The 60,948-nt window shown below is 31.6% G+C and overlaps 1 protein-coding gene across 1 annotated transcript; it reads right to left on the reverse strand.

Annotated features, from left to right (window-relative positions):
• Positions 1–40,003: 40,003 nt before the first annotated feature.
• Positions 40,004–59,974, reverse strand: LOC134696639 (uncharacterized). The gene is made up of 8 exons (XM_063558553.1): positions 59,376–59,974; positions 47,666–47,798; positions 46,971–47,109; positions 46,208–46,300; positions 44,169–44,293; positions 42,787–42,833; positions 41,464–41,581; positions 40,004–40,186 (listed from the first exon to the last, which is right to left on the reverse strand). The coding sequence occupies exons 1-8, from the start codon at positions 59,864–59,866 to the stop codon at positions 40,073–40,075; spliced, it is 1,260 nt and encodes a 419-aa protein (XP_063414623.1). The 5' UTR covers positions 59,867–59,974; the 3' UTR covers positions 40,004–40,072.
• Between the last annotated feature and the right edge of the window lie 974 nt (positions 59,975–60,948).

The raw sequence follows: 60,948 nt of genomic DNA on the forward strand, positions 1-60,948 counted from the left end.
ATATTTGTGGGCAACACTGACTAGGGAATGTTCGATCGCCATGTCTCACTTTTGCGACAAAAATCACAGGCTTGACAAAAATGGAATTTGAGACGGGAGTTTTCAATAAATTTCAAAAACATTGCGTTGAAATTGTTTTTGCTTTGATTTTTGTAAGATTCAATAGATGTTTTAAAAGATGTAGATCTATATTTTTTTGTCTTTTCTACTATCTTTCTTGAACAGATGTACATATGTACAAAAGTACCGGTATTTTATTGGTAAAAATAAGGATTGCCATTCTAAACAATTATTTGATGTGCTATTAACCACCACAAGGGTTATGGGTTTTATAGTTTAGGTTGTTACACAATGTTGACTGTTGTTCCCATATTCATCTCGTTGACGGAGTGAACAAGCGGAACATAGGTATGCTGTTTCCGGCATCGGCGTCAACCATGTCTTAGTTTGTGATTAGGTTTAGTTTTTGGTTAACCACTAGTTGTATTTTGGTATGCAGTTGTGTAATAGTATAAGCACATCTCATTACCATGGAGATTATTTGGCCCAACTCCCGCATATATGGTCTATTGACTGAAACTTTTGCTTAGTTTTCATGTATGAGTTGGTGATAAGTTCAGTTCATGGGTAACCATTAGTGGCAAGTTTATGGAAATTGGTATGCAGTTGTATAACCATTGACATATCTCTTTTCCATGGAAATTATTTGGCCCAGGACACTTTTAGTCTTATATAAGTCCAACAGAATTACAATTAAAATACTATTAAGTAAGATATGAACTGACAGTATGTATTGACATCTTATGTGTACGTAGCAAATGTCTTTATTGATATAAAAACAGGAATTTGTCCTTTCCTTTTTAATGTACTAAAAAGTAAAACTCCTAGGAAAATTCACTTTTTGGTTGCTAAATGTTAAGTCATTTTGTGTCATGAATGAGGCGAATCTGTGATGTTTAAAATTGGCCTGAAAAAAGGACAAAACAAATGTACTAAAAACTTCTATGAGCGGCTATCAAAAGATATATCAGTACCTTCTCATCCCCCGTATAGTCTGTTAGTGGAGTTGATTTAAGATAAATTGTGTTATCTGACATACTTGAACTATCATGTAATACATCTGCTTCAAGATAACAACATTAAAAAAAATATAATTATATTTTCCTTCTCACTTAAGTTTAAGCAACCGAACAATTAAACACAAAAAAGAAGTTGAGTTTACGTGAATGAAACATGGGCCTAACAAGTTTATCGTCATTGTCACCACCCTGTCAACACTGATGTTGTGATGTCGAAAGACGCTCCTGTAAATATACCTTCGAATCCGATTTTTAGCTCACCTGGCCCAAAGGGCCAAGTGAGCTTTTCTCATCACTTGGCGTCCGGCGACCGGCGTCGTCGTCGTCCGTCGTCGTAAACTTTTAGAAAAATCTTCTCCTCTGAAACTACTGGGCCAAATGAAACCAAACTTAGCCACAATCATCATTTGGGTATCTAGTTTAAAAAATGTGTGGCGTGACCCGCAAAACCAAACAAGATGGCCGCCATGGCTAAAAATAGAACATAGGGGTAAAATGCAGTTTTCGGCTTATAACTCAAAAACCAAAGCATTTAGAGCAAATCTGACATGGGGTAAAACTGTCTATCAGGTCAAGATCTATCTGCTCTAAAATTTTCAGATGAATCAGACAACCTGTTGTTGGGTTTCTGTCCCTGAATTGGTAATTTTAGGGAAATTTTGCTGTTTTTGGTTATTATCTTGAATATTATTATAGATAGAGATAAACTGTAAACAGCAATAATGTTCAGCAAAGTAAGATTTACAAATAAGTCAACATGACCAAAATGGTCAGTTGACCCCTTTAGAAGTTATTGCCCTTTAAAGTCAATTTTTAACCATTTTTCGTAAATTGTATATATCTTTTACAAAAATCTTCTCCTCTGAAACTGCTGGGTCAAATTAATCCAAACTTGGCCACAATCATCTTTGGGGTATCTAGTTTAATAAATGTGTGGCGTGACCCGCAAAACCAACCAAGATGGCCGCCATGGTTTAAAATAGAACATAGGGGTAAAACACAGTTTTTGTCTTATAACTCAAAAACCAAAGCATTTATAGCAAATCTGACAGGGGTTAAATTGTTCATCAGGTCAAGTTCTATCTGACCTGAAATTTTCAGATGAATCAGAGAACCTATTGTTGGGTTGCTGTCCCTGAATTGGTAATTTTAAGAAAATTTTGCTGTTTTTGGTTATTATCTTGAATATTATTATAGATATAGTTAAACTGTAAACAGCAAAAATGTTCAGCAAAGTAAGATTTACAAATAAGTCAACATGACCAAAATGGTCAACTGATCCCCTAAGGAGTTGTTGTCCTTTAATATAGTCAATTTTTAACAATTTTCATAAAATTTGTAAACTTTTACTCCCGGTTAATTTTCCACAGAAACTACTGGGCCAAGTTCATTATATATAGTGATAATTGTAAGCAGCAAGAATGTATAGTAAAGTAAGATGTACAAACACATCACCACCACCAAAACACAATGTTGTCATGAATCCATCTGTGTTCTTTGTTTAATATTCACATAGACCAAGGTGAGCGACACAGGCTCTTTAGAGCCTCTAGTTATTGATTGCTGCCGACGATCGGTGGTTTCTTTCTGTTTTGTCAATTATGTTTTCCTATTCATTTATATCGTAGTCCTGTAATGATGTGTTGTCATTTTAATGTTATTTTTCACATGGCCATAAAAGAGGGAGGTTTGGCATGCCACAAAACCAGGTTCAACTAGTCAGGAATACGACCTTAGTTATATTATAATAGTTCGTTTCTGTGTGTGTTATGTTTTAACGATGTGTCGGTTTTTTTCTCTTATTTTTTAGTGTAAATTCACATTACTATAAGACGTGCCACAGTACTTATCTATCCCAAATTCATATATTTGGGTTTGATGTTATGTTTGTTGTTCTCGTGGGATTTTGTCTGGTGCTTGGTCCGTTTCTGTGTGTGTTGCATTTTGATGTTGTGTCGTTGTTCTCCTTTTATATTTAATGCGTTTCCCTTAGTTTTAGTTTGTTACCCCGATTTTTTTTGTCCATGGATTTATGAGTTTTGAACAGCGGTATACTACTGTTGCCTTTATTTGTTAAACCTTCTGATGAAGATAGAAATGAATAGGACGATATACATAAAGTACAGTTGAGAAAACTCGCGGGTATAAAATTTTCAGAAAAAATGAAACATTTATTTTTCATTACAAATTTTATTATTACCTTAAGTAGTTGTGACCCTATCATATGGTACAAAAATCTTTCTAAAAATCAACTCGGGTTGGCCCAAGGTGACTTTTAAAACGTAGATATCATTAAAAAGGTCCAAATTATCTCCATTTGGTGCAAAAATGGAATGTTTTGGCATTAAAATTGAAACATCTTTTCTAACTCAACGGTGACCTATATTTTTTTATTGTTGTTTTCGAATAAGCTGTACATAAACTAAATAATTGTAAAATGTAAGCGATTTCTGTAAATTAGTTCTTTTTTCATTTCGATATTAACTCAATTTCTCCTATTAGTTCAACAGAAAAAAGGGACATTAACAAAAATGTATGCTTCTTTCGATGACAGATTGTGAGCGTAAATGAACGGTGACCCCATTGTTTTATTTCATTTTTCTATTAAGTATAACATTCATTTATAGAAAAATATAGCGAAATCCTATACATGCTATATTAAATAATTAAAAAAAAATGATTTAGACCCGCAAGCCCCCTTAAGTTGCACATGTCATAATAATTAATGATGCACTGGAAAATAACATCTGTCAGTTCATCTCTATGTCTTCTGGTCTTTTATCCTATGCGTCCCGACAGCATTTCAGTTTTCTAGCAAAACATGTGCGTAGTTTTTCACTCATGAGTATATATATTATAAAATTTGACCAACAACCAATAATCATGAAGAACTTTAAAATCTCCATAAATATTTTCAAATGTTCCAAACTAATGTCCAAATGTCCCCAGATAATGTTTAGAGTATAGTTCAATGGTTCAGTAAATGGCGTAGATGCAAGCACATTTAGAACAATGTTTGAGTTATGAAGGTCAAATAAAAATACAGAACTACAATCAGCAATTAACAGATGGAGGTTTAAAGCATCAATGCTTTCACCACTACAATACACATTCTTGGCAACCTGTATCAAAGATTGAAGTAACATGTCATAGCTGGAAAATTCAAAAAGATCTATAGTTGAATGATATTTGTTTTTTAAAGCATTCTGAAATATGTCACTATCGAAGTCTAGCTTATCAGTAATATAATTTTCAACTTCTGTTACCCAGGTCGGTGGTAGATCATTGACGATACAGGAATTTGTTACGTTAAATTGTGCTCCCTCTGTATTATCTCTGTCGTAGGAGCACTCTATTTCCTCTTTTGTGTCAATTGCAGTCCTCGTTTTATCATAAGCAATGTTGTCGTTCCTTTCCAGGTCAGTGCGATAAGTAAAAAATATGGTTGAATTAATGTACAATCTTGGTATTTCCGAGAGTAAAAATACAACCATCACACTTAAAACTAGCATGCACGATTTCTTTTCAGAGCTTGACGCAGATGCATGACCTCTTACATGTTTTCTGTGACACAGGATGAAAACGATATAACATGTAGATGCGAACATAGCAACTACTGCAGTGGCGAGGACAACGGTTAAAATAATAGGATAAAACACCAACACATATTTCTGGATGCTTACGTTCGGTTCTGACACCAAACAGAGTTCTCCTTTCCAATGAATAAAACTTACAATAAACAATCTGGGGATACTGATGGCCGATGAAAATAAAAAACAGATAGCACAAACTACACCTGTTTTTCTTTCGGTAATTTTGGTTTTAGTCCATATTGGGCAAAGTACAGCCAGAACTTTCTGTAATCCAAGAGATGTTGTTAATAATACAGACGCGAGGTGAAAGGTATCTGACAGATTGGTTAATAAAAAGTGAAGCCAACAGAGTGGATACTGAAGACTGACAGTCTCTAATAAGTCTCCTAAACTGTGCGCCATATAATTCGATTTTCCAATCCTGTCATAAAAAGCCACAAATAACGGCTCAAATCCATAGGTACATAATGCTGTTAAGCTATCCGCCAGTGCTAGCCCCTGCATCAAAACAGTTGAAGGTGTTCTAATCTTCCGGTCAAATAAAGCCACAAAGATCACAATGTTCATCGCTATTGAGATGTACGAAACAGTTGGTCCAACTACGATATTTAGCCAAAATGGAATTCGAGCGTAAAGTAAAAACAACATTTTAAAAGGCCGTACGTTTCTTTATTAGTAATAAACGAGATTGATGATCATTTATATATGTAGAGTTTTGGTGTCAAAATATGTTAATATTTGAAAAACATGAATTTAAATTGATTTTACATTAAGATACATTTCTGTCATATTCGCCATGGGATCGAGCAACGTTCAATTTCATAGACTGATAGATTAAATCCGTTATAAATAATTTAAAAAAAATACATTATAAAAATCAATTATTTGAAAATAGTGAAGTTTAATTCAGCAATCTTTTCCTTTTAGGAAGCAAAATACAAAATGTACAATTGATCATGACTTTGAATTAAAAATAAATTTTTATAGACCATAACAGGAGGATGTTAAGATCAAAACAAAAGATAGCGGTTTATATTGTATAGAAAAGCAAAGATAAGATATCAATTTTATGACAGAAAAATAGACACAATTCAGATTTTATTCCAAAACCGTAATACATCTTCTGAAAGTATTACTACAATTGCAACTGTAAGTTATGAAACATAACCTGTTTTATCAAAACTAATTTCCACTTTATAACTTTAGAAAAGATAAAAAATATATTTATCACTTCAATGTAATTCGGGTCTCCTCTGCATTTAAGTTTGCTTGCTAAACTTCTGCATAGTTTCCTACTCATGAATATGCATATGAGTAATGTTGACGAACAGCGCCAACCATTCAATGCACGGGCGAACCCGTGCAGTTAATTTTACTTAATAATTAGAATTCAGATCTGATGACGTAATCTTTATTAATCTGATTACAATGTGATGTAAAGAAGTTGATTTTACGTGAAAGAAACATGGGTCTCGAAGGCCGAGTATTTTAACAAGTTTCTCGTCATTGGCACTTTCGGTTAACACTGATGTTGAGTGGCCTGAAAAAAAACCGCACACTTCAAAGGTGCTGGTTATGAACACTCAATTAAGCTGAAATAAAATTAAAAACAAATCAGAAATGTACTACTTTTCATTAAGCAATATTTATGCAAAATTTCACAATATCTAATTTACAAGTCTTCATCAACTCTGTATTTCAGTTTTACTGTGTAGTTTGGAAGAAGCCTATACTGCTGATGGCATGAAGTATTACCCAAAGTAATTACATTTCAGAAAACTAAGTAATTTTGGTGACCTCCCTTTTACCGTTCTAGAGTTATCCCCCTTAAAAATGGAAAAATTGCTATATATATTTTTTCAATTCATAATTTCACCCTGACCAATGTTATGAAACTTATTCACAATGCTTATGACTACAAACACATTTCAAGTATGGATTTTGGTAGAGTCACCTTTACTGTTCAAGATTCATGCCCATTTATAAATCGAAAATTTGCTGGATTTGCTATTACTGTTTTTTTTAATTTTAGTTTGCCTCAAATAATTTTTTTAACACTTACATACACTACTTATTACCACAAAATTCAGATCAAATACAAATTTGGGTAGCGTCAGTCTTACAGTTCCTGAGTTGTATTCCATTATAACTTTATATGCGAGCATTGGACATCATCTGTGTCCCGTCGAGACATTCATCATTTCTTATTTTTTTATTACCCCCATATCTTTATATTCAGTTGTTATCAATTTTTTTTAAAGACATATTTATTTTAATAAACCAATTAAAATCTGAGTACCTGATTGCTTGGTTCACTGAACATTAGAATATTTAAAAAATATGGTATTCCCTGGTTAAGGTTTTGGTGTTGCTATAATTTATGGTCACATGAAAATTAAAAAACTCAGTTCAACTGTCATTGTGAAGTTATTTTTTATGGTTTCAAATTATGCACAGAATTATAATTTTGGCCATGATTTCATGGCTTATTGAACATCAGCATAGTCTGAGCAGGATATATGGACAGATGATCTTGATAATTTTTTGTTATGATACTTTGCCTTGACCAATGCTTTTATTTTTTGTATTTTTTATATAACCACTCTGCATCATTTATGTTGTTATTTAAAAATTAATTTCAAACAGAACACAGATTACGACCTAGTCTCATCCTAGATCTGGCCTCACGGTTTTAAAACTTTCGAGCATGATTTAGGTACTCCGACTCGAAAATCAAACAATCAAATTGCAGGATTTCATGTTTCGAGCATGATTTTTGTGCTCATAGCACTGAGCAAAGTTTTAAGCCTTCAAAGCCAGGTTTACAGCAATTTGCCTACCATACAGGAACGTAAAAACACAAAAAAGAACGAACAGATCTCAAGCATTTAGCATCATGATACTAGTTAAGACATGAATTGTATGCTAGCGTTTGTGATCATCGATGCAATTTTGTTGCTACATGTAGTATTTTGTTTTTAATTCCAAATATTGTGATTTTTTTTTAGATATTTGGAGGGATACATTACAACCTTCTAGATAATATATTTTGGCACGTAAGGGAGCTTAAGGATTTCAATAATTAATGTGGAACATAAATAGATCTTTGAATAAGAATTGGGGTTTTTTAAAATCTATTTTGATATTATTTATACTAAAATAATTGGTTCCCTTCTAAAAATGAATGTTTGCTTCTGTTTATTTAAGAAAAACTGAAAATGCATATCATTGTGTACAACTTTCTGGCATTTGAAGTGATTTTATCTGCTTTTGATGTCTAATTAATTGATAATATTCTATCAATATAAAAAGATATCGCACTGAATGTTTTGGAATAGTGTCAAATTTAAAATAAAAATATAGAGAAATTTTAAATCAAAATAAGAATTTACTTAAAAGCAAATAAGTATGTAAGATGTCAAACTTTATTTTTTTAACTTCTTTTTAACTAATTTGTTTGCTACTAATTGTCTTGATTTTACATAAAATATTGATTTTGCGGTGGTTAATTTTCCATGGCTAATGGCTACAATACCAGTTTAAGAATGAGACGTTTTGTATTTGTAGATTTTAAGATTTTAATAAATAATATCTGCTCATAATAGAAATAACGTTTAACTCTAATGTCCACTTATACAGTATCGTCATCATACAGGGTCAAATCTATTGATTAGAACGATATTGGATTCTTCTAACAATGTTTATAAAAATTTAAAGACATGTTTTAAAACTTGTAAGACTTATTTAAAATTCTAAATCCTAAGTCCTCAGATGATAAGAAAAAAAATTATATATTTTCTAAAATAGATTAAAAAAAATCATTTATCATTACTGAGTTTTAAAACATATTGGTTCTGAATGTGCCGATCATTTTTATTTCCCAAAAGAATTGGTTACACAAATGTTGTTCCTTTTTAAAATGTTCATGGTCCTAAATGGTTTAAGGGCTTTTCCAGAATTAAATTCATGGAAGGCACCTTGGGAAAACCCTGACTTTGTACTCATAATGCTTACAGAGTTCTTAGAAAACTTCAACAACCATCATTTAACAAATTTGAGTGTCTCCCATCTACCACTCAATACATTTTGGAACAATGTATAATTAAAAAAAGGGCAAAATGAATTTGATATAAGATTTTATTTGTGTCAATTATACATAAAAGTAAAATTTCATTGAATATTGATAGAAATATCAATTGATATAATTATACAAGAAAGTGATTTTCTTTCTATTGATATGATTTAAAATTTAAAATGATACCATTTCCTTGGGCATTTTTTATTTTACATTATCATTCATGGTTTGACAATTACATTTATCTGTTCCCGGAAGTACATGGATATCAAAGATACCATGAAAGCTTTCTTGCAATTTTTTTTAGTTCAAATTGTTAGTTTAAACATATTTTATTGTCCAAAAACACTGACAATAGTTCAAATAGCATTCCAAAAAGACTTTATCATACGTAAAATCAATGTTACCATTTTCAAAATATTTTATCAACCATCTAGCATGCTTTTTAATTATTTATACATAAATTTGTGTCATCAGAGCTGTTGTGTATTTATCAACCAATAAAAACTAGGAGATGAAATCAGCTCCTTAGTATTGATTTTAATTCCTGTTTGAAGGACACACAAACATCACAAAGTTTAAAATGTAACATTTACAATAAATGGTTTCTGCTTCATCTGATGAAACAAATGTGTGTAAAATGTCACTTAAATGACAAGTATGGCATTTATACAATGACATATCTGAATGTTTAGGAAATTTGGATTGAATTTATTTCTATTTTTTGTATTAGGGAAAACTGAAGTCAGTAATTATCTTGCCAATGAGTTTTGTTTTTGTTCTGCTAGGAAGATAGACCATTGTTAGCTTTAATTCTGATGAAAAAAAAATCTTTGTTCTATGAAAATGTAAAATCTGATAAAAAAAAATACTCCAAAAATCTTGTCTATTGTTGTATTTAATTATGACAAAGAGGTTATTATTTCTGAAATGCATGGAGAACATTAATTGATATTACTTATGTTGATTAAACAATTCCATATTCTATGAATATTTAAACCTGATAAAAAACCCAACTTAAATAGTTATTTTATGTAACTCATAATTGCGCCCTTTAATGATTTTTATAAAACGTCAAGTCTGCAGCTGTCAGTACTTTATTGTTCTAGAAATACCAAATCATGTATTTTGGATGGATGGTTTCTGAGTCTGATTTCGATAGTCTTACTCAAAAGTTTTGTAACTTGAGAAACTGAATTATTAAGCAAAATCAAATATGTTTTAATTTGTTGTGAGTCTTTACGAACCATGGTATATCTTCTTCAATCTTGTTACAATGATGATAGCAGCTATACGCAATATTGAAGTCTTCCACATTTTATGTATTTTCAAACTAAGTTTTAAAGCTTTGATATAATTTTTAAACCTTGATTCAGCATGTTAATTTTTATACTGCTTTTAATCAATGTATTATTTCTGTCATTTGTTGTTCGGTTAACATTCTTGCAGACATAATATAATTTATGAAAATGTCTTTTAGGTCTAAAGAAATCAAGTAGTCATACATGATATATAAATAGCTATATAGGGATGAATTGATCCTGAACCATACTAGAAAATATGAAGGGGAGATGATTTGAGATTGAAGAACATGTTTCAATCACTTAGATAGAATAATGTTTTTAACCAAATAATTTGTTTTCAAGATATGCATTCAATTCTTGTAGCTGGTAGTAATTTGTAGATTCTAACAGCAATGAGCATATTTTGCATAAATGAGCCAAATGTAGCTTAGAATAACCATAGCAACCTTGCATGTTTTTAAAAAAAAAATTGACAAGTGTTTGTTTATATTTTCTGTCATGAGTACATACACCATTTTTCCTCTTTTCAATTTATTTGATGGAAGTAAAAAAAAGACTGATTGATCCAAAATAAGATAGATCTTGTTTGAAATCAGTGCTCTAATTACATGTATCTCTCGGATTTTTTTTAAATATAAAAACATATATAAACTGAATCTTTGCATATGTTATACATGTGTATTTAAAATTACTAACTAAAGCATATAATGTTAACATACAATTTATACCTTAGTAAAGTTGTAGATTAGTCAAAATTGATATCTAGTTGCAAGCTCAGTATTAAGAATATTGCTTGGCGATATTATTTTGGTGAATGGAAGCATCGCTGTTTCCCCCTTTGTAGAGCTTGTAGCAATAAATTATTTGTTTTCCTACACAATCATCAAACTAGAGCCTTAATATTTAAGGCATTTTTTTCTTTGATATTATAACATTATTGTCTTTTTAGTTACCCTATTCTCAAAATTTGTACACCAAAAGGCTGAACTGTATATTTTCTTGAAATAATTTGTGTACTTTTACTCTTATCATTCAGATCTGTTTCTAAGTACATGTATATTAAAAGATCTGTAATTGAATATCAATTATCTGTCGATTGTCTGTCTCTGAAAGTGTCCGTCCTCATTCAGTGTTTCTAACAAATCAATAAAATGTATCATTATTTGTTGTGTTATTTTCAAAGCAGTTGTATACTTTCAAAGATATTAAGTGGAAGAAAATATAGATTGAGAGCAATGTTAACCTTGCATGTACAAATCCTGTTTGCCAGCTCGTATCCAGAAATATAATGCCCTAGACCATGACTTAAACAACCATTACATCTTCCTCTTCACCTTAAGACAATCTTACCATTTGCGGTCAGGGATCTGAAGAAAAAACAGCCTAATCTTAATTAAAATAACAAAAAAACTGAACTCCAAGGAAAATACTGAAATGATGAAAAATCAAATGATGGTAAAAATTCAGGATGGTTTATGAATCTAATAAATGTTTAAAAAACAAACTGCAAACTAGGTAATATTAACTGGAAGAAAAACTAAGTCCATCTAGAAGTAAAATATGGATAAACAGGATTTTTTTTACTTCTGAATACTCTCTTATGATCATAAACCAGCTTTTGTCCATGTTTGGTACAAATCCAAGATATTTCAAGAAAGTAATTTGTATTTTAAAAACTTTAACCACAGAGTGAATGTAATGGCCACTGCCAGAAAAATAGGCCAATTATAAGTAAAACTCTGATAAACCGGATTTTGTTTTTACAAATTTACTTCTGGATACTATTTTATGATCATACACAAGCTTTTGTCCGAGTTTGGTAGAAACCCAGGAAAGGTTAAGAAAGTTATTATAATTTCAAAAACTTTAACCACAGAATGAATATTTGTGGGCAACACTGACTACGGAATGTATGATCGCCATGTCTCACTTTTGCGACAAAAATCAAAGGCTTGACAAAAATGGAATTTGAGACGGGAGATTTCAATAAATTTCAAAAACATTGTGTTGAAATTGTTTTTGTTTTGATTTTTGTAAGATTCAATAGATGTTTAAAAAGATGTAGATCTATATTTTTTTGTCTTTTCTACTATCTTTCTTGAACAGATGTACATATGTACAAAAGTACCGGTATTTTATGGGTAAAAATAAGGATTGCCATTCTAAACAATTATTTGATGTGCTATTAACCACCACAAGGGTTATGGGGTTTTATAGTTTAGATTGTTACACAATGTTGACTGTTGTTCCCATATTCATCTCGCTTGACGGAGTGAACAAGCGGAACATATGTATGCTGTTTCCGGCATCGGCGTCAACCATGTCTTAGTTTGTGATTAGGTTTAGTTTTTGGTTAACCACTAGTGGTATTTTGGTATGCAGTTGTGTAATAGTATAAGCACATCTCATTACCATGGAGATTATTTGGCCCTTCTCCCGCAGATATGGTCTATTGACTGAAACTTTTGCTTAGTTTTCATGTATGAGTTGGTGATGAGTTCAGTTCATGGGTAACCATTAGTGGCAAGTTGATGGAAATTGGTATTCAGTTGTATAAGCATTGACATATCTCTTTTCCATGGAAATTATTTGGCCCAGGACACTTTTAGTCTTATATAAGTCCAACAGAATTACAATTAAAATACTATCAAGTAAGATATGAACTGACAGTATGTATTGACATCTTATGTGTACGTAGCAAATGTCTTTATCAATATAAAAACAGGAATTTGTTCTTCCTTTTTAATGTACTAAAAAGTAAAACTCCTAGGAAAATTCACTTTTTGGTTGGTAAATGTTAAGTCATTTTGTGTCATGAATGAGGCGAATCTGTGATGTTTAAAATTGGCCTGAAAAAAGGACAAAACAAATGTACTAAAAACTTCTATGAGCGGCTGTCAAAAGATATATCAGTACCTTCTCATCCCCCGTATAGTCTGTTAGTGGAGTTGATTTAAGATAAATTGTTATCTGACATACTTGAACTATCATGTAATACATCTGCTTCAAGATGACAACATTAAAAAAAATATATTTATATTTTCCTTCTTACTTAAGTTTAAAAAACCGAACAACTAAACACAAAAAAGAAGTTGAGTTTACTTGAATGAAACATGGGTCTAACAAGTTTCTCGTCATTGTCACCACCCTGTCAACACTGATGTTGTGAGTTCGGAAGACGTTCCTGTAAAGATACCTTCGAATCCGATTTTTATTGATCGCTGCCGACGATCGGTGGTTTCTTTCTGTTTTGTCAATTATGTTTTCCTATTTATTTACATTGTAGTCCTGTAATGATGTGTTGTCATTTTAATGTTATATTTCACATGGCCATAAAAGAGGGAGGTTTGGCATGTCACAAAACCAGGTTCAACCCACCACTTTTTCCTTTAAAAATGTCCTGTACCAAGTCAGGAATATGGCCTTTGTTATAGTATAGTTCGTTTCTGTGTGTCGTTTGTTTTCTGTTATTTTTTAGTGTAAATTCACATTACTATAAGACATGCCACAGTACTTATCTATCCCAAATTCATGTATTTGGGTTTGATGTTATGTTTGTTGTTCTCGTGGGATTTTGTCTGGTGCTTGGTCCGTTTCTGTGTGTGTTGCATTTTGATGTTGTGTCGTTGTTCTCCTCTTATATTTAATGCGTTTCCCTCAGTTTTAGTTTGTTACCCCAATGTTGTTTTTTGTCCATGGATTTATGAGTTTTGAACAGCGGTATACTACTGTTGCCTTTATTTGTTAAACTTTCTGATGAAGATAGAAATGAATAGAACGATATACATAAAGTACAATTAAGGAAACTCGCGGGTATACAATTTTCAGAAAAATGACACATTTATTTTTCATTACAAATTTTATTTATTACCTTTAGTAGTTGTTATCCTATCATATGGTACAAAAATCTTTCAAAAAATCAACTCGTGTTGGCCCAAGGTCGATTTTAAAACGTAGATATCATTAAAAAGGTCCAAATTATCTCCATTTGGTGCAAAAATGGAATTTTTGGGCATTAAAATTGAAACATCTTTTTTAACTCAACGGTGACCTATTTTTTTTTATTGTTGTTTTCGAATAAGCTGTACATAAACTAAATCATTGTAAAATTTAAGCGATTTCTGTAAGTTAGTTCTTTTTTCATTTCGATATTACCTCAATTTCTCCTATTAGTTCAACAGAAAAAAAAGGACATTAACAAAAATGTATGCTTCTTTCGATGGCAGATTGTGAGCGTAAATGAACGGTGACCCCATTGTTTTATTTCATTTTTCAATTAAGTATAAGATTCATTTATAGAAAAATATAGCGGAATCCTATACATTCTATTTTAAACAAAAAATTTGATTTAGACCCGCAAGCCCCCCTAAGTTGCACATGTCATAATAATTAACGATGCACTGGAATATAACATCTGTCAGTTCATCTCTATGTCTTCTGGTCTTTTATCCTATGCGTCCCGACAGCATTTCAGTTTTCTAGCAAAACATGTGCGTAGTTTTTCACTCATGAGTATATATATTATAAAATTTGACCAACAACCAATAATCATGAAGAACTTTAAAATCTCCATAAATATTTTCAAATGTTCCAAACTAATGTCCAAATGTCCCCAGATAATGTTTAGAGTATAGTTCAATGGTTCAGTAAATGGCGTAGATGCAAGCACATTTAGAATAATGTTTGAGTTATGAAGGTCCAATAAAAATACAGAACTACAATCAGCAATTAACAGATGGAGGTTTAAAGCATCAATGCTTTCACCACCACAATACACATTCTTGGCAACCTGTATCAAAGATTGATGTAACATGTCATAGCTGGAAAATTCAAAAAGATCTATAGTTGAATGATATTTGTTTTTTAAAGCATTCTGAAATATGTCGCTATCGAAGTCTAGCTTATCAATACTGTGGATTCATTATTTTTCGTGGGATACCAATTTTCGTGGCTTTCGTGGGTACTGGCGAACCACGAAATTAAATGTTTAACGAATAACAAATTTTATATAGGCTTGAGTGTAAACATCGGCAAAACCACGAAATTAATATAAATATCCACGAACTTGCAAGTTGTCCATAATCCACGAAAATTAGTACCCACGAAAATAAATAAATCCACAGTAATATAATTTTCAACTTCTGTTACCCAGGTCGGTGGTAGATCATTGACGATACATGAATTAGTAACGTTCAATTGTGCTCCCTCGGTATTATCGCTGTCGTAGGAGCACTCCATTTCCTCTTTTGTGTCAATTGCAGTCCTCTTTTTATCATAAGCAATGTTGTCGTTCCTTTCCAGGTCAGTGCGATAGGTAAAAAATATGGTTGAATTAATGTACAATCTTGGTACTTCCGAGAGTAAAAATACAACCATCACACATAGAACTAGCACGCACGATTTCTTTTCAGAGCTTGACGCAGATGCATGACCTCTTACATGTTTTCTGTGACACAGGATAAAAACGATAGAGCATGTAGATACGAACATAGCAACTACTGCAGGACAACGGTTAAAATAATAGGATAAAACACCAACACATATTTCTGGATGCTTACGTTCGGTTCTGACACCAAACAGAGTTCTCCTTTCCAATGAATAAATCTTACAATAAACAATCTGGGGATACTAATGGCCGATGAAAATAAAAAACAGATAGCACAAACTATACCTGTTTTTCTTTCGGTAATTTTGGTTTTAGTCCATATTGGGCAAAGTACAGCCAGATCTTTCTGTAATCCAAGAGATGTTGTTAATAATACAGACGCGAGGTGAAATGAATCTGACAGATTGGTTACTAAAAAGTGAAGCCAACAGAGTGGATACTTAAGACTGCCAGTCTCTGATAAGTCTCCTAAATTGTATGCCAAATAAATCGATTTTCCAAGCCTGTCATAAAATGCCACAAATAAAGGCTCAAATCCATAAGTACATAATGCTGTTAAACTATCCGCCAGTTCTAGTCCCTGCATCAAAACAGTTGTAGGTGTTCTAATCCTCCGGTCAAATAAAGCCACAAAGATCACAATGTTCATCGCTATTGAGATGTACGAAACAGTTGGTCCAGTCACGATATTTAGCCAAAATGGAATTTGGGGGTAAAGTAAAAACAGCATTTTCAAATATAGTAGGTTCTTTAGTAGTAATAAACGAGATTGCTGATCATTTATATATGTAGAGTTTTGGTGTCAAAATATTTTGATATTTGGAAATCATGAATTCAAATTGATTTGACATTAAGATACCTTGCTGTCATATTCGCCATGGGATTAAATAATGTTCAACTGCATAAATTTAATCCATTAGAAGCAAATTGTAAAGCTCTTAATACTTTATAATAAACAATTTTCAAAATGGTGTAGTTTTATTTTAGCATGTTCAGCATTCTTTTGTCTGTATAGAAGTAAATTGTTATTCAATAACGATTAAGAACTATGACAACAAGTTTTTAATAGACCATAGCAGGATGATGACGTGTATATAATGGAGAATTTAAAACTTTTGTTTTTAAACTTCATGGCTTCAGTTTTAGGGTGGGATGAATGTATATTGTTGCTCAAATAGCAGGATTATAATTTTATACGCCAGACGCGCGTTTCGTCTACATAAGAAAGTTTAGTAAACAGAAAATTTACAAAAACTGACCATATAATTGATATTCATGTCAACACCGAAGTGCTGACTACTGGGCTGGTGAGACTCGGGGACGAAACGTCCACCAGCAGTGGCATCGACCCAGTGGTGTAAATAGTTATCAAAATTACCAGGATTATAATTTTATACGCCAGACGCGCGTTTCGTCTACATAAGACTCATCAGTGACGCTAAGATCAAAATAGTTCAAAAGCCAAATAAATACAAAGTTGAAGAGCATTGAGGATCCAAAATTCCAAAAAGTTGTGCCAAATACGGCTAAGGTAATCTACTCCTGGGGCAAGAAAATCCTTAGTTTTCGAAAAATTCAAAGTTTAGTAAACAGAAAATTTACAAAAAATGACCATATAATTGATATTCATGTCAACACCGAAGTGCTGACTACTGGGCTGGTGATACCCTCGGGGACGAAACGTCCACCAGCAGTGACATCGACCCAGTGGTGTAAATAGTTATCAAAATTACCAGGATTATAATTTTATACGCCAGAGGCGCGTTTCGTCTACATAAGACTCATCAGTGACGCTCAGATCAAAATAGTTAAAAAGCCAAATAAATACAAAGTTGAAGAGCATTGAGGATCCAAAATTCCAAAAAGTTGTGCCAAATTGTTTTTGTTTATATGTATACTATTGCTCAAAATGTTTACAAAACTGTTTAACATATGTAGTTGTTGCCAAAAATGTTTGCAAAACTGTTTTGTTTATATGTATACCGTTGCTCAAATTATTTGCAAAATTATTCATATGTAAACTGTTGCTCAAAAGATTTTCAAATCTGTTTATATGTATACTGTTAATCAAAATGTTTGCAAACTGTTTATATGAAAGTTTTACTTGTTGTGTCTGTTTGTTTTATCCATACATCGTTGTTAGTATAATAAAATTTGACGCGACTGTCATACAAGTGAGAGGATTAATTGGTTTCATAAGAAAATGCCTGTACTAGTCAGGAATATGACAGATGTTTGAGCTTATGATTTTGCCATTTGATTAAGGACTTTGCTCGGAGTTCAGTAATTGTGTAATTTTACTTAATGTTTACTGTTACAAAAGAAACTAAAATACAAACAAACCAGCAAAGAACCAAGATAGTAGGAAACCGTTTAGAATCCACACTAAAGGGTTGACTTTACACTTTTGCTGTTCATCCGGTGGTCGATTATTGAAGATTAACCATCCCAAATATGGGCAATTTGCCGTAAATCCGAGACAGTCGAATATCGAGGCAACAAGCAAGTAAATAGGAATATACCTCTTAGCTGGACAGGCTTGTAGGGACGTAACTCCTGTAAAAATAATCTTTTGATTGATTAAAAAAGAAGTGTTCTCATTTGTTTGTTTTTTTTGGTTTTGGAAACATTGTTTATATCTAAAGAACTACCCTGGTTAGTACAACAGTGACCTGTGCATTGAATGACTCTTAGCGTGTAAGCTTACTACGTTATAGAAAAAGAAAAATATGCGTTATGATTGCCAATGAGTCCACGTGACATTGAATTTAACAGTTACTTCACTTTTATAGGAATATGTGGTATGAGTTGCACTGAGACAACTCTCCATCCAAATAACCATTTATAAAAGTAAACCATTATAGGTCAAGGTACGGCCTTCAACACGGAGCCTTGGCTCACAACGTACAGCAAGCTATAAAGGGCCCTAAAAATTAGTAATGTAAAACAATTCAAACAGGAAAACCAACGGTCTAATTTATATAAAAACGAGAAACGAGAAACGCGTATAAACTACAAAAACAAACGACAACTTCTGTACATCAGATTCCTAACTTAGGACAGGTGCAAACATTTGCAGCGGGATTAAACGTTTTAATGGTACCTAACCTTCTCCCTTTTCTGAAACAATAGTATAACATCACAACAAAGAAAAACACACTGTAAAATATCAATTGGAATACCTGTTTTCAGTCAGAGATGTATACCCTTTTCATTGGAAATGATTTCTGCTTATGAGAAGAGTACAGATAAAGATTGTATTTGCTCATCTTGGGATCAACATTCAATTTGCGCAGAACATGATTTGATTTTATTTTTTGTGTTCGTTTTTCATGTTTTTACCATTTTCGATGAACATGAGATTCTAATTGATTACTGTCAGACAAATAGTGCAAAACATTATACAAAAATTAACATCAACAACATTGCTTTTCCTTCGTTACTTATTCACTATTCTGATTATGAAACCCAAACAATAGTCAGGAGAAATATTATTTTCCTACCGTTTTTCTTTCCCTATTATTATTATTATCTATGGATGGATTGGGGCGACATATTGTTATTGTAATTTTTTTCGTATTTCAACATAACGACAAGCCGTTGACACATTGCTTTCACTCAGTTGTCACATATCATGTTTCCTCTATTTCGTTCCCTATCATTATTTTTGTTTGCGTCTAATTTTTCGTTGAACCAATGCCAACAACAAAAAACAACAACAACTGGATCACCGGCTCCAAATTTAAGATTGGTAAAGGCATATACAGAAGAATGCAGATGTAAGCATGTAGTTGAACACTGAACTTCACCTTACAATGGAGAGATTTGTGACAGTATAACATTAAACTGAACACATACATGCTAACAAAACAAAACACAAGTTACACTCTTCTAAAACTCGAAACTACCGAAAGCCAGTTCATAGCCTGCTTTCACCTGATGCAATTATGTTTTTTACAAACTAAACAATGCATCAATACTTCAAGACCACGTGCCGACTTTTATTGATAGTTATACTAGTATTCTGAACGTGTTCATTGTATTAGGTTTGTACTTACCACAGACGAACATGGATAAGGGTAAGGCTAACAGCAAGATCAAGCATACCAGATCGAACCCTGAAAAATGAAAACTGTATTACGCTATCGATTAGCTGAATATAATATTAATGGCCTTCCCGATGAGAGTGATTAATAATAGAGTTAAACTTGTGTGTACTCATGATTTGTTTAGTTCGTATGTCTGTCATTCCTTGATTTCCCATGTCTAATACGTAATCGTATCATGGTTCCTCAGCATAGATTCGTGATAAAGTTTTGATTATGAATAAATTCATCATAGATACAAGGATTCAAATTTTATAGTTGAGGGGGACTCGAAGAACAAAAGTTTCAGACAATTATAAATCGATCAAAATTTGAAATTCATCTTAAGTGATAAATTTTATATACTTTTTTGCGTTTTATTCTTATTCTAATGAAAATCATAAAAAAAAGTTTAATTTAATTTTTCTTAATGCGTACATCTACACGTCCTATTATAGTTGTCAGGTCATTTTTCTGCAATAGTTGACAATAGTTTTACGCTATACAGCTGAACCTCTTTTTAACCTGGATACATATTTCAGTGATTCTCATGTTGTGATGTTCGGTTATATGATTGATTTATGCATTTATCTGTGCATAGTGTTCTTACGTTTGTATTCCTGTCACGTAGTGATGTCATTTTTGCGATACATATACTTTAACATTGACATATAAGTGGAAGGTTTGGCTAGCAATAACCCAGTTACAATCCACAAATTTTCTTAAAATGTCCTGTACCAAGTTCAGAGGATAGCAGCTGTTATCAAATAGGGCGTTTCTATGTATGATGGCGTTTGTTTTTGTTAAAGTTGTGTATATGTTGTTCCGTTGTTTTCCTGTTATAGTTGATGAGTTTTTCCTCGGTTTTAGTTTGTAACCAGGATTTGTTTTCTATTAATCGATTTATTGCTTTTCAATAGTGGTGTTGTACTGTTGCTTAATTTTAACTGAAAATGAAAAAGAAACTTGCATCCGTCTGTTCACAGATAACACTTATAAATGAGAGGGGGTAAAAATCACGACTTTTGTTGGCTGGTTTATACATACAAATCCAAAAATAAGAAATAGAAATAGAAGATGTGGTATGATTGCCAAAGAGATAACTCTACACAAGATGTCAAATGACAAAGAAATTAACAGCTTGAGGTCACCGTCTGGCCTTTAACAATGAACAAAGCCCATATCGCAAAGGCAGTTATAAAGGACCCCAAAATCACAAATTGAAAATATTTCAATGGAGAAAACTAACATGCCTAAATTTTAACATTAATGTCATATGAAAATTATATGAACGTTTAATGATACTGAATTCCTAGAATATATAATTATTATTTTGGATAATATATATGAACTTACCCTTATATCCAACAGAACACCCGTTCTTTGTCCTATTCCTATGTGCATCCTCGTATTCATCTGTTTATGTTAAATAATGCCTATTTTTACTTTTTTGTCGGTTAAAACTTCAAGTTGCAAAACATTGTATTCTAATATAGTCTGTTATGAATTACTATACTTTTTTTAATTTAAAAATGATAGCATTATTGTTCCTCAGTGTAAATGCATAATAAAGTTTTAAAGAAGAGTTTAAGACAATTACAAATTGGTCACAATTTGAGTCACACGGTAATTGAAAATTTAAACGCTTTTGACATAGATTGTACTTTTTATTTCAATTCAATTTGCATGAAATTCAATCTTTCCTCTGGGCATTTTTTTTAAATGATTAGATTTAAATATTCAATTAAAATTACCAATTATTATAAAATAAACACATCTGTAAGGCAAACATGGAGAAATCATTAAAACTAGAGTCTTTCAAAGTAATGTCTTCAACGGTCAAAAATATTGTTAATAACATTGATAACTGGCATTAGGGAAAACATATATCTGTCGGTTGGTGGAATACGCATATACATGAGGGGGTCAAACTGACTTCGTGTGTTGGCTGAAACAGCCTGGTTTGTTAACAACATTCAAAGAATTTTTTTCTAGTATTCCTTATACTATATTTACTACCTATATTTTTATTATTTTTACCTGTTTGTTTTGTTCACACATCGTTGTCAATATAATTGAATTTGATGCGACGACTGTAATACAAGTAAGAGGTTTAGCTAGCTATAAAACCAGGTTCAATCCTCAATTTTCTACATAAGCAAATGCCTGTACCAATTCAGTAATATGACAGTTGTTATCCATTCGTTTGATGTGTTTGAGCTTTTGATTTTACCATTTGATTAGAGACTTTCCGTTATGAATTTTCCTCGAAGTTCAGTATTTTTGTGATTTTACTTTTTAACGTTTACATTGATATTACTTATATATTATATGAAAGATAAATGATATCATAAATTCAGAGAATGTATTATAATGTTGGAGAATGTATTTGAACTTATACCTGTATATCCAACAGAACACTCTTTCTTTGTCTCGTTCTTATCTTCGGATTCATCTGAAAAAATAACATTGTTTACGTTAAATAATGCATATTCTATGTTTTTTCTGTTTGTTAAAAACGCAATGAGAAGAACATTACATTCTATTAGTATTTCATATGTCATGCAGACGATTAATATTCTTTTCGAATGCAAATAGATATCTAACCAGGACTTTCCATATCTCCGTTTAATGCTAGTGTAAACCAAAACTTGTGTTTTTCCTTCAAATTGTGGCATGTTTTATTAAGATCAAATACCAGAACAATTATTACAATTAGTTTTGGTGGGGTTCGTGTTGTTTATTCTTTAGTTTTCTATGTTGTGTCATGTGTACTATAGTTTTTCTGTTTGTCTTTTTCATTTTTAGCCATGGCGTTGTCAATTTGTTTTAGATTTATGAGTTTGACATTCCCTTTGGTATCTTTCGTCCCTCTTTTACAATAAAGTAAATGTGTCTTAGTACTGGTCGATTTTCCAATTATTATTATTTTAAAAAAAATGCATCCGTCAGACAAGGAAAATTATTTAAAATAATGTTTCAAAATAACTGATCCCCGGTCAAAAATATCGTTATATAAACAAATTTACTTGCACATTTCATTCTGCATGTTCTTTTGTTGTCCAGTTTTCTTCTTTAAATGAATATTTGTTTTAATAAATGTACATGCATGAATTGCAAAAGAGCAAACCACAAGAAAAATTAATCATTCGAATTCCTTACTTTAATTATGTTATGTTTAAAATCAGACTGGTTTATTAATAAACAATGTTCGAGGCAAAAAAAAAAATACCAGAATGTCTTAAAGTTTCCATTGATATTATCTATAAATTATAAAATAAGTTTAATGATAGACTTAATTCAGAGAATAAATGAGAATATATTAGAACTGATACCTTTATATTCAACAGACCACCCCTTTCTTGTCTCGTTCTTTGCTGCATACTCATATCTATCTGCAAATATATCATTATTCCTGTTGAAAAGCACTATTTGTAGTTTTTTTTTTATTCATTAACCCATAAGGGGAAGAAAATTGAAATTTACTTGCATGTTATATATCAAATTTAATCTTTTAAAATATAATCCTTTTGGATTATCTGTTTCACAGATTAGGATGGATGTGTTTCAAATGTCGTAACTACGACATTGTAACCATATATATTTATATATGCATATTTTTCGTAATTTGTTTCTCATAAATATGTAGACTTTGTCAAAACATCCATTTATATATACGAAAATTTAAATGATTTCGTATTTACAGTGTTTCATAAATAAAATGTATTCGTTCAGTGTATTTTCATTTTGTTTTTTATTTGTCGTTTAAATTAGTTTAGGATTTAAAATTATAACTAATAGTGTGCCTTTCTATGTTGTGATGTTACACTATTATTTCATGCAAGAAAAAAAAGTTGGTACCGAATAAAACGCTGCATTTGTTTGCAATTGTCTTAGGTCAAAAACCTGATGTCCAGTGGTTGTCGTTTCTTAATGTTGTTCAGAAGTGTTTCTCGTTTTATCTAATGTGATTATCCTCTTGAAATAAAGATTATTTATTTATTTATTAATTATAATTCACATTGACAACCGCAATCAAACAACCAAAAATAGCTTTAACCGGTTAACAAAATCATGACCGTTTGTGTTGATAAACTTAATAACGATCGCGAGGTTATAAGCATGTTTTATGTAAAAAAATAAAATGAATATAGCAAACCTGAATACCATGCTGAATTCCCTGAAAGGTCACTCTCCTTAATGTCAGAACGGACAGTGGGTGTTTTCAAGTTTGTTATTTGTATCTGAATTTCTTGAAGTCTGGCATCTATTTTCTCTGCCAGTGATTCTACTGTTCCTTGTATGTTACGAGATTCCTGAAATTTAACCTTTTTTATCATGCTAAATAGCTCCAACAATCACAAATAACCAATTACAAAACTGGAAGAACTGAATTTGAATAATGCTTTTGACAATTTTTATTATACAGCATGCTATGACAAAAAAATGAATTACTTTAAGATATTTTACTCATATTGAGACACTTTGACCATTCAAACAAAGCCAGCCGTACAGTTATCTTACTACTCCTATAAAATTAACAGTTAATTACAAATTGCAATCTATGCATATCTTATATTAAATCTTGGATTGATAAGCAACAAGGAATGATGATATTAATAGAACCAAATGCTTATATTTCGATTTTATTATAATTAAAAAAAAATAGCACACAAAATATCATTGCACAATGTAATGGTGCTGTTTTTTTGGGTTTTTTTTAAACAAAAGACGAATAAGAGTTAAGTTAAATAGATTAGCATATTAAGGAATGCCTTTTATCAAACTCTTCTAATAGTAAAATTTTCATTTCAATGTAGCAACATTATGAAGTTCATATCTCTGAATTGATACAATATTCCGATGCTTTCATCTCCTATCATAATTTCTTTGATATAGCATTGCTGCTTACAAGGAAATTTTTAGATCTCAAGTCTTCAAAGCTGTGAAAATAAAATAAAAGATTAACGGACTCCATCGCGATTTGGTTGACTGTTATGGAATATCTGTTGATGAATACAACGGAATAGATGATGACGGCTATGTTCAAATGGATATAACATCAATTCCGTCCTTCTTTTAATAGAATGTGACCCACCAAATGACACTTATCATCGATTTGTACTTGTGGAGCAGGATCTGCTCACCCTTCATAGAGGATTCCGCTCATTTTTTGTGGGGACCGTTTTGCTCAGACTTTAGTTTGCAATTTTGTTTTTATATCGTGCTCTTTTCTGTTTCCTTAGTGTTGTCAATTTATTTCTACTTTGTTTTATTAGTTAAGCTATCCCTGTGGTATCTTCGTCTCTCATGTAAATAAATTGGAATGTTATGCGACTGTCAAGTGGTGACTTTTAGCCAAATAAAAAAACAGTCATGGATGTTAGTGGTTATCCTTTCGTTTGATGCGTTATAGCGTTTGATTTTGCCACCTGATTGGAGACTTTACGTTTTGAATTTTGTGTAATTTTTGATTTTATAAAAAAAGGATAATTACCACGTGAACCACTGTTTACATTTACTCGGAAGAAATTGTTCCGAGTATTCTTTATTTTGATTGGTTAATTTATTACCTGGATACAGGACGCTCTTATATATTTCTTTGTTTCGGGATTCGCGGTACATTTGAAATTTTTCGTTGAAATTATTTACATGAGCAACATTAACCAGGAAATTCGGGCAGTTTACCCAGGCGTGTGAAGAAGAGTTTTGATTACAGAGTTTTTGATCAACTTGGGATGCAGTCCGAGGAGTAACCACAGAATCAGAGGTTGGTGACGAGCTTGTACACGGTGCGGCTGGTGGATCTGACAGTATGTCAAAGGTGGATTTTGAAGACCTGAAAGAACGTCTATCTATTTATATGGATTCGGAGGAGTCGGACACCGATGAGGAAACTAAAGAGTTGGTCAGGACACTCAAGGAAGTTAAACAGAAGGAGAAAGCAATGAAGAACAAGAAGAGAAAGGTGGAATTACGACAGGAAATAGAGAAGAGAATGAAGGAATTGGAGGAGTTGGAGGAACTCGAGTTAAAAGGGGCCTCTAAGCCGAAGAACGAGAAATCCGGCAAGGAGGTGGAACAGTCCAAGAAGATCAAAGGTAAACGCAAAGAAACAGATGAAGAGAAAGGTAAAGAAACAGATAAAGGTAAAGATAAAGATAAAGGCAAAGGCAAAGGGGCAGTTAAAGATAGCAAAGGTGATGAACTTTCTAGTGTAAGTATTAAACATTTGAGAAAAGATGCAAAGACTAAGAAAGTTGTAGAGAAACATATGAAGCAAATGCTAGCCACAGAGTCTAACTCAGAGTCTGATTCTTCTTTAAGTGGTAGTTTAAGTTCTGATAGTAGCATTAGTAGTACGGGTAATGAGTCAGAGCCAAATGTTGTATCTAGTTTGGACTCTGATACTACACATAAAAAGAAAAATAAGCATCAGAAAAAGAAGGTCAGATCTGGTATTAAGGATAGACCTCATGATAAGGTTAAAATTAAGATGAACTGGCCGCAATCTGATCTCAAATATGAGTTTACAAATAGAAAGGCTGTGGAGTTTACACAGCTAATTATGAGTCATTTTTGTGCCGGAGAATTAGAAATTATAAGGCATTGCAAAATTGGTAAAAAAGAAAGAGAGGGTAGATTATCTTTATTGAACAAAATTTGTTATTATGCTAGTGAATTTGAATGGTTTGTGCTGTTAAATTTTTATGCAGCATGGGTAAAATTAATTGAAAAAGGTGAGAATGTATGGTCTAATGATACTTCTCTGTTGGAGGTTAGAATGTTAATAGGAAAGAAAGTGTTGAATAAAACTGCTGGTAAATATTTAGATAAATCTTCTGAAAAGAATTTTGATAAAAAAATTTGGTATTGTCCTTTGTATCAGAGAAATAAATGTAATATTTCGAAGGATGGTCCTAATTTGGATATTTCAGGCAAAAATAGATTTGTATAACAGATTTGTGCCACATGTTTATGGGAGGATAAGGCTAAAATTAAACAGCCAGAGAGTTCATTAGCTTGTCTTCATATGTCGTAACTTGAATTAGAAAAAGCTGTTAATAGCATTGGAAATTTTAATTCAAAAGTGATAGATACTTTTTATCCTGAATGGTTACTTGTAGATTCAAATAAGGACTAAATGCTGATTGTCAATGGAGGTTTTTAAAAGTGATACTTGTACAGTTAATAATGACAATTATATGATTTCAAGTAAAAGGGAAGTAAATAAATCATTACCAGTTCAATCATCTTTGAATTTAAAAATTGATGAATTTTGTCATATTCACAAAAAGTGTTTAATTTGCGATTTGAATGTTAATTCTTTAGATTTACAGTATTTTGTGGATATTCAGAGAGAAATTAAATTATCAGGTTTACCGAATTATCTAGGTTGTAGTTTACCAGTTTTTTCAAAGTTAAAAATCTATTTTTTTTAGATCTATGCTAGTTGACTATAATGATCACATTTTGTGTGACTTATTAGAATTTGGTTTACCCATTGGTTATACTGCAGGTGATATAGTAGATATCAAAAAGCCTCGTAATCATAGCGGTGCTAGAGATTTTCCAGATTTCATTTTGAAGAATTTGAAAAAGGAGTTAGAATATAAAGCTGTTATTGGGCCTTTAAAAGTTAACCCTTTTATATATTCTTCGTTAGTGTTATCTCCTTTAAATTCAGTTCTAAAGAATACACCAGGTGAAAGAAGGGTAATACTAGATTTAAGTTGTCCTTCTGAAAATTGCATTAATGCAGGTATTGATAAAGATATTTATTTGGGTGAATCAGTTAATTTGACTTATCCATCTGTAGATGATTTTGTTAATCTTATTAAGTTAAAAGGCAGAAATTGTGGTATTTTTAAGAGGGACTTGAAACGGGCTTATAGCCAAATTCCAATTGCTGGAGATATCAATTTTGTAGGATTTCATTGGAAAAATCACATTTTTGTAGACAGAGTTTTAAGTATATGGGACTTAGGCCATCAGCTCATATTTGTCAGAGAGTGACTTCATCGGTAGTTTACATGCTGAAGCAGTCTGGACATTTATTATTAAACTATTTAGATGATTTTGCTGGAGCTGAAAAATCAGAAGATGCAAATGTTGTATTTGATTTATTAGGTAGACTTTTAAACAGTTATGGTCTTGAAGAATCAGCGGAGAAGTTATGACATTTTTAGGAGTGAAATTTGACACTTCGGAACTTACAATTTCAGTAACAACTGAGAGAGTGGAAGAGATTTTATTGTTGGTAAAAACTTAGTTAAATTTACTGGTTGATACAGTTAGACAGTTACAGTCATTGTTAGGTAAACTACATTTTGTATCGAACTGTGTAAGACCAGGAAGGCTATTTGTATCTAGATTGCTTACTTGGCTTCGTAGTTTACCAGCTGACAAATGTGACCATATTATTCCTTTGTATATAAGGAAAGATTTATTATGGTGGTATCATTTTTTTTAAGTCTTACAATGGTGTTTCTATGATGGCTTTAGAGGATTGGTCTCAGCCAGATAAAATATTGGAGACAGATGCTACTTTGAGTGGATGTGGAGGTTGGTTTTAAGAAAAAAGAGAGTTTTTTCATGTTGAATTTCCTTCCTTTTTAATGGATTTGAATTTGCATATAAATCAATTTGAATTGGTTGCTTTGATGATTAGTGTTAAAGTATGGAGTGTACATTTTGTAAATAGAAAGATTTTAGTGAGATGTGATAATCAATCTACTGTGATGGTTTTGAATTCTGGTTGTACTAGAGATGCTTATATGCAATGTTGTTTAAGAAAAATTTTATTTCATGCTGCAAAGTATAATTTTGAAATTAAGGCTGTTCATTTTCCTGGAGTTGAAAACAGAATAGCAGATATTTTGTCATTATGGCATTCTGATTCAAGATTTGAAGACTTATTTTATGAATTGCCTGTTGTAAGAATAGGTAAATGTTTTGAGAAATTTGTCCATTCAGGTCTTTTTCACTTTACGCATGATTGGTAATTTATTGCAGATTTACAGCTGAATTTGTTGAAAGTGGATCAACAGACAACGTGCAAGTCAGCCTTTGCTCGTGGCACTTTTGAAAACATTAAAGTTCAGTGGAGGACTTTTTTAACATTTTGTATTTATTTCGGTTTTAAATTTTTGCCAGCATCATTGAATACTGTGTGTTTGTATGCTCAAATTTTGAGCAGGTCTTTTAAAACAGTGCATTCTATTAAAAATTATATTAATGGAGTAAGATTATTGCATTTATACAATGATTTGGAGATTCCTTATCTACAAAGTTTTTCATTGAAACTTACTTTGGAAGGTTTACAGAGATTAAATCCTCATTTACCAAGGAAAGCGCTTCCTATAATTCCTTTGATTTTAAAACAGATTTATGAGTTTATGGATTTGAATGACCCCAAAGATAGGACTTTCTGGAGTTTGTTTTTGTTAGCCTTTTTTATGATGAGTAGAAAATTTAATCTTGTTCCTAATTCTGAAAAGGAATTTGATGAAAATAAGCAATTATGTAGAGGGTACATTATTATTGAAAATGATGTTTTATTTGGCACAACTTTTTGGAATTTTGGGTCCTCAATGCTCCTCAACTTTGTATTTGTTTTGGCTTTTTAACTATTTTGATCTGAGCGTCACTGATGAGTCTTATGTAGACGAAACGCGCGTCTGGCGTATAAAATTATAATCCTGGTACTTTTGATAACTATTTACACCACTGGGTCGATGCCACTGCTGGTGGACGTTTCGTCCCCGAGGGTATCACCAACACAGTAGTCAGCACTTTGGTGTTGACATGCATATCAATTATATGGTCATTTTTATAAATTTTCTGTTTACAAAACTTTGAATTTTTCGAAAAACTAAGGATTTTCTTACCCCAGGAGTAGATTACCTTAGCCGTATTTGGCACAACTTTTTGGAATTTTGGGTCCTCAATGCTCCTCAACTTTGTATTTGTTTTGGCTTTTTAACTATTTTGATCTGAGCGTCACTGATGAGTCTTATGTAGACGAAACGCGCGTCTGGCGTATAAAATTATAATCCTGGTACTTTTGATAACTATTTACCCCACTGGGTCGATGCCACTGCTGGTGGACGTTTCGTCCCCGAGGGTATCACCAACCCAGTAGTCAGCACTTCGGTGTTGACATGAATATCAATTATATGGTCATTTTTATAAATTTTCTGTTTACAAAACTTTGAATTTTTCGAAAAACTAAGGATTTTCTTACCCCAGGAGTAGATAACCTTAGCCGTATTTGGCACAACTTTTTGGAATTTTGGGTCCTCAATGCTCCTCAACTTTGTATTTGTTTAGGCTTTTTAACTATTTTGTTCTGAGCGTCACTGATGAGTCTTATGTAGACGAAACGCGCGTCTGGCGTATAAAATTATAATCCTGGTACTTTTGATAACTATTAATTATTATTTTGAAATTGTCTAAAACAATTCAGTTTGGACAAAGAAAGTTGAGAATTCCAATTTCTAGTATGCATGGGAGTATTTTATGTCCGGTTAATGCATACAAGAATATGATCGAAGCTATTCCTGCTGTTAAAATGGATCCTGCTTTTTGTAAAGTCAAAAAGGGACGCATCCTACCCATTATTTATAAAGAGTATCAAAATAAGCTTAGATATTTAATACACAAAAACAGGTCGTAATTCTTTATTTTACTCTACTCATAGTTCTAGAAGAGGGGGTGCATCTTTAGCTTTTGATGCTGATGTTTCTACTTAACTAATTCAACTTCATGCAGATTGGCATAGTGATGCTTATAAAAATTATTTAGAATTTACTTTGGAACAAATACTACAAGTTTCGCAAATGATGACGAAGAGTGTTTCCTTGTTAGGTTACTAATTTAAATTGTTTCTTTGCAGAACCAGGAACTTTTCTGATAGTGCCAGACTCAATTACAAACTATATGAAGCTTGAGAATGCTGATGTGTTTGCGTTTCGGGGTGCTTCCAAAGGAGAAATAACTTATCAGCTTAACAAGAACAAGGGGAGTATTTATGATGGTTATAAATGTTTAATAATTCATTGTGGTACAAATGATATTCATATTTTATCTATTGCTCAGTTTTAGTCTGCTTTTTGTAATTTGATTTCAACTGCTAAGTTGTTGTTTCCATCTATGGTTATTGCTTTGTCTGGTATTCTTCCTCGTCCTGTAAATTTTGAGGAAACGGGTAAAAAAATTAAGGCAGTTAATATGGCTTTGTTAAATTTATGTTTGAGTTATAATGTAGAGTTCATTCATTCGTATAGATATTTTTTGAAATGTGGAAAGCCAAAGGTGGAGTTATTTGCCTATAAAGTTGGGGTTTCCATCTGAATTGTGAAGGTACAAGGCAGTTAGGGTTATATTTTAAAAGACGGGTTGCTCATTTGATTTAGATATGCTAACTTGTCATTTGAGATGATTTTCTCAGATGGAGTTAAGGGATTAGTAATGGTTGAGTTTTATATTTCTGCCATACTTCCTTTAGTTTCTTTTAGTTTATGGTTGATATTATTTCTTCCATACTAAAAGGAGTGTGTCCGGTAAGGACTCATTTTGGCCTCAAATTTCAGTTTCATCTGACCAAAGATTTTGACCACTTTTTTAAACACTATTTCACTTGATTCAATTAGTTTTTGTGAAAGATTATAACTAATTTAGTCATTAAAAACGATCCTATTCAAGCTCAAATATGAAAAATCTTTCAAATATGCAAAAAAACGTCACTTTTCAGATTGTTTTTGAAAGTGGCCGCATCCGTGTTCATCCACAACCTTTATATATGTTATGTATTATCATAAAATACAACTAACATTTCAATATTAAGGATGAACACGAATGCGGCCACTTTCGTTTTACACGGAAACCGTCTAAAATTTAACTAAAATGATAGAAGATTTCAGTAATTTAGCATGACTTATGGTGCTACAACCCGATATATGTGCATTGTATTGTCAAAAACAGCCCATATTTATATAGCACAAGCATTCAACTGTCCAATAAATAACTAAAAGTTTCCATTTTAACAATTTTGTAAAACTGTTATATTTTGGGGCCAAAAAGGAGTATTGTGCACACTGTTGGGTGATGTTTCTTTTCATATGAGATATGGTTTCTTGTATGGAGAAAAGTTTATGTTCAGGGTTGATATTGTTTCTTCCTTGCTTGCTTTAATTATTTAGTTTTTGCTTGATATAATTAATTTCTTGCATGTTAGATTAACAAGCTTAAATTGTGAATTGTTTATATGTTAGTTTAAATTAACTTGCTTAATTCTTTGTGCAACACAGTTGTTTGTTTATTTTTTTGGCGGCCGTTGGCTTGGTGGCTAGCTCATGTGTTTATTCGACTGTTTGGACTTATACCGTATAGCGGGTTATAAATTTTCGCTTATTTTCGCTGATAGAACAAAATCGCCAAAATAAATTCCGCCAATTTAAAAGTGTACATGCAAAGGTATTGATAAAAGTTTCGAAACCGCCAAAATATTTCGTATACCTTATTCAATGAAAATTGCGGAATTTTACACCCGCGAAAATAACCCGCTTTACGGTATATTGAACATTGTTAATGGCTAGACGCTATATTTGCTCTTTAACATTAACTTTACATGTTATATGTGACTGTCAGTGGTATAGTCGAGTGTTTGTCCTGTGCTGTGAAATATATTTATTTGTCTTGTGTATATATTGTGCCGTAATAAAATTGAGTAACTTTTGAGTAGTTCTTTTGTGAGAAGCCTGGTAATTCCTGGGAGTTCGTTGTTGTTGTTGTTGTTATTTTACTTTTAGATCATATTTTTTTTCTCGAACTTCAAAGCATATTTAGGCTCTAACAATTTCGTAGCATATGAAAAAAAATATATATAACATGTAATATTATATTTGATTCTCGTTAATTGTTTAAACGGAATTCAAACCGTTTGTTTCCTTTTTTATATTGTGGTACATTTTGTCATGCCGGGTACATTTATTTTTTCACATTGCACATGTGTATTGCAAATTGTATGAGTCAACACGATTACTAGCATCTATAATCGTAAAGATCTAATTCATTTTGTCTACGGTAGATAATTGTCTCATTGGCAAGCATTATATAAAGCCTTAAAGAACTGTAAGTTTACCTGAATAACCTGTTCATCTTTCTGCGCCTGTCGTAATGCTAAACTTTGCATTTCTAAACACATAGTTTCCTTCGGGGAAAATTCTCGCAATTCCAATATGCGTTGCGTTATTTTCAGGTCTATATTGGTTTTTTTAGCAAGATATCGTATTGAATTTTCTATTTCCTCCCAAAACTCTCTAAAGTTATCATCAGTAATTTCTCCTTTAATAGCGTGCGCAAATACAGTATTTCTTGCATGAACTAATTGATCAATATGTTTCATCATTATGCAAAATTTCGATAAAATGGTCGTTTCTGTTCGACCTTTCAAATCTGATGGACTAATACCTATTGTCGCACATACAGAGCATGGATTTCTTTTATCAACACATGTTTCGCTATGAGCATTATATTGGTCAGTTGTAGCAAACATTGCCTCCCATTGAACTCTATTAAGTCTGTCCTTACTTGTTGTAACCATAACTGTGTAGTCTGGGTTGTGTATACATAAACAACACGGGACGTTCAATTGCACTAAATGGAAAATGTCGTGCTTTTTGCTGTTAAGAAAATCGTGAAATGATAACCCATCTGTGATACAGTCCTTCCAAAACTCTTCTTCGAAATAATTCACGAGAAAAAACTTTAACAATGTTATGTCTAGATCATTAATTTGTAAGTTTGGTTTTACAGTACTGCAGCAATACTCACATTTATTGTTTGGTTTATGACATAAAAGTTTCGGACCATTTGTTTCAAATAGCGTGTCCATTTGCCAACTACTTATTACTTGTTTGTATGGTCGGTGGCTATATTGTGGGCACTGACAGCATATGTCATTGTTGAATTGGTGATACAACTCATGCTGGTGTTTTGACACAAACTCTTTTAGAGTAAAATTGTACTTGTTTTGAATAAATTGATCTAACAGACTACGCATAACATCAGCACCGTAGTCGACTATAAGTGTAGCTATGCGATAAAAGTTATTTCTTAGTGTTGACTGCGACATGATTTATGATGAGGCTCTGCAAAAGAAGTGTTCTGTGTCAGATTTTAATGTTGACATGTTCATAAAGGCAATATACCAAAATGACAGCTGGGTCAATATAAACCTCAAAGGAAAAGTTGAATAAACGTTAACAAGACAGCAGCTTCACATCACAAATAGTAGTACATATCTAAGGTAAAAAAGTGTTTTCAATGTAGACAGCAAATCCATATCACCAATTATATTTTAAAGGACAAAAAGTGTAAAGACGGTCATACAACATATAAGTATGTTGATGAAATTTGTTTTACAAGGGTTACATGAATAATATCAAGTAATGGATAACGTTCAAAAAACCTACACTTGTTTTATCACAAGGAAGGAAGTGTCATATTATTTATTGTACCTATTTTAATGTTTTCTTCTAAAAGTGTTGTCTACCTTAGTTATCAACAATAAATAAATCACTCTTGAAAGAAATTCGCTACTATCGTGATTAGATGCTGCATTTTATTTCAACTTTTTTCCTCTATTTATCACTTGATAATACTAGAGTGAAGTCTGAAAAAACTCATTAACTAGTTGGTTGTGTTAATGAACAAATAGTTTAAATGCGACAGTATTCATGGTTTGATTTTTCAGCTTTAAAAACATTCCGCCTCATGCGTTCATGTATAAAGACATTAATATTTTGTAGGTGAAATCATAAACTTGGTATCTTTAATTACATTTCTAATATACAATATATCATATATGTATATTCTACGAGTGATAAGGTTTACTAATATTCATGCAACAATCATTGCAGTGTATGGTAAAGCTAGAAAAAGTGTCAAAAACATTTTGTCATGATGACATCTAGTTATGTTTGCAGTAGTGCAATATTATATTGTTTTGTATATTTCAACAAATTGACTCGTTCACACCATTTTCTACATTTGAAAATGCCTGTAACAAGTCAGGAATATGACAGTTCTTGTCCATTTCTTTTTGATGTGTTTTGTTATTTCAATTGCCATGTGATTATGGACTTTCCTAATTGATTTTCCTCTGAGTTCAGTAATTTTGTGATTTTACTTTTCACAAAGTCACATATAGATGGATGTTCAAATGAAACATTATTAACTGAGGATATTGCACAGTTATTTTAAAAAGATGACGGTCGAATTGACAATAGCAATATAACAACTGTTATATATGCATGATATATAGCTATGATATACATATAAAGGTTTCCTCCTCAGTTGACAAATTTTATTGGGTCAATTTATACAGATTATAACATGGCATTTTTCATATCAGACCTCTAATCAGCCATGGGTCATGATATCAGCCCAATAGCCGAGGGATGATTTTGACCATTCATGAGTTTTTGAAAGAAGGTCCATGTGTCCCTCCTGTTTTGAATCAAACTGATTATTCTTCAAGAAATAAGACGTCTGGGAATCTATTTTCCCCCTCCATGACTACCATTTGTCACACTTTTCAACATGACAAAATTGTTATGATTTATAATAAAAAAAAAACAATTATCCACACACGTGGCTTAAAAAAACACTGAGGTATTATATGTTATTCAGGTCTCAGACAGGGTATATACTGCATGTGACATTCCCGGCTTAGAGCTTATATCCACTTCGCCTTCGGCCGGGAATGTCACAGTTTATACCCTTTCTGAGACCTGAATTACACATATATTACGGATTACCCCCGATTTAATGTTATTTTCCAGTGCAGGTATTTTTTGACAACACATATATATGAAAAACCCAATCTGATATGTTCAGCATACGTGAAGGATTTTCTAATTTGCTCTGAGCATAATTTTATCGTGTATGTAATAATTTATAATAACATTTTTAACTTTAAATTAAAATATTAAAATCGTAAATTGCGTGATTTTGTATCAAAAATGTATAAGTGCCTGAAGCACGTCATTACTTTCCTTCTGTGAGTCTCTGACAGTCTGATAGTTTTTGACTATGGCACATAGTAACCGGTGTTATGATGACGTTTTTGAGGTTCCAATTGGGGATAAAAACGTCGTATATACATCGGTAGTTTTCTGAATATATACTGACATCTCGGTGTTGTTATCCAATCAGAAACCTCGACACATTTGTAATCCGTAATATAGTTTCTTATTCGGTCGAATTGATAATTAGAATAAAAAGATCTAAGGTTCACGTATTGACTTTTTTTTTTAAAGCAACTTGTTTTCTAAATGTTCTATTAGTACATGATAAATACTCGTATCGACCTCAATAAATGTTATGAAATTATGATATTCAACCCTTATGTTTTGTTCAGTTCTGTTGGAAATATTCAACAAGATACAATAAAATATTTTAACGCATTGTTTATTATAAACAACACAAGGAACTTATGTTGAGTGGACACATAAACGTCGATAATCCCAATGTCACAGTATTGAAATAATGTGGAATGAATGTATCGCATTTTTAATCAAATAAACAAAGTATAAATTAAAAATAAAGATATATTTAGTTTATGTAAAATTTGCCTTACCGTTTAATACATTGTAAAGTATGTCATATTCGTACGGAGTCCTTATATTTCACGCCGGAACAATTGCAAATCAAATCTATTTTTAAATTTTCTCATACCAGTATTTCATATACATTTGAACAGTTGCCAATTATAATTGCATTGCATGACGCCATTGAACAATTACTATGTTTTGACATTTTGGTCCGTGACGTTAAATTTTTATTGGAACACCATTCTTCAAAGTCCAGTTTTCATGGTAATGAAGGCAACAGCGCTTTAAAAGGTTTAAACGAGCTTATACATCACTGTATATTATCTGTCAGGATTTTTATAAAGACATTTGTATATATAAATAAAGGGTTGTATCTACGTGGAAAACAAATTAGAATTTATAATAATCTTGAATTAAAGTAGAATCTTAACCCATTATTCTTCAATCTTTCACGTGTTATATAATATATATTAAAGTATGTAATACCATACGATATGATAGAAAACAGACTTTCGCACCTAAAATATATCTGTGGTTAATTAAAAGAAATAATTAGTCCTTTCGATCTTTAATATCGATTTTTCATCAAACACAGGTACGAGTCTTAAATAATGAATAACGAAATATATTTAAAAATTTATAGCGCACCAATATTTATATTCTAAAAAATCTCAAACACACAATATAAATATTATATATTTAAATATGTGAGTTTTCAAAACATGAGTATACGCTTTAATGATAACCTTTGCTTGTGCAATGTCTTTACATAATGGTTAAAATACTGCTATGGAAAATTGTTCAAACGTATCAAAAATGTCTACATGCTTCAGTCAAATATGAATGTTGTCTAATTTTAGATCTGTTTACTAAATGTCTTATTGGTTTATTTATATTACGCATTGTATGAATGTTCTATTTTTCATTTTGATATATTTTATAAAGGATTTTTATTAAAATCGTTTTCAACAATCAATTCAATAATAGTATCAGACACAAAGAGAAATAATTTAAATAACAAAATTTAAACAACATAATTTATTGAATAATACTTTTGCACATGCAAAAATAGTGTGCGAGTATAATGACATAGGATATTTAAGTGGATTAAAAAATGGAGAAGGGATAAAGGTCAATGATTTCCAATACAATGTTTTATTTAAACACATTTGTACATTACAATGCTTAAATCGTTTAACTGTTAGCTGATTTAATAACAAAATAACTTACAACGGTACCATATCATATACCTCAATCAGTCTATGATCAGTGGTTGCTAAGATCTGAATCATTTTGACAAAATCAATTCATTCACACATACTACATGTACTATGATTTCCACGTCATCTTATTTCATTGTAGACTTTTAAAGTAATGCATAATACATCAAACGACATTAAAAAAAGTAACAAGACATGTAGTATACTCAACTGACACACATTCGGTTATAAGTTTGTCAATTCATGCAAATAAACTCATCAAAGATACCAGAATTAAAATTTTGTATTTGCGCAAGACGCATGTTTTGTCTACAGAAGTCTCATCAGTGACGCTCAAATTAAAAAAGAGTAAAATAGGTCAAATAAAAGAATAACGAAAGATACCAGATCATAAATCGAAAAAAAAAAATGACAAAGCCATGAATAAAATGGAAAAAAGACAAACAATAGTACACATGACACAACATAGAAAACTAGAGAATAAGCAATACGAATCCCACCAAATACTAGGGGTGATCTCAGGTGCTCCGAAACGGTAGGCAGATACTGCTCCACATGTGTAACCCGTCGTGGTGCTGATGTTATAACAAATCCGGTAGATAGTCCGATTGGTAGGTCACATTTATGAAAGGAAAGGGAATTGTAGTTACGACGTAAGGAACATATTCGATATCATCTGTGAAACAGTTAAAAAAAAGATTCAGACCCTCTAGAACTCGTGATGGCATCCGTACAATTTAGGAAGGGATGATTTTAACTTCGCCATTTGGAACACTTGGTTTAATAGCTTCCTTGTGGGCAGCAACCCTCTATCAAGAAAATCATAATATAGGAAATACAAGCACGGGAATATCGTATTAACATGATTAATTGGGAGATATGTACCCCGTATGCAGATGCTACAGGAATGTAGCAACTTAGAAAAGGCAAGTTCACAATTTGAAAGCTTAAATCATCTCTTTTGTCGTTAAGTTCTTTTTCAACCGATCCTCATTGTCAATTTCTAGATGTAAGTCAAGATATGAGGCCGACACAACTGTATCCGTTGTATTCTTTTATCTCTAGTTCGATGGGATAGATGCGTTTACCCTAGTCACGAAATGTTGAATTATTTAGTGAGAGAACATCATATATAAAGCAGAAAATAGAGTTAAAGAATATTGCTAACTTCAAATCATTTTTTCTAAGAAGTTCCTGTATGAAGTCAGTCTCATAATAATAAAGATTTAAAGTCGACAAGAAGAGGGTCATAATAAGTTCCCATTGGAATGCCGACAGTCTGTTGAAAAACACATCCTCTGAACGTAACAAATAGGTTGTCAATCAAGAAATTAAGCATCTTGATAATGTCCGTTTCAGGGAATTTTTTGTTTCAATCAAAGTAATCCTTTACAAAGAAGGATTTATCCCTCCCTAAGATAAGATACTTGGATTGTATGTACTCTAAAAGATCTTTCGATTTTTGTATTATCCACATCTGATTCACGCCATCTCGTCTTCCTTCTCGTGTTTAGCCCATTGCCTTACATCATCATTGACTGAAATCCGTCCAAATTTTGAAGTTTTATATCCAATTGATGGATTAGGCTCACGATATTTCGGACATTTAGATAACACATTTCGCAGGGAAGTGGTATTGACAATGTTGAGGTGACCTGTGATACCAATATATGACTAAAACAATTTTAATGTTTGCAGTTGTATAAAAACATAAATCGGTGAGCTCAAAGCAGGACGACATATCTGTTTGAGGACTTCTACCATATGAACAAGAACGTTAGAATAATTCTGTCTTAGATTATCACTATAGCACAAAGCATGATTCGTATAGTAGTGACATGTTTTCATCTTGAATTGCACTTAATTTACCAGTGGATGTGCACCGCCATGCTATATTGATTTCCGTTAGGTCCAGGTATACTTTAATATTTTGTTAACAAGACATCCTCTGATGATCTATAAACAATAAATTACACTGCGGTGTCTATCTGTCTTTTAAACAAGGACAACTATAAAGTTGATCGTTTGAATCAATGTAATATTATACCACATGTATTATATAATACTGTAATGGGATACTGCAAATTATTGCTGTTTGGGAATGAAAAGTGTGCCAACTTTGGACAAATTCAGTTCAGATTTTTTCTTCTTCTCCACAACTTGTCTCAATGCTGAGAAAAATGGTCGTATAAAGTGTGAGGTTTAGGGCTATAAAATCAAGTTTAATCCACCATTTTCTACATTTGAAAATGCCTGTACCAAGTCAGGAATAGGAAAGTTCTTGTCCGTTTGTTTTTTATGTGTTTTGTCACTTGGTTTTACCATGTGATTAGGGACTTTCGGATTTGATTTTCCTCAGGAGTTCAGTTTTTTTGTGATTTTACTTTTACTCAAGATCAGTTTGTTGGTTAATGAATGATAAGAAAATCCTCATAATTTATCCCATGGTCTGATGATTATTTTTCTCAGCATTGAGACAAGTTGTACTGGGGTCTTTTTCTGCATTATTTGTTTTTGTTTGATTGAATATACCATCATTAATTTTAACTTTTATACGGAAAATCATAACTGAATTTTATTCAATTGAAGAATTGAAACCATGCAAACCAAACATTGTTTTTAAAACAATAGTCAATAAAATCTGTTGTTTGATATTTGTTTTTAATTAAAATTCAACATTACAAATAAAATATAAACATAAAAATATTTTGTCATAAATATTTTGACAACATTAGTCCCTGGTTCATTTGTTCTGTAATTTCAGCTGGATCTGCTGTGGGTCTTGGTAAAGATTTTGCTAACTCTCCAATTAGATTTATAGGATTCTAAAGAAAACAAAATGGTAAAGATTATTGATATTCACCAACAACTAAAAAGAGACAAACATACTGTAAATTCAGAAATTCTTGCGAGGTTTTTATTATTGCCAAAAATTGTTGAGAGTTGTAAACGCAATAATTTAACTCTTATTTTAATTTTTTTTATATGAATATTTATGTAAAAATTAAAATCGCATTTAAAATTACAAAGCCGCAATAATAAATGACCCAATAATTTCTGAATTTACAGGACTATAAAAAAAAATGTCCAAATGCTTTTGCTTCCACAGACTAAAATAACTAAAAATTAAGTTTTTTTCGCAACATGTCTATTCTAGGGGTGAAAGAGAAATTGACAATAGGTCTATATATTTGTCTATTATAAAAAGTTGTATTTTAGGTTTTTTTGCATGAATTGTTTTATATTTGTCATTTACTGGTCTTTTTTAAGTGACTATATTGCATGGGTTTTGTCATATTTGAAGGCCAAACATTTACATCTTCTTCATTTGGCATCTATAATATTGTTTTCTCATTGACAATCTTACCACATATGCTTAGTTCTATGTTGAACTATTTAAAGGCAAAATAAGAAAAAGTCTAACAGTTTTAATGTATATTGAATCTTAATGTAGGCATATCTCAACATTTTGAAATTACTGTAAGTTCAGAAATTATTGCGATGATTCTATTATTGCAAAAAATGCAGCAGTGTTATTCATTCTTATTGCAATACATTGAAACTAGCATTTAGAATTTTTTTACAAGATTTCAACAGTATTTTTCTCAAAATTGCAAAGATTAAATCTCTGTTTTGGTTAAAAATGACAAAATGGAAATAATAAATGCACATTAATTTCTGAATTTAAAGTATCAGATCTCCTTCATTTAGAGGTCGTTTTCAAAATCAAAGCTTGCATTTTATGTATATGTTCTATTTTTATCCATTTCATCCATGGTGGTTGGCAGGTAGGGTAGTCAGAAAATGTTTAGTTTAGATTTCAAAAATGCTAATATGGCACTGTGTGATAAAATTTCATCCAATAGTTTCCGAGGAGAAGAATCTGTAAAGTTAACAGATGATAATGCTGAACCATAAATGATGACAAAAAGCATACTTGGCCCTTCAGTCAGTTAAGCTCATTAAAGATGTGGAGAATAAAAGTCAATTTTAATTTATCCCAAAATGGCAGTGAATTCTTTTAAAGTTCTTCAATATTAGAAAGATTCAAACCAAATATGAGGTACAAATTGATGGTTTAAAAAAAAAATCTTGTACATACCATTCTTATTATATGTTTCTCCAGCTGGTTTTCGGTTATATCTTTTTGTATCTGAGATTTCTTTATTCTGATGAAATGTCTTTTAGCTGCCTCCTCATCAAGTTCTTTTTCATATTCTCTGAAAATAAATTTGCATATTTTGCAACTGGGTAAAAAATAATCTATAAAAAATAAATTTAATTATAAGTATCAATTTGTAATTCCTGAGCTTGGCATTTGTCAGATATTTGCTTATAGCAAAAAGCTATTAAAACTAAAATCTTTCATAAAAATTTTCTGTTTATCAGTGATTTTAACAATGGGAACTCCATATTTTGTTTAAAATTTGTATGCCATTCTCTAACCGTGTCCAGGAATTTAGAAATGATCTATGTAAACTTGTTGCTCCTTTAAATAAACTTATTCTTAAAGGTTACCTATTCAACACTGTAATAAGATCATTGAATATTGTTTTTGTTGGTATAGATATTGACTATGTTATCAGTAGATTAAAAGCTAACTAAATATTACTAGTATGTTATATACATATACATTTTCATTTTCTGTCGATACCTGTAACTTGGCATTGCATAAGGTCATGTTTTTCTCTGGCTGTTTATGATGTCTTTACACTAAATCCATTGTATGTTGAATGTGTACAGATTGATTGCTTAGTCTTAGAGGCATTATTTTTTTATTAGTTGTTAATGGCTTTGAACTAGCTGTCAGATAACAGTGAGTACTCTCAGATCTGTTCATTGTGTCTTTTTGTGTCGGGATGTATAGGAACCCTGCCACGTCCACTTGTATTTTTTGTCTATCTGATGAGTTAAGCCTTTTTCAACTGATTTTTATAGTTCGTTCTTATGTTGTACTGTTATACCACTATCCCAGGTTAGGGGAGGGTTGGGATCCCGCTAACATGTTTAACCCCGCCACATTATTTATGTATGTGCCTGTCCCAAGTCAGGAGCCTGTAATTCAGTGGTTGTAGTTTGTTTTATGTGTTACATATTTGTTTTTGTTCATTTTTTTACATAAATAAGGCCGTTAGTTTTCTCGTTTTAATTGTTTTACATTGTCTTATCGGGGCCTTTTATAGCTGACTATATGTGGTATGGGCTTTGCTCATTGTTGAAGGCCGTACGGTGACCTATAATTGTTAATGTTTGTGTCATTTTGGTCTTTTGTAGATAGTTGTCTCATTGGCAATCATACCACATCTTCTTTTTTATATTACTCTTTTCAAGAGTTAATTTTTTTGTAAAAATCATAAAACAAACATCATGAATCAGGTTTTTTTATTTGATAGTGTCATCTGATCACATTTATTGATATACTCACCTACATTCTCTGCATCTTTTGGGATCATGTAGATCAGATTTAGCTGCCTGAAATTATAATAGAAACATCAAATTGTTTTGAAAAAATTTGCATTTCCTACATGTATCATGATTTTCATGAAGGAGAATAATCCAAGTGTTCCAAAGGCTGAAGTGGTAATCATCCCTTCGTAAATTTTAAGGACTCTCTCTCTCTCTCTCAAGTTGGTTGACTGTTAGGCCAGGATTTTTTAATTTGTTGGTTTACAGGTCCGCCCACCCGATTTTGCCGATTTCTAGAATAAAAATAAAATTGACTTTTCATGCTCTTTTATTCCCGCTGACCCAAACAAATACATTATCCCTGAAAAATAATTAAATTCTTCTAATTTTATGAAATGAAATGCATGAATCACTAACAAAATTGATAACACTCTCTGTTGTGAAAAGATAAAACTCCCAGTTTACGTTTCTAAGACTAGACGAATCAATTGTAACTGACCTTAAAATGTCGTTTACGCAATTAATTTTGCGGAATGAAATCTGTGTTTAAAACCAATTACACAATAAGTTTGTTTCCCTTATTTGTCATCAGTCTGTAAGATGCATAATCTCATAGAAATAGACTTGTCCAAATGTGGACAGGTGGAAAGCACCTTGGAAGTAAAAGTTCTGAATATCAACAAGTCATTTAGAATTTTCTTGTTTCATGAATAATAAAAAAATTATATTGTCCATTTGGATAAAAAACGAGAATGCAAGACACCAGATTAACCCGATATTCTCGTTTTTACCGTGGACGAGTCTATTACATTTTTGACACGTGTATTGAAACTTATTTTCGTACGACGTTTGTTTCTTTATCAGTTTTTGTTTTTGAAGATCATTACTCACCAAGTTTTCTGGAATTGATTAAGAGCTAAGCAAATTTGTTTTCTTGTTTGTGAAATGACGATTTAATTTCGTCTTTGTCTGTGAACACCCCCCTTTTTTACGGCAAATCATTAGACAATGTCATGCGATATTTATGACAGCTTAGCAAGAATATTTCATCGAACTTAAATTTGAAATGATGACAAAATTTCATAAAAAAACATTGTTAGAAAGGTGAAATGTATATTTATTTTGCATTTTTTTCTGTCTTGAAAGATATTTTTTTTCTTTTTTTCCCAACCGACCGACCCGACTTTTCATGGGGAAAATCCGTAAACCAACAAATTAAAAAAACGTGGCCTTATGGAATTACCATTTTAGAGATGATATCAGATATGATCCTACAATCATCTTTCCTTATCAAGAATGACACCTACGGAAGTAGACTATTTACCAGGTTTGTAATAACAGAAACAACAGGACATTCCAAGAAGTCACATAATTTACAAGTATGGTCTAGGCCTAACTTACATTCTCCATTTTGGAGATGAGGTTTTTTATTTTAAGTTTCTCTGCAATTTGTGGATCTAAGCCATATTCTGTGACATGAACATCTCTCTTGCCTGGCCATGGTAGCTCTCTTGTTGGTTTCATACCTAAAAATATGATTTTTAAGACTTGAGATAACGAAAAATGCTATTCAAACAATTTGCTTAAATATATATGTTGTGTACAAATTGTAATGTTGTACAAATTATAATTTGTACAGTATTTTTGTACAAGTTATCAGTATTTTGTGAACCTCTTTACATAATTGGATAAAATGAGCACTGTGTCTTAGATGAAGCTTATCACTGTTTTATTTCCACAACTACATGCTACAGTTTTGCAAATAGTACTGACACAAAGTTTATATAAAAACATCAAAACATATTTTGAGGACATAGAACTTGGTATTAGTAAAAAAAAAAATATAATTCAAACCAAGCAGGCGTCTTTGTTTGTGATCTTATGACATACAGGACAGTGCTTAATATTAGGTTGAAGTATATAAATTTGTGTTTTTAACACAGAACTGAATAATTATTGAAGATACACTTGTATCACCTTGTGAAAGAAAGAGTGTGTCAAAATACTTATAACTTGTACAAAAACTCTGTACAAATTATAATTTGTACAAAATTACAACTTGTACACAACATATATATAGAAACTAGTTTAAAAAAAAATATCTTAAGTATGCTTTTGTACTTCACAAAACAGACATTTTTTTATGTTTGTTGTTTCATTGATTCGTGGACTAATCTAATTTTAGTGATAACTTTTATGACAAGTCAATTTCTGTAGAAGTTTGAAGTTTGTGTTGTTCTTTATTTTATTACAAACATTGCATGCACATGATGCATGCTGCACAATTACTTAAATGTACTGTAAATTCGGAAGTAAATATTTTTGAAAATGGGATATCTATTGTACAGTCTACTCTCGTTATATGGAAGTCGGACCAGATAAATATTTTGAGATACATGTAGTTCGACTCAAACGAACACCGGAAGTTCAACAATCTTAGGGACACAACTCTTGCTTAGCTTGGTAAAACTAAAATAAATCTGGGTGAAGATGGCAAGGGGATCGATATTCTAGTATCAGATCGGTGTATTTATATGTCATAGTCTTTTATTATCATATAATAACATTATTTTAACTTATTCAATTGTTTCAATTTAAAAAAATATCCTATGGCTTTTCAAGAGAGTAAATTCTAATCGATAGTTTTATTTATTGAGGTTGGTTATAGCTGACAAAATTGTTTATTCTCGGATACAAGAGATTTAAGAAAATTTTGATTTCTATTCACTTTGTTTTATCTCACTCTTTCTTTTCAAAATAAATATAACAAGATTAAAGATGCCGTTTGAGTAGTTTTAATGTGATCATCAACGGAAGCCACAAACCTTACTTTATGCCCACCTAAGCTCATTAGTGTAAATCTCAAATAAATTGTTTTTTAAACATTTAAAATACTTTTTCAAGAAAATTAACAGTGTATAACTAATTATTAATAAAAATTCTATAAAAGATAATCTTAGGTAAACACTCATGGAAACATTATGTCATAAATCAAAAGAGTGGTCAGTGACCAGAAATTTAATTACACATGTTTTGTCAGATTAACTCTTCCATCCATTTAAATCCCGGAGGTCATGTTTTGACATGTGTGTATTAGTTCGAGATAAAAAATTAACTTTGAATGCTTTTGTTAACCTTGGGACCGTAAATTTAGTTCGACTCATAGAAAACTTTGACTCTTCCAATTTCAACTCATCAGGAGTCCAATTACATACTTTTGTATGGAATAAAGTTTGAGACCACATCAAAACTTCGACTCATCCGAAATTTCGAGTCAACAAAGTTCGAGACAACGAGAGTAAACTGTATTTTCTTCCAATTCTGTTTACAGATTCATGTATCAGAGTTCTAAATGCAAATACCTTTTATTAGGATACTGAGCTAGATAGCATTGGGATTCATAAACTAATAAAGAAATTATACTTAAGATATATACATACCATGCTTTCTTTTATGCTTTAAAATTGCCATCTTCCTTTTCATGAACCTTTGTTGGTAGTTTCCGGTTTCCTCATCTATAATCTTTGGCTTGGCTGAAAATTTTAAATATGAAGGAGGATTTAAATACATTTCTATAATTCAGTTCAAAAAACAAGGTTCTAAAAACAATGGGGCCTCATAAGGAAGTATAAAAATAAGATGTGGTGTGATATAAATATTGCCAATGAGACAACTCTCCACCATATGGCCTTCAACAATGAGAAAAATTCTTGTGACATAGCAAGCACACCACATTTTTTATACCTGCATTTAGGGTACAGTTCTTCAAATCAATAGCGATTTGTAACAGTACTGTGTTCATGCATACGAAAATATATCAGCTAACCTCAGAAATATTCTTCATCTAATTTGGATTTAAATGTGATGAAAACAAATTAAGGAATTTTTCTATAAATGTAAAAGAAAATGTGCCAATGAGACAACTCTCCACAAGCCACCAAATGACACAGAAATTAACAACTATAGATCATGTAGATCACTGTAGTTCCTTCAACAATGAGCAAATCCCAGAGGCGGATTTAGGGGGGGGCAGGGGATCGGGCCCCCCCCCTTTTTGGGAAAAAATTTGGTTGCATATATAGAGAATCACTGAAGCGTGACTGGAGCGGGCCCCCTCTTAGGTCAGTCAGTGGGCCCCCACTTATGAAAAATCCTGGATCCGCCACTGAATCCCATATCGCAGAGTCTATACAATGTACATACTCTTGGTTGGTTCAATTAAAGAAAGTTCTGTTATATCTGTATCTTTAAAACGTTTATTCCTCATATTTGATATCAAGGTTGAGATGTAGTTTTCTTTTGCTTCTTCAGATTTTTTCTTCAACTCCTCCTCTCTTTGAATCTAAAATTTAAACTGTTAGTGTCAAAATTGTATTTATGGCAAATGCAACTAAAATCTAATTGTTGAGAATGTTGAGGTTTTTACTTGCAATTGTTCGTGAAGAGTGTACAAAAAAGCAAGTTTGAAGTTCAAATAATACCATAATCATGATAATGAAAAAATATGTGATACAAAATAAAAATTAAAAAAAAAAATTAGTGGAACCATGATTCTAAATTTTGGTCTCTCTCTTTTAAGCACCGCATTTTGGCGGTTTCACGGCAGCCAGTTTTTATTGGTGGTGGAAGTCAGAGTGCCAAAGGAAAACCACAGACTTTTGATAGAAAAATTGACAATCGTAGTAAATAAGGGTGTCCAGTGCACCAGCACAAGCGGAGTTCGAACTCACAACCTCAGTGTTGACTGACTAGTGATTACAGTAGAAACTGCTTAGACCACTTGGCCACTTAGGCCCCTTAGGCACCATGAGCTATAAAAACAATATACCCATCTGCATGATCTATCGTAATCATTTCAATTAGTACAGTGACTGTTTTGATACCAATTATCACCATACCGTTTCTGGATCTGTAACAACATCAAGACTAGACATTTCATCATCTGGTTCAAAGGTAGAAGAGTATTCATAACTTTCACTGTAACTGTAAGTCTCATCTTCAAAGTCATCACTGGAATATCTGGGAGTTGTACTGAAATACAAGTACCATAAACATTGACATCATTCATATGTTTTAATGTTTAGTGCGACGTCAATTTTTAGGTGAATGTGAATTTTACAGCTACTGAGTTAATGACCTTTTAAATTCAAATGAATAATGGTATAAAGTCAAAATGAAAATGTGAGGTCAGTCACTCAGAAAATAAAGCCCACAATGTATCTCAAAATTGTTTTTTGGGAATTTTTTTACAGACTTGATCATGTTGATTCACATAGGATATTTCAATAAAAAAATCATCAGGTTTAAAGTATAAATGCAACAATCAGGGGTACTACTTGTACAAGTTAATTTTATTTACTTGAAGAAGTAAAAAAATATATACACATATATAAGTTAATATACATGTATAATGTATAAATAATCTCCCCTTAATTTTCTTAAAAATTTACTTGTATAAGTAAATTTTTCTTACAATCCCACAAAAGTCCTCAACTTATGAGATGTACAATATAATGTACATGTAAATTCCTGCCTTTAATGATTTCCCCAAGGTTTGCTCAAATTTTTTAATTAGAATTTAATGTTTAATCTCATTGATTCAACAAAGAAACTGATTGCGCAAAGATCTTAAGTATTTGTGCAAGCCTTCAAAAATTGCCTCTTGGGGGCTTAATTGTAAATGAGCAGTGTTCTGAAGATAACAGTCAAATGGGATTTTCGTTGTCCATGAAATTACACTTAAATGATTCATTTTAAAAATGAAGTATCGAAAAACAAAACACCAAAGGTAATTTAATTTTCATTTTAGTCAATGATATTGTTATCTCATTTGAGGGGATGGAGACACCTGCAAAGAGCAGATAATTAAAAATGCTATAAGAGCTATGCAATCATAAGAATTCAATTAAAGAAGATACATGTAGGATGACTTTTTTACTTATACAGGTAAAAAAATCTGAATGTCTAAGGGACATAACTCAGCCAATATTTTTTTTTACCTATACAAGTAAATAAAATTCATTTGTATAAGTATCCAACAAACTTTATTACTTATACATATATGTATATTAATATTACTTCTTCAAGTAAATAAAAAATAACTGGTACAAGTACATGAAGTAGTACCCCTGACTGTGCAATGGGAAAACTAATATTTCATCAATCGTGTCAATGAAATTCCAGTCAGAAAATGTCAGATATTCTCATAAATATCCTTTTTATATTAGTATTAATACCAATAGATACATGTTTTATTATGCCTGAAATTGCCAAATTGGAAGGCTTATGACTTATACATGTACATGTACATGTTATAGGCAAGACGTTAATTATCAATTGAGGCACCACATGCACCAAAAGGCGTCATGGAGGAAAGGGTTAAATGAAAAATTACTGAGTACATGATGGAATTATTGGGTATCAGGTCCGTTGGCCCTAACTACATGTTCGCCCTGGGTCCGTTCACACTGAGTTTGTTTGCCCATAGAGTCCGTTCGCCCTACTTAACAGTCAAGGGTCTAACTTAAAAAAGTTATCAGAGAAAAATAACATGCATGTTGTTATTACAGACACTTTCAAGAGTTGTCTACTCTTTTTCCCTTAATCTGTAATAACATATGTTTGTTATCAGTTAAATATATCATAATTATTTTATCTTTAATGGGCACTTGGGAATTCTTAAAACTTTGCGCAGTAGTTAGATATATTATCTTCATAACTAATTTTCTAATTCCATTAATACAATTTGGATCAACCATGGTAAATCAATCAGACAAGGCCTTTATGGGCAAACTAAGCTATAATAAACACTGTATTATTTAAATTTGGAGTAATTATTTAATATGGAATTTAACTAAATCATGGATTTCATGGATATTTACATGTCAGAGCTTGTTACCATGGAAACAATAGACAACCAATTAAATATCACATCATGAAAAAAGTCCCATCCAGCACACAAACCTATTGATAAATAAAAATCCTGTGCGGCGCACAGACCTGTTAAAAGCTATAAATCCTGTGCGGCACACAGACCAAGTGAAGATTATAAATCCTGTGCGGCGCACAGACCAAGTGAAGATTATAAATCCTGTGCGGCGCACAGACCAAGTGAAGATTATAAATCCTGTGCGGCGCACAGACCAAGTGAAGATTATAAATCCTGTGCGGCGCACAGACCAAGTGAAGATTATAAATCCTGTGCGGCGCACAGACCAAGTGAAGATTATAAATCCTGTGCGACGCACAGACCAAGTTAAGATTATAAATCCTGTGCGGCGCACAGACCAAGTGAAGATTATAATCCTGTGCGGCGCACAGACCTGTTAAAAACTATAAATCCTGTGCGGCGCACAGACTTGTTGAAAACTATAAATCCTGTGCGACGCACAGACCTGTTAAAAACTATAAATCCTGTGCGACGCACAGACCAAGTGAAAACTGTAAATCCTCTGTGGTGCACAGACCAGGTGAAAACTGTAAATCCTCTGTGGTGCACAGACCATGTGAAAACTGTAAATCCTCTGTGGTGCACAGACCAGGTGAAAACTGTAAATCCTCTGTGGTGCACAGACCAGGTGAAAACTATAAATCATGTGTGTCGCACAGACCAAGTGAAGATTATAAATCCTGTGCGTCGCACAGATTAAGTGTAGACTATCTATCCCGTGCGGCACACAGACCAGGTAAAGATTATAAACAATGTGTGGCGCAGACCAGATAAAGTTATAAATCCTGTGAGCTGCACAGACCAGGTGATGATAACAAGTACTGTATGGTACATAAAATAGAAGACAATAACGTATCCTGTGAAATACACTTAGTTGTAGTTTGAAATTAATATGAATTTTCATACTGAGGTTGTTAAATTGTCTCATTGGCAATTTACACAGCTCTCGATTTACTTTTGAACATGAATGTTAAAATTATTTGGTTGTACTTTTAATGTACTAAATTACAAGATGCTTCTTTGAACATAGAAAATTACAAAATGTCAGTTCTATGATATATTTATTTCATATTTGTGTATTTTACTCTTAATATATAACTTTATTGTGTCACACGTTAAAGTTACATACAATATAGACAACTCTTGCTGTAATTAGCTTGATTATAATAAATAAATGAATATGTCTTACAATAATAATGATCAGCATTAACAATTCACAGAAAATTCATTACATCATCAAACTGGTGATGTGAGTTACATAGTAATTTATTTTAGGTTAAAATGCAGATGCTGTATGATCTAAGATATAAGCATTTGAAAATTATCTAAGGGACATAATATTCAAGACAAAATTAAGGCTGTTTATTTTTTTTCTTAATAATGACTTTGAAAATAATAATTAACAAAACATTTATTATGTTATTAAAAACAGTAGAAATGACCACATGGTGATGTTGCATTATGAAAACACTACAAAGTAATCCAGTCTGAAAAGGGAAATGGTGAAACACTTTAAATATCTATATCTACTGCATTGAGCTAAATAAAAAGTAGCACATGGACCCCCATATTTTACTTTTGCAATAGGCTTAAGATTGCTTCAAAGATGTTAGATCAAACAGCTTTCAATATAATAATTCTGTATGACATGACAAAATATAGAAATGTAAGGTATATCTTCATGTATTTACAGGAATCTTGATAACAGTTTTAGAATGAAAGAAATTAATATAATGTCTATGAAAGTTAACCATAAAAACATTTTGTTCTTCTTTGCTTGTTTCAAAGTTAACATATAAAATATTTTGTTCTTCTTTGCATATTACAGAATTGCACATTAAACTTGACTTGAAAAAAAAATGTAATTGTAGGATCTTTACTGTGTGATTTGGCTTAAATTTCCAATGACTAAGTGTTCAATACATATTATAACATTTATGACCATGACATGTAGATATATATGGAGAATGTAATGTGAGTTTAAAAATGAAAAGGAAATTACAGTATGTATTCTACTCTTACTATATACATCCATGTTCATAGATCAAACAATTTATTGACATCTATTTAGCAAAAATAAATCTGTTTAAGACATTTGTATAAATACAATTATCAGCAAAGTATTTATAAATTAACTACATCTACAATGAATAAAAATATAACTGATTATTGATAAGAAATAGAAAATTTCACAATTGACATGAAGGTTAAAACTATTAACTATATATGTACTGTGAGCAAAAAGCTCCTTGTTTTGTATTTGAAACCCCAAAATCAATTTGAACATAAATTAGAATAGGGGGTGCACAATGGCATTATAACTTGAGGATTTTGAAAAAGTGTCTATAAGTTTTTGTGTGTTAGGAAGAGTTATGGATACAAAATGTGTATCCCCATCAAAGAAAATAGTCCATAAAATTGTTATAACATGTGTCTTCTTATTTGACAATAACAATGTTCATGTTTTTGTAAAAAATAAAACCCTAAAAATAACTTTTTTTTTAAACAAAAAAGTAGGTGTACAAAGGTATGATGAAAGAAATAATATCTGAATTGAATGGTTTTGTTGGAATATTCGTATGAAGCATTGCTAAAATTGAGACATTCATTTGTGGACAAAATTAATTATTTCCGAAAAATGCATGAGAAAATCTAATACTATAAAGAAATGTTATAAAATAAGACTACAGGTAAATAACTTTTAAAAAAACCCAGCTTAATACAAGTTATACCTGAATAAATGTTTATTTTCATATTTGCTAATTTGTACATTTTTGTCTTTTAAGTCCATTGAATAATATTTTTTTTTTGTTGGATAATAGCAAAAATTTTACATGATTTCCACTGTTGATCCCAGCCAGATTTTTTTGTAAGAGCTTTATCTAGAATAGATTTATGAAAATCAATAACTCTCTGGACTTCATCAGTAATTACCATTTCCTGTCCCTTAGTTTTTATGTCAATATTAAAATTTTGAGGAGCTTTATCTAGAATAGATTTATGAAAATCAATAACTCTCTGGACTTCATCAGTAATTACAATTTCCTTTCCCTTAGTTTTTATATCAATATTAAAATTTTGAGGAGCTTTATCTAGAATAGATTTATGAAAATCAACAACTCTGTGGAATTCCTCATTAATTACAATTTCCTTTCCCTTAGTTTTAATATCAATATCAAAGTTTTGAGTTGAAGTTTTATGAGCAGGTGTTTGAGTCTCGACTTCCAAGTCATCTCTATTAGCATTTTCCAGTGCAGGACATTGTGAATATATATTTTTATCTGATTTTTAAGTCAAAATATTTTTGTCTTTTATAAGAGCTTTATCTAGAATAGATTTTGAGTTGAAGGTTCAGGAGCAGTTGTTTGTGTCTCAGCTTCCTAGTTATGTCTATTAACATTTTCATAAGCAGGGCATTGTGAATAAATTTATATTTTTGTAACATTTGTATCTGACATTTAAGTCAAAGTTAATATTTTTGTCTTTTGTACATGTTGTAAGGGCTTTATCTGGAATAGATTTATGAAAATCAATAACTCTGTGGGCTTCCTCGGTAATTACAATTTCCTTTCCCTTAGTTTTGACTTATAAATTACATTAAAGGTTTATTTTACTTTTCAAAGCCAATACTATTGTAAGACCTTTATCTGGAATAGATTTATGAAAATTAACAACTCTGTGGGCTTCCTTACTAATTACAATTTCCTTTCCCTTAGATTTTATATCAATATCAAAATTTTGAGTTGAAGTATCATGAGCAGGTGTTTGAGTCTCGACTTCCAAGTCATGTCTATTAGCATTTTTATGAGCAGGACATTGTGAATGAATGTATATTTTTTTAACATTTTTTTCTGACATTTAAGTCAAAGTAAATATTTTTGTCTTTTGTAAGAGCTTTATCTAGAATAGATTTAAGAAAATCAATAACTCTGTGGGCTTCCTCATTTATTACAATTTCCTTTCCCTTAGTTTTGACTTATAAATTACATTAAAGGTTTATTTTACTTTTCAGACCCACTTCTTTTGTAAGAGCTTTATCTAGAATAGATTTAAGAAAATCAATAACTCTGTGGGCTTCCTCAGTTATTACAATTTCCTTTCCCTTAGTTTTGACTTATAAATTACATTAAAGGTTTACTTTACTTTTCAAACCCACTTCTTTTGTAAGAGCTTTATCTAGAATAGATTTAAGAAAATCAATAACTCTGTGGGCTTCCTCAGTTATTACAATTTCCTTTCCCTTAGTTTTGACTTATAAATTACATTAAAGGTTTACTTAACTTTTCAAACCCACTTCTTTTGTAAGAGCTTTATCTAGAATAGATTTAAGAAAATCAATAACTCTGTGGGCTTCCTCAGTTATTACAATTTCCTTTCCCTTAGTTTTGACTTATAAATTACATTAAAGGTTTACTTTACTTTTCAAACCCACTTCTTTTGTAAGAGCTTTATCTAGAATAGATTTAAGAAAATCAATAACTCTGTGGGCTTCCTCAGTTATTACAATTTCCTTTCCCTTAGTTTTGACTTATAAATTACATTAAAGGTTTATTTTACTTTTCAAACCCACTTCTTTTGTTAGAGCTTTATCTGGAATAGATTTATGAAAATAAACAACTATCTAGGCTTCCTCAGTAATTACAATTTCCTTTCCCTTAGTTTTAATATCAATATCAAGTTTTGAGTTGAAGGTTCAGGAGCAGGTGTTTGTGTCTCAGCTTCTGAGTCATATCTATTAACATTTTCAGGAGCAGGATATTGTGAGTAAATGTAAAAAAATTGTCTGTTTTTATCTGACGTTTAAGTCGAAATATTTTTTATTTTTATTTTGTGGGACAATGTAAAAAATTTCATGTGATTTCCACTGTTGACCCAATCAAAATTACATTTCAAAATAAGTTTGTCAACTCCTATCTACTAGTGTAGTCCTCGCTTAATCTTAATTGATTATTCTATTTTTACAAAGAAAATGATCTTTATTTTCAGATTTTTTTTTTTTAATCTATTACACTACAGCTAGTGTATATAATGGAGGACATTATAATGTAGCTTTTAGAAAATTGTTTAGAAGTGAATTATAAATTACATTAATATTTAATTACTTTACTCTTCCAAAGGAAGTACTTTTGTAAGAGCTTTATCTAAAATAGATTTATGAAAATCAATAACTTTCTGTGCTTCCTCAGTAATTACAATTTCCTTTCCCTTAGTTTTTATAACAATATTTATTTGAAAATTTTGAGGTGAGGATTGAGTAACAGGTGGTTGTGTATCAGCTGCTGCTGCTTCATCTATGTCCACTTGTTCTGGAGCAGAAACTTCTGACTCTTCACCATTACTACACACTGGTATTGCTGTCAGTGAGTTGCAGTAGGCAGTGAAAACTTCAGGAACAAATTTGCGTCTGATTTTTTTTTCTGAAATAAAAGATGATTATCAAACTCATTTTTTTCAAAACCAATGTCTAGATCTTATTTACAGCTCTTCCATAAAAGCATGTAAAACAAAACTTTGATCAACTTGCTTGCTTTGTTTGCTTGGATGTTTGCTAACAATAGGTAGGCAGAGTGTAATTTGTTGACAATAGACAAGCTGAACATATAAATCTTTTACATCATATTGTGTTTTTTACTTTTAGTTACAATGTATAATTGTAAGGACTCAACTTAACTATAACAGATTTATATGTGTGATGAATGTGCAAGAAATAAAATTATTTGTAATTCATATATTTTCTCTTTGATCCTACTGCCTAATATATTCAAGTATCAACGTAGTATACTGGCTGTATCACTGAAAATATCAGGCAATACAGTGTGTGACGTCATAATTACCGATAAACTGATTAACAGGTAGTTTCGTTTTTGATAATGACGGGCTCGTCTAGATATTCCACATGATATAGTCAGTATCAAAAATGAAACTATCTATTGTTCTATATTTAGCTGTGTTTTTTTTTCTTGACGCAACAGTTAGTTTGAGTACAGTTTCTCAATTCAATCCAAACGTCAAATTTTTTATTATTATATGAATATTTTTTTTAGATAGCTCCTTTGTTTTATACATGTTTATTATATACTTAGCATTGATATAACAGCTTTTGCGTATGTGAAATGAGCAGAAGTACACAAGCCATAATTTCACACTTGGGCTTATAACCCATATCAGGTGCATCTCATGCAATAACCCCATAATAGTGCCTCTCATGCAAGTGACAATATCACCAGATGTTTGCTCTCCCTTGATGATCATGATTATTTCAAACAGGTTTGACTGAACATATGATTCCTATATTTAACAAGAGGCTGTCACAACGACAGCATACTGGATTGATTAATTAATATTTATTTGTGTCCTGGCAATATCACAAGAACCATAACTGATGAATGGTGAAAGTGAAAATCGTCAATATCAATATAGTTGGTAGGCATGAAAAATCAAAAATCTGACAGTATGAAGTACAAAATGCATTTAATATTAAATTTCTGTAAGGGATTTCATCTAGGTGATTTTTTTTATAATTTGAAAAAATAAATTTGTCCATTACTTCACTAGTGTTAAAAAATACTAAAATGAATTTTCCTATGCCCAAACAAGGATGTTACTGGTAGAGGGGCAATATATTTTTGGACTGTGTGTAAGTCTGTCTTTTCCCTTTCATGGTTACACTTTTGGGCAAGGTAGTTTTAGAGAAAGTTGAATTTCAATCAACTGCAAAATGAGTACACAATTTGATCTTGATAAGTATTTCTAATCTTTATAATCCCAGGAGAAAACGATAATGAGAGTTGGGTATCTGTGTACTATGAACAGAATATTGTTAATATGCTAAATGTTAATGAATGTATTGTTTAATCCTGAAATATATGTGGGTAACTATTTTTGGCATAAATGAATTGACTGCTGGAATAATGTTCATATATTTAAATGAAAGCAATATTATGTAAATGTATATTATGTTAAGAACAGTGTTAAGGGGAGAAAAGTTTAGGTATTTTTTATTAGATTAAAATTGTTACCCTTGTCAATTTTGATATAACTTGTAAACAAAATGTGCTTCATGTTTATGCACAATATTAAGCCTGTGTATTATTGTCATCATTTTCATATAACTATTGAGAGAAAAAAATATGTTATCAAACTACAACTGCATATGGTTTATTTGTTGGCTATTATCATGTTCCAAGAAAAACTTCACATAACATGTAAGAGAATGTCAACAATAAAGATTTGAATACATCATCAAGCATGAATCATTAAAAATACAACCATAACACTTTTTGAACAAAGATCTAGCAAGTAAATTAGGTAGATGTAGAAAATTCCAATAAGACAACAAAGCAAAGCTGCAGACTTAGTACAAACTTACATTTTAGTACACAAAAGAAAGGGCTAGTAAATCAGGAATATGTTCAAATCCCAATGAATCTACAATGCAAGCTCGTAACTTTTAAATGTGCATCATTATCACTGTAGTACAAATAACTGGCAAGTGATTACAAGGAAGTCAGGGATATGTGGTAAAATTCCAATGAGACAACATAGAAAAGCTTTTTAATTTTTAAAAGAACAACAATTCAATTCAGTTTAGTTAACAAAAACCTGGCAAATAAATCAACTTATCTAGATATATGTGTTACCAGTTTAGAAAATTCAAAATGGACAATAAGAAGAGCTTCTAATTGCAAATCAAGTACAACCACATGCTTTAACAGGATTTGTTTCAACATGTTTTGATTTTGTAGTTGTTATTTGTGTGCTACACAGCATTTATTACCATCCTCACTTCTGTGAATTTGCTAGACATCTTCTAATTAAATCTATAAGGAGCACAATATATGTAGTCTTCACAGGCTCTATGGGACACAATATGTAACTTTACCCTGGTCTGTGCACAGCACATGATTTATAGTCTTCAATGAGACTGCAGTGCACAGGATTTATAATCTTGACTTGGTCTGTGCGCCGCACAGGATTTATATTCTTCACTTGGTCTGTGCGCCGCACAGGATTTATAATCTTCACTTGGTCTGTGCGTCGCACAGGATTTATAGTCTTCACTTGTTTTGTGCGCCGCACAGGAATTTTAGTCTTCAACAGGTCTGTGCGACGCACAGGATTTTTAGTCTTCAACAGGTCTGTGCGGCACACAGGATTTATAGTTTTTTAAAACAGGTCTGTGCGTCGCACAGGATTTATAATCTTCACTTGGTCTGTGCGCCGCACAGGATTTATAATCCTTACTTGGTATGTGTGGTGCAAAGGATTTATATTTATCAATAGGTCTGTGTGCTGGATGGGATTTTTTTCCATGATGTGATATTTAAATTGGTTGTCTATTGTTTCCATGGTAACAAGCTTTGACATGTAAAATCCATGAAATTCATTATTTAGTTAAATTCCATATTAAATAATTACTCCAAATTTAAATAATACAGTGTTAATAACAAGGCTTAGGTTATTACAAGCATGAAACTTACAATATGAGAGTAAACGAGACACTGGGAATCTTGCGCAGTGCCTCATTACAAGCTCTGATCATCATTTCTTACAATGAATGGAAAAAAATCATTATGCAAGTCAGAGCAAATTCTTTAAAGAGATATAGAGAAACTGGAATAACACCCTTTAGTTATTGCAGAAATATAATTTCTGTAATACCATAGGTGTGCTATGCATGAAAGGTAAACTATGAGTCGTTATATCTTGGCAAGGATTAGTATACATAAAGAAAATTATAAAATCAATGGAAATAGTGAAAAATTTAACAAAATAAAGGTTGTATATTTTCCATTTGAAACATGTAACATACATATGTCATTACAGTTTTTTGATATTTTAGCCCACAATAACAACATGTCTGTTATTTTTCTCTATTATAACTTATTTAAGTTAGAGCCTTGACTGCTTAAAAGGAAAAAAAAATATTCAGGGCATTGAAGTTGAATAAACTTGTTTAGATATTTATATGGTATATATCCTTGAAATAAAAAAAAAAAACAGCATCTGGAAATATCTAAAAGTTGATGGCTTGTTAATATTCAACAATGTTCAATGACATAATTTAAATCTTTTGATGGAATAATAAACATGATAAAAAACTTATTTATTTTCATTTATATAAGCAAGTCGGCTTAGAATAAATAAATAAAAACATTATGATGTACGAATTGTAACTATTAGCATGAAAATGATTTACATGTTCATTTATTTTATTATTATACCATCTACATGATTATCATGACTCCTTAAATCATGTACATGTAAATTGACTGAATGCAATCATTTTCTTAACAAATATATCAATAAACATGATAAAGATAAATACATTGTATTCCAGAATCAAGGGGGAAATGATAAATAGTTCGTGGGAATTCATGCATACAAAAATATTAGTTCTTCTTCTTCTTCCGAATACGGGAGTAGACTCCTAGGTAGGAGTGTAAAACTTCCCGGACTATATTTTAGTTCAATTTTTCAACAAACTTTAACATTTTCTGTTCAAATAACAAACCTTATGCAACTAGACAACAGTTCTAAAAATAATAAAAATCAGGGCGAAAGGACCTTGGGCAAACAGGTACTAGGGTGAACAAGAATCAGGGCGAACAGACCCGGATTTGAATTATTGGGATAAATTTAACTTGTTACATTTGTACCTTTCTGCAACAGACTCTAGTGTTCTTGTTCCATACGACTGTGTTTCCTCAGATGTGTATTTAGAATCTGTATCAGTATAATTTGACTCAGTTTCTGTATGTGTACTCCCTCTACTTTGGTACGAATCATCATCTGACTTTGGATGAGATTCAAAATCATCAGTTTCAAATGTATCGGAGTAGGTTGGAAATGATTCGGACTGTCTTGTGATGGTAAGATCTTTTGTGGTCTTGAAGTCACCTTCAAGTTCTGTTAAAATGGTGGAAAATTTTGCAGTTTTTATTGTTGTTGGTTCAGCTTTTGATTCAGTTTCAAAAGTATCTGAGTAGTTAACACTTTGTGTTGCATTTTCAAAGGTATCGGAATACGAATAAGAAGAATAAGTCAACGACGAAGGGGTTGGTGTTCTCGGACTTCTTGAAGGTTTTCCAAAAGCCGAATGCGTGGATTTAATTGTCTTTTTCCTCTTCTCTGGAACTGACAGTAACATGGTAGATGTTCGATGCTTATTGCATTAAAAATCGGTCCTGTCAAATCTTGTTTACAATTGTCACCATTTCATGCCGCTTACGATAACAACAAAATCAAAACAAGTAGTACGATCCCGAACCTAGGTTCATTAGAGAAAATATAGTCCGGAAATTGGCGCAATTGATAATTTTGAAAAATCATATTTGGCAAAAATGATAGTCCTGTAATCCCTTTTCTTCAGAAAATTTTAAGGATGCACTTAGATGAAATTAAACGAATTTAAAATTTAAATTGATACTTGCAAAGTCACGGTTGTGTCGATCATTGGCAATCATTTATAGTTCATCTTCTTTTTTTATACTATAAGTCAGAAGAGTTAATTACTGCCGGAGGGGCACATATGATAATGTCCATGGTTGAATTTATGCAAGCTTTTCATCAATGATGTATCTCTTTCAACTAAATTGAGACCGAAGATTAAAAGTGTTATGTTTTTTCTTGAATGGGTCCCATATGTAACGGTCATCGTGTCGTGACTTCATATATCGAATGACGTTGTTGTTACGTCACAGACGTCGAGCTGTTGTATTTTTCGGCATAAGATATACAACCGGCTTGAAAACGGTCGACAGCAAGAGGGTTAAGTAAAGAAATAACATAATTATAAGCTGTTAATATTTTACAAATAAATCGACAGAAAAGAAAGCTAGAATTTGCTTAAATTATGTCAAATAGGCTTTTGTAATCTTTTTTTACCTAGTGCGGTCTTATATTAAAGAAATGTTAGTTTAAATGAAACAATTCTTTTTTTTTTAAATCTTTTTTTTCCAAATCCCCGGCGCCATAAAACAATGTGAGTAAAGTTTTTTTACTCAGCCTGAGCATTTTCTCAACTTTTTTATTCTCAGCAAAATACACCGCCATAAAAAAAATTCTCAGTTATTTTTTTACTCAAAGTTAAGAATATTCTTAAATATTTGAGTATAGCCAATACCATACTAAAGTAATAAAAAAAATCGTACATGTTGCTTTTAAGGGTATTTTGATATAGAATTAAATGTCAATAAGGTTTTTAAGGATTCCGAAGCGTACTAGAGACAT

This window comes from Mytilus trossulus, chromosome 14, assembly GCF_036588685.1.
Source record: "Mytilus trossulus isolate FHL-02 chromosome 14, PNRI_Mtr1.1.1.hap1, whole genome shotgun sequence".
Classification (NCBI taxonomy): domain Eukaryota; kingdom Metazoa; phylum Mollusca; class Bivalvia; order Mytilida; family Mytilidae; genus Mytilus; species Mytilus trossulus.

Bases quoted from the DNA above. Each gene is read 5' to 3' on its own strand.
- LOC134696639 (XM_063558553.1), bottom strand. From the start codon at position 59,866: ATGTTACTGTCAGTTCCAGAGAAGAGGAAAAAGACAATTAAATCCACG. The intron at 44,294-46,207 runs GTATGTATATAT...TCATATTTTTAG, and splicing joins AAAGCATAAAAGAAAGCATG to GTATGAAACCAACAAGAGAG. The intron at 42,834-44,168 runs GTAAGTTAGGCC...TTATAATTTCAG, and splicing joins TCATCTCCAAAATGGAGAAT to GCAGCTAAATCTGATCTACA.